At 48.3% G+C, this 72,089-nt stretch overlaps 2 protein-coding genes and 4 long non-coding RNA genes across 6 annotated transcripts; 3 read left to right on the forward strand and 3 right to left on the reverse strand.

The window, feature by feature from the left end:
* The first annotated feature begins 5,366 nt into the window (after nt 1-5,366).
* Nucleotides 5,367-6,194, forward strand: LOC135829576 (uncharacterized). Its single transcript, XR_010555860.1, has 2 exons — nt 5,367-5,664; nt 6,050-6,194. It is a non-coding gene; the product is annotated as an uncharacterized LOC135829576 (long non-coding RNA).
* A 504-nt stretch (nt 6,195-6,698) lies between these two features.
* Nucleotides 6,699-9,535, reverse strand: LOC135829574 (uncharacterized). Its single transcript, XR_010555858.1, has 3 exons — nt 9,164-9,535; nt 8,907-9,071; nt 6,699-7,150 (listed from the first exon to the last, which is right to left on the reverse strand). It is a non-coding gene; the product is annotated as an uncharacterized LOC135829574 (long non-coding RNA).
* Nucleotides 9,536-24,183: 14,648 nt separating this feature from the next.
* Nucleotides 24,184-45,398, reverse strand: LOC135829646 (uncharacterized). Its single transcript, XM_065342041.1, has 4 exons — nt 44,846-45,398; nt 39,345-39,485; nt 27,481-38,670; nt 24,184-25,149 (listed from the first exon to the last, which is right to left on the reverse strand). Exon 3 carries the CDS (start codon nt 38,472-38,474, stop codon nt 27,516-27,518), a length of 10,959 nt encoding a protein of 3,652 aa, XP_065198113.1. The 5' UTR covers nt 38,475-38,670; nt 39,345-39,485; nt 44,846-45,398; the 3' UTR covers nt 24,184-25,149; nt 27,481-27,515.
* Nucleotides 45,399-46,204: 806 nt separating this feature from the next.
* Nucleotides 46,205-48,210, forward strand: LOC135829648 (uncharacterized). The gene is made up of 2 exons (XR_010555882.1): nt 46,205-46,415; nt 47,029-48,210. It is a non-coding gene; the product is annotated as an uncharacterized LOC135829648 (long non-coding RNA).
* A 10,287-nt stretch (nt 48,211-58,497) lies between these two features.
* On the reverse strand, nt 58,498-63,694 carry LOC135829506 (uncharacterized). Its single transcript, XM_065341910.1, has 4 exons — nt 63,288-63,694; nt 61,514-61,652; nt 60,468-60,688; nt 58,498-59,826 (listed from the first exon to the last, which is right to left on the reverse strand). Exons 1-4 carry the CDS (start codon nt 63,553-63,555, stop codon nt 59,276-59,278), a joined length of 1,179 nt encoding a protein of 392 aa, XP_065197982.1. The 5' UTR covers nt 63,556-63,694; the 3' UTR covers nt 58,498-59,275.
* Nucleotides 63,695-66,900: 3,206 nt separating this feature from the next.
* LOC135829578 (uncharacterized) lies at nt 66,901-70,356 on the forward strand. The gene is made up of 2 exons (XR_010555861.1): nt 66,901-67,140; nt 69,834-70,356. It is a non-coding gene; the product is annotated as an uncharacterized LOC135829578 (long non-coding RNA).
* Nucleotides 70,357-72,089: the final 1,733 nt, after the last annotated feature.

The raw sequence follows: 72,089 nt of genomic DNA on the forward strand, positions 1-72,089 counted from the left end.
ATGATTCCTCTTCTACATGTCCTTTCCATAAAGGCATAATTATAACTTATGAGCATACCGTAGTATCCAAGACTCATGAGCTAGCGCTGTGTGTAATGATCATGACTTCTGAGCTTCTTTGTGATTGCCACCAACATACAGCTAGTATTATTTATTATTATTATTTTGCTTGTTCGCGTTGGCATCAACCTGCATAAAGCAGGTATATAGCTTTCGCTTAAGCTGCCATAAAAAAGAAAGCTCATCCTAAGCGAGAGGGCTAGAGGAAAAGATAACGATAACGAGATACAGAATACAAAGAAATACAATGAGTTAAACATACGTATACAGTTCAAAACAAAACAGAGCAGAGCCGAAGTTACTAATCGGAGTGACGAATGCGTTGGTTCCGATTGATCCATCAATCGACAAAGGGACTAATCCGTTAATATTGCAAAGTAGAAACCGATTGCAGTTGCAGATCTCCAGGCCAGGGCCAGCATATTGCCGATTCTGGATAGGTCTCTGCAGCATTTGATGTGGTAATTATTATCATAATTAGTGATAAAATTGTTAGAGTATCTAGTATCTAGAGTATCTAGTGTAATTGTATCCGATATTATTGTTAGAGTATCTAGTAGTTGCTACAGCTAGTACTATTGTTATGACGCGGCTGTACATGTATGGCAGGACTATAATAGAGTCTACATTAGAGCCTTGTACATAGACATGATAGAGGGGTTGCAGAAGGCCTTTCGATATGTGTGTAGTATGGACGTCATACGAGATAAGTCACTCAGTGACTCACGCCGCGGAAGAAACGAGAAATAACAATCATTTAGATCTACAATGTCATGTACTTCGAAGTACTATGTACGCACTTACATGATTTTACACTTGATTTCTGGCAATACATATATACGTGAATACTGTACGTGTTGACCTGCCCACTTGAAAGGCCTACATAACCGACTAACTAATGTTACTTTGCATCTGTCGCCAGTTGAGAGGAACCTTCCCTTTCGGCCTACTCGATCTGGTCCACTCGAAGTATCTATAACTTATACGCCTTGTTCAGCTAGTGCTTATGTAACAATAGCCATGGTAGTCAACTTTAGTGTTCATTCCACGTCGTGTGATACCGAAAGTGACGATCTTTTCGGCGTAAATACTAAATAGCCATTGTAAGTATGCAGAAAGGTTATTATACCTTGCCAGCCGCCTATTATTAAATCATGTATGAATCCACAAAGGTGCAGGCATTACATACCCGCAGTATAATTACAGCAGGAAGATATTGAGAATACCAGAAGGCCTCCACAGCACGTGAAGGGCCTTGTATATTTCACACTCACAACTGGAGCAAACTGCATTGAACCTAGTGCTAGTACTATTGGTACTACTTCGAAGATTGGTAGCGTCGAGTTTCATCCCTTGTATCTTTGGTTTTTCTTCCTTCTTTCCATGTCGTATTGTTTGAATAAACCCGTTTTGAGTAGATTGGTAGCGCTAGTTTTGTGGATGAATACCGTGTGTTGTCGTGTGTCTAGATACAGTATCGGGTTTGAATAGGATCTCCAGGTTTCTGGTTGTGTTGTTCAACTTCATCCCGAATGTCCCCTCTTCTGCCCAATACTTATTTTGAGGGCTCATATTTGGGTTACAAATGTCGTTGTTTCCTTGCTTTGGATTTCTTTTCTACTTTGCTTTGCTGTGCACCTTTTGCCATTCCACGTTCGTGTTCTTTCCAATAACGGGGTTTCAAATAGATTGGTAGCTAAGTGGTGGTAGTGGTAATGGTGGTGGTGGTAATGGTGGTGGTGGTTGGCCTTGGCGATTTTGTGCGACCGAACGATATACATCGCTGTCAAGAAGTCGTCGCCTGGCCTCTATGAGTGGCTGCATTACGTACTTAGCTACTGATCCGTCTCGCGTAGTGCGTTTTAAAATTGCTGAAGATTGTCAGTGAGTGGTAGTATAGAATAAGAGACTCAGTATTTTAATTTACGTTGAGCGGAGTAAGGGGGAACAGACGTCGCGGAACACGAAACACCAACACTAGACGTCTTGTGTGATATTTTCCGTTGTGGTGCTGGTGACCTGTTCGTGATGTTGTCTGCAAGTGCTTTGAGCTTTGACTGGTATTAGACAGTGTAGTGTTTTTTTGATTGGCAATTATCTGACTTAAAGACCGTTGGTAACAGTTCATTTCATTTGCACTTTCTAGTAGCAATCATCACACGAGATATGTGATATCCGTAAACTCGAATCCAACATATACCATCTACTATCCACCATCAGCCATCCACCATAATTGTACGCACTTACAGTAATGAGATCCATTCGCCAAGAACCCTCACACGCGATATTTGTAATTCTCCGCAACATAACGTCAAAACAATACTTCTGATAAACGCCTCCTGGCCTGGCACACAGCACAACACTATCATCACATTATACTAGTAGTGTATCTTGGAAGATCAAGAGGTTCCAATCCACGAGCAGTACTAACAACAACCAGGGCCACTACGGTATTGCTCAGTTTTCTGAGTCAGTAAAGCACAGCAGCAGCTTTCCGAGCCTCCGTTCCTGCGATACTAGTACGCACAGTCACAAACTCGGTTCTCTACCAGCCGTCCCAGACCCAACAGTACGGTTGATGCACAGAACTACTCCACGCTGGTGGAACCCCCTTCTCAAGATGATGATCCGCCTATGGTATACTTCTACTGTAGTAACAACACTCAACAGGTATTTATTCGCACTACGTCCACCACTGGTGTTGTATATCGTGCTATCACACAAAATCGCAAAGGCCAACCACCACCACCACCACCACCGGCCATCATCAGGGCGTTGTGTTGGTACTCGTCACACAGTTGAGTCAGGTCCAGCAAGCTGAACTCACGTGTATAGCAGAGTATCCCCCGTCTCACCACCACGACAACAGTAGTCACCCCACTGGCCTAAGATAAAAATAATTGATATCAAAAGACATTGCTTGGAAGTACGTGTACCGGTATATTGGACGATTGACGGCATGTCACAGGCGGAGGACACACTGTGTCGAGATTGTGCTGAGACCAGTCCTCCTGAAAACTGCCTTGCTGTCAATGGTCCCACGGGGGGGGGGGGGACTGGACTGAGAGATGATGCCCACGCAGAGGCATGTTTGAGCCTCAACGAGCATAAGACGAACGATGCATGTACGAGTTAGTATGTTCTAGTATGAATGGCAGTGTGGGGTGGAATGGAGCTTACGCTGTAGGATAGTTCGATGTTTTCAGTTGAAATACATGCTTTCATAGTGCCATGAACGCCCGTCACCGTCTATTGTTGATCTCTAATGTCCTTCGGTGAATTATCGCGGTCATTGGCCCTTTTGATTCCGATTGGAAGCACCCTATTCTGCCATGTATTGTTGACCCGCCTCTGAGTCTACACGTGCAGCATTTCGATGGAGTCTAGCTCTCCTGTGGGGCGATTTTTCGTTTCAGAACCACATTAAAATGCAACATTCCCTGGCCTGGGTTCCCTGTACCGCTCTCCAATCCGATGGAAGACATGATCTGCAAGGTCGCAAACACGATGTGCTGAGGTTTGAGGTCGGGCGGCACCAAACTGGCATGGGCCATCCTTGAATTACTTGGTCATTCTCGAAGTACATACATTCAGTAGACACCGTGGTCAGCTCTAATCTGGACAAGACCCATGAAGATGATGAAGAAGCTGTACAAGTACTAAGAGATAATATGCAGACAGGATCCGCTAGTAGCTTGCCACCCCAGATGAGATGAGGAGAGGAAGGGGACGTGTTGGCGATATAAACACGTCCTTCAGCCCCTCAGCTGACAACAGCAACTACAACAGCAGCAATTCTCAATTGCACAAGTAAAGGACAGCAAAAATGTAGCCGGGATGTAACACTGTTCCGGCGTGGTGAAGGCCTACCCATTGCCGCGTCAGGACATCACCAACCTCGTCTACAGAGAGCACCTTCTCACGACAGTGTCATGGTGGGGACAGTAACTTACTGTTGTCAGCTGATGGGCTGAGAGAAGGACGCCATGGGTAGAAGTTGGAGAAAATGAAGAACAGAGCATAAAAAGAACAGCGACGAAGCTCAGACCAAGCTAAAGACTAGACTAAGTGATATCACTAACGAGGATTAAGGAGGGGCTGACATCCAAGAACGCGCGAGGAATACACGACTAACAGTACGAAACAAAAACAAGAAGACTCAAACAACTCCCTAGCATAATGAAGGTCAGAACCAGGGCCAACACCCATACGGCTCAAATGGTCGCAAGACCGGGGCTCTGCCAACTGTGGACGGTTGTAGTCAGGGGCACTGTTCCCGAACACAGTGCGTCCTCCGCCTTGTATTGTTGGAACATGCTGCCAACGAATACCATACTAGTACTAGTAGTAGCACACGGTTGCAAAATCTGTCAATCAGGCTCAAACTGCGCGATCCAAGAAGGCCTTCAGGCACACAACCCAATACTAATTACATGTATCGGTATACTTTTTTAAGAAGTAGGTCCGCATAGTGTCAGTCTAGATTCTCCTGCTTCACTCATTCCAATCCATGGGCACGGGACAGGTTTTGTTTGCCTGTCAATCGTGCTCACGTGCCATTGTGGATTGCTACAGCATGCAGTACAGGAGTGTGTCTCCGCGCCGACAAAGACTTTTTTTAAGGGGGCAGCCTACCCATAAATTTCATATGGCATTCAATTGACCGTAACTTTGGTGTTTCTCAGTGGATTTGAGTGAAATTTTGACCACACACTCCTGCCACTATGCTGGCCCTCAGGACATGATTTACAAGTTCTTGCGCCTCACTGACAGGCTTTCCAGGCCGGAAAAACTCAAATTTCCGGCATAGTGCCACGGCGTGCGAGCCACCCAGGAGCCAAACAAATGCATTTACATTTTTTTCACATTTTCGTGCCCATTCTGTCCGTGCGCGGGACCCAAACCTAAAACAAGTCCAGAAGCAGCCATGGGTGGTGGGGTAGGGCCCCTCAACGTGGCCCTGGAATCTGTCACAACGGAACGAGTGGGCGTTCTCTCGCGGACTCCCACAGACCCAAGTCAATTTTTGAATTTTTTAGGTTTAGGGTGTGCTACGAGGTCGTACCTTTGATACAACATCCAGTGCTGGGACCTCCACAGCAAGCCATTTCCACAGCGCTGCACACCAAATCCAGGATGCCCTCAGAAACCGGCAAAGACTGCCACTCACGTTTCACTACTGCCTAGTACTGAATCCTACCTGACTTCTTGACACGACTCAAACTTGCCAAAGTCACTAAATCAACGTCAACTACAATGGGGCTGTTAAGTGTGACGTCACGGCCCCTTCGATACGCATAGCAACGGAGAGCACTGGGGACAAACAAAAGTCGCGTCCTCTGGATGGAACCAGATGTCAAGGGCAACAGCATCTAAATGACTGGAGAGACAGCAGTTTTTCTTTGCTTTTTCGTCAAGCGATTGTTGTCGCTCTTTACTCCTTGTTCTTTCCTCTACAAATCTCCTGTAGTCGTCGAGGGCCTTCATAATGGCTGTGAAATTGGCTGCCCACTGTAAAACTCCGTGTTTGAGAGTGCTTTGAAGATTCTTCGCCTCCTGATGGATCAAAGTACGAGCGCTCCCTGTGGATTCGATTATATGTAGGTGAGTTGTTCAAGAAATCAGTGTCTTCTTTCTGTCTCTGCCCTCACGCTGGCACAATATCAGCCTCTATATCCATGACAGCCCGCACCTCTCGTAGACTGCATGACTTAGCTGTATTCTCGCCCTCCGTGGTGATTGAAGACCCATGGAAGAAGTTGTTCAGAATGATGTCCTGAGAATATAAAATAAAATAATTCCAGGGAATTGTTACAGGGTGTATTTTGGAAGGATGGAGAGAGAGAGAGAGAGAGAGAGCACTGTTTGAAGTGTTTGTCTCACTGTAATTACTCCAGATTATTGAATGGTGTATGATTTACTCGATATTTTCCGCAATGGTTTTTCCTGATTTGCGGGATCTCTTCTTTTGCTGTTTGCGTGTTTACAGGAAGTGACTGTCTGGTGTATCTGCACCAGATCCTGGGGAAATGAAGTCACATGCAGAGGCAGGGTCGTCCAGTGATGCAACACTGCCGTTCTATGTGCAACGTCACCGCTAATTCCCCCGGCGAAAACACAAACACGTGAAGAGACTACAGTATTGACCGTTCTGGTAATGAATCGTGATTGCTCGGACAGTCGATAATCGAAACACAGAGCACCAGCATGATGTTTTCATATTGGGAACCACACACCAGCTCAATTCTCAAGCCCAAAAATTGATTAACACAAAACACAGAGCGACGCAACAAGAGATCATCCGGCAACCAAACCAACCTGGGTCTGATGCACTGAATAGTCCTGAAATACGCAGGCCACACAAAGCAGTGCAAGCACAGACTGTTACAAGGTACATGCATTGCAGAACAAAGTGTAACCAAAGATACACAGGGTTATAGCTGCACACTCGTGCATGTGCTCGCTCAGCCCAAGAACACGCAGGATGATAGAAATAATCCGGGGGAAACATGCTAATGTCATGACCGGGGAGTGGGCCAGACATACTCTCAGGATTCTACAATTCCAGGTTCTTTACGGAAATATACCAGGAGTCCAGATACCCATTCCTCACCCTCACCACACAAGAAGACCAAAGCTTCACTCTAGGACCAAGCTCAAACAACAGAAGCAACAAGAACAACAACAACCAGCGATCGATGCAAAGCATCGAGCTATATACTACAAGACCTAGTAGCGTGCACGGCGCGGAGCGAGCGAGTAGCCAGCAAAGCAAGAATAGTGATAGGTTTCACAACACTATTGATCGACAAGACACATCGCCGCCATGGCAAACACTTCATAAAGACACATGTATAAGCAGACGGAATACAATACAGATAATGACATTGTAGCAACACACGGACACGACACTAGCACCGAAGTAAGCATCAAGACGTAAATAGTGCAGCTCTGAAAATGTAAAAACTACATTGACATGTACATTGGTGTGCCGAGTAGTATCATCCTTGATCACCCATCCAGCCAAGACGTTATCAGGTCCCAGACGCCGAGATCCCACGCCGAATGTGAAGTGCATCTAGCCTTGAACCTGTTGCACAAGGCACACACATATGACAAAAAATGACATCCACTCCGATTATTTCCAGAGGCCAATCATAACAGAACACAGAAATGAAACCACGGGCTCAACAAAGTAAACGCAAAGGAAATTAGTTAAAATAATCCATGAAGTGCTATTTTAATTCCAGCGCTGACTGCAGTGTGGCGTCATGGCCCGATACCCGCTGAGCATAGACACAAACTCCATTTGACAGGGGCACGACATACTATTTTGGAATAAAGTCACAGGGTCGTAGCACCCGCCACGACTGGTACGACCATGGCCGCACCACTTTTCGAAAAGTGTGGTCCGTCTGGAACGTGCAAAACCGTAATAAAAAATCAGGATCCATCGATATTTGCATATGCGCATCAGACCTTTTTCTAGACTCGTACTCGTAGATCTGTTATGCATCTGCAGTCGTACTGAGTACTGTACTCGACTCGACTGCACACTGCGCCAGAAGTGTGCCAGAAGTTCCCAGAACGCAGGATTTTGTGTCTTTTACAAAATTTTCCCGGGGGGGGGGCCGGACCCCCTCCAACACGGCTTTCCGCCGCACCGACCTTCGGTCGTACCACTTCCAAAACCCCTCCTACGCCCGAGTCATAAAGTACAGCACTCCAATGACATGACGGACACCTCGTGCAAATGCGTGGTCTGTTCATCCGGCCAACTCGGCCACGCATGAGAGTGTGTGCATGTACGCGCGCACGCAAGCGCGCACGTGCACACAGTGCCACACACACCATGTATTTGGTGCGTATGGCGTACCTGTTGCGGAGATAATGAAGATGGAATCATTATCATGATGTTACATGTACATGTACAGTGTATGTTTGAGTGTAAAGTAAATTTTATTTTATTCCCGTAGCTATGCAGAAGACGTTACTTCAGTAACGTCTGGCGCTAGCCAGGGTCCACACAGCTTTAATTTGGTGTTTGTTTGTTTGTTTGTTTGTTTGTTTGTTTGTTTGTTTGTGTCACGCCTGGCGCTATCCTGTATCTGTCCCGTACCGTACCGTACCAACAAAGACAGCTGGCCACAATATTTTTGTTTGTTTGTGCCATCGGCATGCCTGGCGCTATCCCGTACCTGTCCCGTACCATCAAGTGTACGGTACCATCAAGAGAATGAGTATATATGCGAAGTGTATCGGGGAATGCATTCAGTGCAGTACCATTTTGTGTGGATTTGTGTGCGAGGCCGAGATCCCACTAGCAGGCTGGCTGGGTCGCCTGTCGAACAGCCCGGGAATCGCATGTAGGCCGATAACATAATAATTATAACGTGTATACAGTCATGTAGATGTATAGCAGGGAGTCATATTATGTAAACGACTCCCTGCTGTATGGGGAGATTTTCTGGAAAGAAATACGAAGTAGGGAGACGAGTAAATGCAATTAGAATGGATGTTAGTTGCCGTCAGTATAATAAGAAGAAGAAGACGAACGCCCGTGGTCGGCAGAGTCAGCGCCGGTCCCAGGAAACGGCAGGACAGACATCCCGTCGACTCCAGAACGCCCGTGATCGGCAGAGTCAGCGCCGGTCCCATAGCTATGCAGAAGACGTTACTTCAGTAACTCATTGAAACGTTTTTGCAATACAATGAAGTAGCTAATCAAAGGAAAAAAACGTTTCCATCAGTTCTAACAACATGCACGATGAGCTAGGCAACAAAGCATAGCGCAGGGCCCTGAGCTTCCAAGCTCTCTCGTTACACATTTCTTCGACACAACTTACTCCACATCTTCGCATTTCTCATAATCCATCCATCTACACTCCGTCTCAGTTGAGGAAAATTCTCCCAGGTATACACTAGTCACCACAGCCATGTGATGACATTGGGATGGGCCCCAAGCACGACTGCACTCTCCAGTTACAATATAATTTATTTGTCCAGATTATCTGTGAAGACAAAATGCAATGCATAGCGGCAATCGATGGATGAAGAGAGAGTTTGTAAATACACATATCTTTCCACTTGTTCAGGAGCTTACCTTTTGGAGTTCACATCGTTTACACGATCTCTTATGCTGTCTTGCACCTTGGCTTTGTTGACCATGGATACGCCATCCCAGAAGACATTCTACAGGAGCTACTAATGCAGAGCGTTTTTCACGCTCGATCTCGGCGATCTACCTCGTCACGCCAATAAAATCCTCCGTGACACTGGCTACAGTCACAAGAGACGTCTCAGTAAGGTAATGAGCACGACAACGCCGTCGAGATCAAGGACAAAGAGAAAACAAAACACTCACTGAAAACAGCAAAGAAGAAACGAAGAAATGTACACGATTCCTATATGTTGCCACTGACAACTGGTTCGGTGGAGACGACGCTACTTTTGTTTGTCCCCAGTGGGATCGTTGCTATGCGTATCGAAGGAACTGTGACGTCATCACTTAACAGCCCCATAATCAAGCCACATATCTGCAACGTCACGAGGGTGCTGGCAAAAGTCCTGCTGCACGGCGGCGGGCTTCGCCCGCCGCCGTGCAGCCCAATACGTGGCTCAAAAACCTGATTTTTTGGACTTGGAGCAAAATTCTGCACACTTTCACGTGTTTCCATGATACGACACAAGTTGCGCACGGTCTGCTCACATTCAAATACAGTGCTGCCAACAAATGACAGCGTGCAACAAAAAAATCTTTCCTTGCAAGGGCACATTTTCGGCCATAACTCTTGAACGGCCGGTAAGATCGGGACACAATTTTCAGAGAATTTGCAGCTATTCATGCTCTTTCAACTGACGTAGCACTCAATATGAATTTACAAATTCGATTTTTCAGCGAATTTTTGGGTAGTCTGCCACCCTTAAGTGTTCTACACCTCTACCCCCTTTAAAACATTTCCAACACTTTGTCGGTACAATGTACATGTACATGTACATGCATGAGCACATGTGCAGTTACCTTGCGAATACCCGCTCTCGATCGGCCATGAGAAAAGTGGTGATATTCGGGAGGTATAAAGTGTGCAGCTAAGTGGTGTTATTCGCGAGGTTTACCGGGTGTTAGCGGCCGTCGTGACGGAAACGATAATTCACTTTTTTTCTTTTTTTTTATTCGCGAGGTATAAAGTGTGCAGTTAAAATTTAAAAATAGTTGCTTGGTCTGAATGTAGTGTTGTTATTCGCGAGTTATTGCTCTCGGTGTACATTATGTATTCACTGGTTTGAGGGAAAGATGAAATCGGGAAAAGTCGCAAGACAAAATTGACTGTCACCGCCAGGACTCCAACCAGGGACCTTCGCTTGAGGCGAGCCATAGCTATTATCCGAGGTTGTTATAGGCGAGCTTCTGTTACTGTACATCACTACTAGTACTAGTTCATGATTGTACTCTCTTACGGTATGCAATGGTTTCGGTAGTGGATGAATATGTACATGTACATTGTTTGTAAGGTTTTCACTCGTCAAAAACAGGGTGAACCCATCCATCTACCTATCCTCTACCCCCTTAATTCCAAGTGCAAATGACATGACGATTGTGTACTTGTATACTTCTCGCACTTCATTATGGAGCCATTAGGATATATACATACATAATACATAATACTCGGCTTTCGCCTTGTTGAGCACTCTCAGTAGGCTGCTCTAGTGCTGCTGCATCGCGCAATGCCCGCTACATTTTGTAGTTTGAGCACTCTGGCGCTAGAGCGACGAGCTACCTTAATGTCTGTGGTGCCTCCTTTGCACCATGGCCGGTAGCTCGGCCTATTTAGCTCGTAGCTGTACTGACGAGGCCTTTATGGCCGAAACAGCTTGCTGTCTACAGCATTGGGTATCACCTCGGCTTTCGCCTTGTTGAGCACTCTCAGTAGGCTGCTCTAGTGCTGCTGCATCGCGCAATGCCCGCTACATTTTGTAGTTTGAGCACTCTGGCGCTAGAGCGACGAGCTACCTTAATGTCTGTGGTGCCTCCTTTGCACCATGGCTGGTAGCTCGGCCTATTTAGCTCGTAGCTGTACTGATGAGGCCTTTATGGCCGAAACAGCTTGCTGTCTACAGCATTGGGTACATACATATTATGTATTACTAGGGTAGAGAGACTGTCAGACGACCCTCACCCGCATGTCGACGCTAGATCTACTACGTAATGGAGACACGGGAACTCCTATACTATTATTAGAATTTGTCGGAAGGAATTTTCTTTAGACTCTAGAGCTCTTACGGGTATCCGTACCCAGAAAACGAAGGCTCTTACTTGTCTTATTGGCTCGATTATAGCCCATGATCATGTGGCATGTCTGAATCTGTGGAGGACCCACCTTGCCGTCACCATGGTCACGTCGATGATGCATAGTCTCAGCTGTACAAATCTAGTGTAGATCTACTCGCGCCCTCACCATGCTCACGGCCTCACTCAGCAGTCAGCACACAACACAGTACCTCATTGTTACCATGTGAGCGAGGCTGCGACTCCGAACTACAAGAATGCCGCCATGCGAGTCTGAATTACAATTAGCCGTCAGCCTCAACACTGTTGGTCTACATGTGTAGACCCATTCCCAAGAGTACATAAGACTGACGTCCAGGAAAGGCGAAACAGTTCTCTCCGCAGATTGAATATGGCTGCTGTTATGTACTCTTGATAGAGCTTGGAAACAGCGCAGAGTATTGTCCTAGACGTCGCCATGCCGTTGTGGACGGACCTACGATAGCAAACGTAACCAGTAGCCTCAAAGAGAGATATTCTGAGATCCATTATGAGACCATGCCTCTTCCTTTACAAAAACATGTCAAAAGTTCCTGGAAGGCTCAGCAGAGGACGTTTGGCTTCGTTGTAACTCCCAGTCTCGTGCCAGGTCGCAAGCCAGCCATCAGACAACTGAACAGAAAGCTCTTACTTTTTTGAATGAAATACAAATATCTACCTCAGTTAGGAGCGTCGAACTTTAGGGATTAGCTGCCGCAGGAGGTCCTCTTGAGGACGTTGTCACAGACTTGCATGATGTCTTGATCACTTGTCTACTGATCATCGCGTCCATGCTATAAAAACAAAGTTGGTAACCGATAAAAGCAGCCAGAGGAAGCCTTCCTCATACTATGTTTTCCAAGTTTTCTCCCTAACATTTTCTCAGTTGTCTTTACATTGTTTTTGCTTGTTGCTAGTACTTGTCTGTTTCCACTTGATCTCCGCTGGGAAAGGGTACTACGTACACAGTCCATTCATAAAAAGATGGGTCCTGGCTCTGGCGAGCTCCCGTATTTGGCGATTTTTCGTGATTTCATCGTACACAGTGCAGTGCTGCGAACTTTGAAATTTGAAAAAGGGTCCAAAAAGGGTGCCTGAACTGGGGTTCGAACCGCAGAATGCACTGTTGCAGGCGGGGTCAAACGGCCTGGATTTTGATGGTTTTTCCCAATTCAGTGCTTTTGGAGCAAAACCTGGCCGAAATCCTATTCTTGCTATGGCTTGCTTTTTGGACAAAAAAACTTCAGAAACATAATTGGAAGAGGATTCCATATGGGATTGCAGAAAAAAATTCTAAAAAAACTCAACGTTTGACCCATTTATGGCCAAAAGCTAGAAGTTCATTTTTTTCTGAATGGACTGTAGTAGTAGTACAGGAGAGTTGAGTATTGTAGCACAGTAAGGATTTTGTACTCACAGCTATTCGCCGTTTATCCAGCGAAGTCGGCCACGTCTTGAGAAGCCGGCCCCTTTAGTCCATCAGCCAGTGGTGCCAAAGTGAGTCCCCTGTTGCACTTACAAATCGAACACCTGGAACTGACATCAATCGACAGCAAAAGCATCACTGAATCCGACCTGCCTACTTTCCCTGGCGAAACTCTTGCACTCCTTTTGCAGTGCGCTTTGGAAGTTCGACAAATTTCTTCTTCTTCATCAGCCATTACGAGGTTTTCCATCCGTTTTATCATGACATCCAATGCGTCTTCAGTGAAAAACGTGGAGTTTTGTCAACGTTTGGTGTGGTTTTCCGTGGCGATCGACCTAAAATCGCGAAATAAATCGCCGTCGATTTGAGCAGAGGTGAGTTGGCTTGGAGCACGAACAGATTCAAAAAATATGTGTACATGCGCACCGGGAAGAAGATGAAGATGCTCACCATTTTCAAATACTAACTGATTCAAAAAACTACATGACTATTGTACTCGTACTGCAATTGTTGTAGTTACTTGTTTGCAACTACAATGGTATCAAGTAGATAATCAAGCGAGGTACAGAGGGATTGATGGCTGATCAAAGCTAGCCCAAGGGACCAGCCCGAGGGCTTTGATCAGTCATCAACTTCTCTGATCAAGCCCGACTGTACCTCGCTTGAATATGCTTCAGACGATCCCCAACAATTTTTTTGATTTTGAATTCAATCGCTTTATTCTTTGGGTGATCTCGAGTGTGGTAGATAGTACTTCGAAGTAGTACAACTGTAACTGTACTACTACCTGGTTGCAACATGTTCAAAGCAGCCTTGCCTTTATTTCAACTGTTTGCTGTCAGCATCCAGAGCCATGGCGTTTGCTAGTTGGTCGTAATGGAGAAGAGAACTGCAGGGCATTCACTCGATGCACATCCATCGCCGCAGATTCCTTACTTTTAGCTCTCCACGTTCCTTATTTTTCCAGGGATCAGGACCTTCCCGGGGTGATTCCATGCAGGGTGGAAGCGTAGATCACTTTTGCCAAACAGTAAAACTACGCTTCAAACCTGCTTGACATGACTCGGGGTGCATACTTCGGAAACCCGAAGGTGGATGATGTTCAATACTAGCTCATTGTAATCTTCCTGAAGGTATGTATTCGGATGCTCAATTAAATAGAACAGTGAAAGAGATGTGTAATGGAACAACACTCTACAAGTAGGCGAACAACAATTTTATTAGTGCAATTAGGAGTATAATCGATGCAGACATGGCCAGACAACAACGAGTTCATGGAATTTTTAAGGATTTTTATGTTATTCAAAATCGATTTTCGTGTTCCGCTCATCAGTGAATAGTATCGGAACTGAGGGTACTGTGTACAACAATAGAACATTTTATAACAGCATAATTAATTAAAAGTGTGAACAACAAAGGAAGTGCTACAGCATTACATAATAGGTGTCAAACATAGTGCTAACGTATATAACTGAGTGCAGCCACAAAGCAAGAGGTGATACAGTGCAACATGACACAACATTTACATCTGATAACCAGCTACGAGAACAACTTTAGCGCGACTACATGCTTCTTTTGTTTACAAAGAACAGGATTATGCACACGAATACATACAGCTTCCAGAACCTTCAACTGCTTAACATAACTTGCACGGCACAAAACAGAAAAGTGAGAATCATCGTACACACCGAGACAATCTGGACGTGATAACAAGTGACAAAATACAGCTGACTTTTTGCTCAGTTATATACGTTAGCACTATGTTTGACACACTACGTTAGCACTATGTTTGACACCTATTATGTAATGCTGTAGCACTTCCTTTGTTGTTCACACTTTTAATTAATTATGCTGTTATAAAATGTTCTATTGTTGTACACAGTACCCTCAGTTCCGATACTATTCACTGATGAGCGGAACACGAAAATCGATTTTGAATAACATAAAAATCCTTAAAAATTCCATGAACTCGTTGTTGTCTGGCCATGTCTGCATCGATTATACTCCTAATTGCACTAATAAAATTGCTTTCTCCACGCCGACTCTTTAAACAATTTTATTGTAATTTGAATCCAGGCACACGTGTAATACGGAAACTGCAATGGTTTACACTGCAAATCTTCTCGATTTGCAAGATTTTTCCCGTAATTCACAAAAGTCTGAAAGTTCATTCCTGAAACGCGCATGGCACTGATTGGAGATTGGGTTTAGGTCACAACAATGGCTGTCGATGAAATGCCAAAAATGGTCACTTTGTCGGCTTCCCCCTGCAGAGCGTGCAAGTCGTTTACTCTTTTTATTTGCGGATTCGGTGTACAGGGTACCTAACCTCTCCATTGAGGCCAAAATCAAGTATTCGATTTCTAAGTGCAACAGGGTGCTTGAATTTGACGACTTCTGAGTTCTTGGCTGATGGACTACTTGTCGTATCCCCTGGTCTTGGCTTGGACGTCAGTATAATAATTATTATACATTTCAGCTTGGGAATGTGAGGGCCATCGCTCTGGACAAGCCTACAGTGGTGGCCAAAAGTTTTGACCCACCCCATGGAATCGTCAGTACAGCTCAGCCTGGCTCCTAAACACGCCGTTTTTGACTTCTTTGAGGCCAAAGCCGATTGAAACTTGGCAAGGACACTAAAATTTGCAAGAATCCGTTGTCAACTGAGATTTGTGATGGATCACCATACATTTGGGTGGGTCAAAACTTATGGCCACGTGACCAAATTTTGCTCTACCGTACCGTACGGTTTCAAAAAAGTTGTCAGGCTGATGCACGTGCCGGGAAAGTTGAAAATCAACACTTGACTTCTCACTTTGAGAGTTTGCGATATCAAACTTGATTATTCTGACGACGGAGATGGTATTTTCAGCCAGGATAGTGAACCGAGGTCAGATTAGCAAGGATGTGAGGGAAATGGTCGTGAAGCTGAGTGTTGACGGTCTCTTTTGGCGTGGTATCGCTCCTCTGTTGGATTTGAGTAATCCTACGATACGTAGAATTGTCAGGAAACAAAAATTGACTACATTTCACCTCGATCAGACCGACCAAGAGAGACCAGTGCAAGACAAGATCGCCACCATATCATGAAGTCAATGGAGAATCGCCTCAAATCCGTCACTGCCTGCGAGCTGAGATGGTGAGCGACGGTGATAACGCGATTTCTGTGCGTTCTGTGAGACGCAAGTTGCAGAGAGCAGGCCTACGTGGCTGTATGGCCATCAAATGGCCCTTCATCAGTGCTGTGAATAAGGCAAAACGCCTTAAATTTGTATAGACGCACAAGGACTGGAGCAGTGATGACTGGTGGTAATTTCTGTGGACTGATGAGTCTAAAATCAACCTCAAGGGCTCTGGTGATGCAGTTTACGTCAGGAGGTGGACAGGATAGGCTCTGGCTGGCACATGCACCCGCAAAACTGTGAAGCGCCGCGACGGCAATATCAATGTATGGGAGCCATGGCCAGCAACGGCGTAGCGCGCATTTGCCGGGTGGTGGATACGATGAATGCGGACCAGTACCTCGCATCATCCGAAAACATGATGTTGCTGAGCATGATGCAGCTTGTGGATGGTGTGGGTGGTGTCTTATGGCCGCAAACGCTCCGCAAACAGAACGGAGGCGCGGCGGACGGTGAACGGCATCACCGTCCTGACATGGCCCCTGCAGCCACCTGACCTCAATCCAACTGAGAATCTCTGCAAAATTGCTGGGCTGAAGCAGCACGATGTTGAAATCACCCCCAGAAACCAGTATGAGCTGTGGCGAGTGTGCCGGGAGGCATAGAAGTTGATTTCTCCTCACGAGCGCAAGAAGATCGTCGATTCAATGCGGCAGTGTATGCAAGCGATCATCAAGGCCAAGGGAGGGGTTACAAAGTGGTGGATGTATCTGGAATAGGCCAGGACTGACTTTTAGACTTTAGTTTAATTGAATACTTTTTAGAAATCACACTATTCCGTGTATCCTGTTGGCGGTTTATGATAGTGCGGGCGTTGGCCATAAGTTTTGACCCGCCTTTTACATATACTTGACCACAGTAGTCCCCAGATGACTCCGTCTTTCAGCATTTTTCATTTCTTCTTCACTATTCAGCCTGATTCAGATGTCCTCGACCAAAAATTTAGTAGCTTACAGCCCAAACCTTCAGAATTCGAAAAATCTGCATGGTGGGTCAAAACTTTTGACCACCACTGTACATGGAGAAACCTGGCCGACAAGTCATGATCTGGCGTCACAGGTCATCAGTGCACCGTATTAATAATTATCTTGATAATGGAATTTGATCATAGGAGATAGGATAGAAGCGGAACGTATAATTATACCCACATAATATTATGCGTGCTGTGGTATTATTATACTATTATGTATCCTTTATTCACTTCTTTCGAAGGCGATAAGCCAGACCCACCAGGAAATATTTCCATGGGTGGGACAGCAAAAAGAAAGTGAAAAAAATAAAATAAAAAGCCAAAAACCGAAGGGACAAGAAATAGGGGAAGGAAGAGGAAGAAAGGAAAGAAACTCAATCCAAACTCCAACATCAAAACAATAATACTGAATTTGCAACGATAGGTATCGTACAAAGACAGGTATTGTATAAATGATAAGGACGTTGATGTTGTTATGGGGATTACAAAGGAAATATCTTTATCAGTCGTTATTCAAGTCTCTTGGCTATTGAACATGAAAACGCAGCAGATGTGCATCTACATGTTAAGGACAGTTCCTAGTATTTTAACCGAACCTTGGATAGCCTCCTGTTGCACAATAGCCAAGTCTCCTCCCTGCACAGTCCGGAGGCATTGAGGAGTCTCCCCCACCAAGCCTCCCAGGGCTCCGACAACCACAGGGACCACGTCAACCTGGGTGAGGGACCAAATTCTGGAAATCTCCCGCTTCAAGTCATAATATTTCGAGCGCTTTTCAGCCATTTTCTTATTGATGTTGTTCTCACCAGGAACGCTGATGTCTGTAATGTATGCGATGCGCTCCTTGTCATCAACAAGGAGCAGATCGGGCCTGTTTGCTGATAGTTTATTATTTTATAGTTTTTATAGCCTGTTTATTATTAAGAAAGGTTTGCTCCCCACACCGGAGCTCGCGCTATTCCGCCGACTTTACTTGACACTTGACTCGTGTGCTCTGGATGGCAGTCGTGAGTCAGTCAAGTGTCAAGTAAAGTCGGCGGAATAGCGCGAGCTCCGGTGTGGGGAGCAATCCTTTCTTACAAATCATCGCCGAAGTCGCAACCACTATTTCGTACTGTTTATTATTATTATTATTAGTATTATTATTATCCCGTTTGTCTCTTTCCCTCAAACCAGTTAACATTAATTTTTATGACTTGGGGCTCCCCGCGTGCTAGTTTGTACGTGAAGTGTGTGGGTTACAGTGCGGGCTGCGTCCCACCCGCCTGTGTGGATTCACAGGAAGTGTGAGTTACGAAGTCTGAAGAAAATGTTGAACGGCCTCTGCTGGAATGATGACTACACCATAGCTCAGTGGTTAGAGCATCGCTGGCTACAAGCGAAGGTCCCTGGTTCGAGTCCTGGTGGTGACAGTCAATTTTTTCTTCAGACTTTTCCCGTTTGTCTCTTTCCCTCAAACCAGTTAACATTATTATTATAATAATTTTTTATTACTTTTGTACTATTCCGCCTCGCCGGCAACACTGGATATCGGTTTACATCTTGCATGGTCCGCATATCATGTTTGATATGGATCACCTTTGGCGGGCTAGTAATAGTAGCTGCGCCTCAGGCTAGCCACAATAATTATTTTGATGATGTATCTTGTTCTGGGCCTTTCCCCCAACCGGTTCACTACAGTATAGGTTTGGAAGGGGACAGAATATTTCTCCAAGCGTTTACCAAGAGAACAGAAGCCTACTAACACGGTATTCAGGCAGGTTTCCCTAGTAGTGTGAGTGCTAGTGTTCGACAAGTGAGCTTTGCCCATGAATTCCACGCTACAGTCATCTTCTCGACAAGCCTCTTGTACGGGCAAAGCAAATTTGCTTACATAATATTATGACAGAAAATCTCAATACCAAAACAAAACAAAAACGAACTTAGAAGTTGCGACTTCGGCGGTAATGTCATGAAGTTGGTTGCTCCAACGAGGAGCACACGCTTCTTGCTGAACTTGACACTTGACTGACTCACGACTGCCATCCGGAGCACACCAGGAGCACGTCGCACCTTCCGCTCGGCGAACCTGAAAGAAAGCACCACTCCCTGCTCAATACACAGTGTTTCGGGGAATTCACCCCTCATCAGTTGAGCTTGAGTAGGCTGAGGAAGATTGTGCCTGAAAAGCACCACTTATATACTGCTCTCCAGGCCAAACCATCACCAGGGATACAAACTTACAGAGACGCTTTGTTTCCAGCGCGACAAACACCTCGTGAAGCCCCAGGTAGCAGCGTGAGTCAGAGTCGCTCATGGAGTTGTGCTAAACAGACGTTGAGAGCCAGTATAGCTATTCACAACGCTGTCACCTCCAACAACTAGTCGCAAGTCCGCGTGAGGGACAACAATACGAACTTAGAAGTTGCGACTTCGGCGGTAATGTCATGAAGTTGGTTGCTCCAACGAGGAGCACACGCTTCTTGCCGAACTTGACACTTGACTGACTCACGACTGCCATCCGGAGCACACCAGGAGCACGTCGCACCTTCCGCTCGGCGAACCTGAAAGAAAGCACCACTCCCTGCTCAAGATGGCAGTCGTGAGTCAGTCAAGTGTCAAGTTCGGCAAGAAGCGTGTGCTCCTCGTTGGAGCAACCAACTTCAAAACAAAAAACAACAACAAAAATGAACAAAACGTCAAGAATCTGAAGAAAGAAAAAACTCAATCCAATTCTCTGTGAATGTCTGCACGGGAGAGCGCTGTGTTTCTTTGCACTTCTCGCCGCTGTGCATAAAGGTGAAGCATTCACACCCCCATTTTGTGAGGTCATTCCTCATTGTCAACGTTTCCTACTCCGCTATTCAGTAGGAAGGCCACTTGTTTGACATCTACACTGCTGGAAACTGAAATCCGACACTTGAGCCTGCTTGCACCGTTGCGAAGTGGAATGCCCTGCCACCAGACCTGTTCCACCACCCACCCGCCCAGCCCCACATGCAAAGCTTCCAGAAAAAGGTGTACCGTCACCTTCTTGCTCAGGACTGGCTCTCTGCTACTGATGCACTTTGAATCTGCTCGCCGACGCTTTCCCTGTTCTTGTTAGTGTTCAGCTGCTTACCTTATAACCCTGCTGCCATCATCACCAATATTCTGATTCTCATGCACATGTCCCAGAACCTGCTATCCTTCGCAGTCCCCATCACCAAGAGCACTGTGCTCTTCTATCTCCCAGCTCTCTCTCTCTCTCTCTCTCTCTCTCTCTCTCTCTCTCTCTCTCTCTCTCTCTCTCTCTCTCTCTCTCTCTCGATCGATCGATCGATCGATCGCTCTCTCGATCGCTCTCTCGATCCCTCTCCTTCTTCTCTTCTTCTCCCCCCCCCCCCATCTCCCGATAATTATTAGCCCCCCGTTTTCTTTCGACGCGTTTGCTGTGCAGTGAAGCCGAGACCCTAGCCTAGGTCGGTGGAGCACATCAGACCCCGTCACCACGTCCACGATTCATGCCTGCGATGCTGCACCGCTGCTTTGCATGTCATGGTTGGAAGCTGTGGCCTTAGTAAAAACATCGCAAAGACCCAACACGGCCGGGATAGTAAAACTACGGAAATTGATAGAGATCGCTAGAATGTGAACGCACCGCTCAGGGGTCGGATTTCAGGTGCCAGCACTGTATCATCCTCAAGTTAACCACTCTTTATCGCCCATCTCCCAAGCCACACACATATCCAGGCACAGTACTGTTTGGGGTTTGGGCGCTTGTATTTGAACGCCTGCCACAACCGTGTGACAGGCGGATAGACATCATTGGCAAATGTGCATATCACGAGGTAATTGCTGCTCAAAAAAAAAAAACCTCAAAGAGCGCAAGGGCAAAGAGACAAGAGTGCCCTCAACCTCCTTGGTCCCGCGTGCGATCGCCCCATGCTGAAAGGGGCAGCCAGGGCGGCTGTGCGTACAGCCCCGCTGGTTGCTGCGCCGCCTCGGCCGCGTGGCCGGTGTACTATAGTAGAATGACCCCCCAGCAGATGGACCCCCGGGCATTGTACTATATAGTAGAGTGACCCCGGGGTCACTCTACTATATAGTACAATGACCGGGGGGTCGTTCTACTATATAGACTATAGTAGATTGCCCCCTGTCATTCTACTACAGAGTCCACCAGACTTGTCGTTTCGCAAGTGCAGGTAGAAAGGGATGGAGTTTACACCACAGATTCCACGTGGACATTATGGATTGTGGCAAGAGTCCGGGGTTATGTTACATATATTGTACTCTTGATTGTGGGAATATGTGGTGAAAAGTCCACAACATTTGTACATAGGTCGCGCACTTTTCCTCTTTCGGAGACATGAACATCCCACCTTGTGTTGGATTGTTTTTGTTTTGGAGTTGGAAGAAAGTTTGCAAGTTCAGTGTTCCTTTGCGTTTTCTGTGTGCTCCTTGCTCCTTTTGGATTATTCAGGAGTTCAGGAGTTCACGGACCTCTACTAAAATAGCGGCCGAGGGGGGTCGTTGTACTATATGGTAGAGTGACCCCGGGGGCAATCTACTATATAGTACAATGACCGGGGGGGCCTTCCACTACGGGGGTCATTCTACTATATGACACCGGCTTGCTCGGTCCACGGCGATAACTACGGTTTGCCCTACTGCAAACCTACATTTTAGGCTATGAATGCTTTACTGTAGGCGTAACGTAAGTCCTCCAGTAGATTTGGAGAATCTCTTTATTCTTCAACGCCGATTCTGTAACCTCTTTTCCCGCGATCCGCATTGTTACCGGTGACTCTAACAGGAGATGCGGTGGTCCTAACAGTATTGGATTCTCGCATGAATATGCCATGAAATCTTTCCAGATGGCTTCCGTTGCTGCGATTCTGAGCTCTATATTCGCGAATGTGTTTACGCCATTACCGTGTTCTGTTCGCTATGTACCATCTACATGTACGTGTACATGTATGGTGCTAAACTTCAATAGTGATTTGCCACGAAGCAGATCGATGTAAAGACAGGTTGCTTTCATGACCAATGGCAATGATATAATTATTATGTGGTGATAACTGATAATCACTGCGGTATTCTTTATTACACCACCTAAGTGTCATAATACTTATGTTGCATTCCACGCACCACGGCGTGTGTCGTACTCATACCTTCATAATGTGCTACATCCACACTGGTGTATGGCCCCTTGATATTCTGCTCCCTAGTAATCATTGCATTCTGGCCAGCGCAGTAGTGAGTACACTGTCAAAGTGAACAGCTCAGGCAATTGGACGCTATGCCTATGGCAAAGGGACGATCTCCGAAAACATTTTCTCATGGCTATGGTGGAGATACGGGTGCAGACTCGATCTTTGGCTAGAAGACGACAATGATTATAATTTTAAAAATCTGCAAAGTGACTGATCCAGAAGACAAGAAGTATCTTGCTCTTCTTGAATCTCGCCGGCCTTCAATGTCAGAAGGATTGTCAAGGGCCTGGTCATTCCCATTCCTGGTGACAAGTACAAAGCATTCACGGAGTCACTGTGTGGCCACTTTCGACCGTCTATTCCCACATCAGATCAGAGGGCTAGGGGCATACGCTTCGTCAGTTTTAAAAGCAGCTTCCGGACGAATCGGTTTCCACCTCCATGAGTCGGCTGGGAGAGGACATGAAGTAAGTAAGTTGTGTTGTTTCGAGTCCACAGATGTTGACACTGTGGCGGACGCTCTCTCCAAAGGCAGTTGCCATGTACAGTGCTGGCAACTGAAATCCGACCCCCTAGCGTCTCGTACGAATCGCTAACGCAGCTAGCGCACCGCTAGGGGGTCGGATTTCAATTGCCAGCATTGTAGGTATCAGTTTTGGACTAACTGACTACTAGTAGATCTACATGACGTAATTACTTACTTGCACAACAGTGAACCATGAGTCATGACCTAGTGTAGCAACATGTGCGGGGCCAGAGACCCAACTAGCAGAACCCAGCAAGCTCAAAAGGAAATGGACGAAAGGTCCTGGCTGCAAGTAAGTACTGTGGTCGAATGCATGCCAGTACTGCAGTAGAAAGGAGTTCTGCTCAGAAGCACATGTCCGGTGCATCAGCAGCAGAAAAGCTGGCCAGTTTGAAGCAGTTTGCCTCTCGTGCAAGTCTTACAAAGCGAAGACAGTGGACGAGGAGGAAGACAGTGACTCCGCACAAGTGGTGCATAGTCCAATTTGAATTTCTGCGGACAGCGTTGCATGCAAAAGGAAGCACGCAAATTCGCAAATGCACTGGATGAACGTATATACGCACAGATACCAGTAGTCTCTTCCAACAACAGTGGTGGACAAGATCAAAATAGACCAGATCAAGACTAGCACAAGACGACTGGGGTAACCATGTAAGTAGATATCTAACACATAATGAGAACTGAGAATACTATTGACATACAGTCAAACCTCGTTAGCACGAACTTCAAGGGACCGAACAAGTTTGTTTGTCTCATCCGGAGTTCTTCTTATCCAGAACTGACAAAAAATTAATGGATGGTATTTATGTGAAGGCGCATACTGTGGCAAATGTAAAAAAAATTCATAACATAACCCAGCAACAGGTAAGTACAATGTGCAATGGTCAGCATGTCCTCCGCCTTGTAACATGTTTTGCCAGCATAGGAGGCCTCGACTATCGTACCGACAACGTCGACCATGACAGCTATAGTATAGCTATAGGAAGGACACATCGGACAGTATTAGAGCCACAACGAGGCCTACAGCTATTAGTACATGAAAATGCTTTGGCAAGGAGGCAGCCTTTGACAGGTCTACATGGGGGGGGGGGGGCACACACACCAGCGTGCACACACTCAGACTCAGACATGTCCATCGCGGAAGTGATGATAGCGAACAGCTATGTTAGACATAGAACTTGTGCTGGGATTACACCATTACACCATTCAACAGCTTGCAAGGCTGATGAATTGACCGCCACTAATTTTAGCCTGGTATCCACCACATAGCTGATTGAAGTGGCTTTTTTCCGGCGAATGAATCCCCATTTTTCATTTTCCATTTTTCCATTTTTTTCATTCTTTTTTTTTGACACACACATGCCACACCACATACTCGGCATACACTGGCTGTTGGTAACCACCCAGGAGAATGAAAGAAGAGCTAGGAGAATGAGAAAGAGAAGAAAGACGCTCACACCCACGCTCACACACACACGCACATACACACACATACACACATACATACACACACACACATACACATGCAGCCAGAATATACAGTAGAGATATTTGAAGACCTCTCCATTCTAAACTTGAGAGCAAAAGAGGTCATGGTGTTATTAGAAGTAACATGACAAATTCCATTAATACAAGCACAGGAAATTAGTAGGCCAAAAGGACAATGATAGCGATGGCATGGACTTTCAAGCACGCGGAGTACAAATGCTATGACAATGCTTGGCAGACACTACATAGACAACGATAACGATCAAGCTTTGACCAGGACTGAAACTGCGAATCCGTACGCCGCCGTGAACATAAAATGATTGATATTATCATGCAAACTCGGATACCGAGCCGATAGTAAAATGTAACAATAATATCGGAAAGGACAAATGGGTATATCATACAAAGAATGCTATTTTCTACTTTGAAGTATTTTGAAAGAAGTAATTGGTAAGGAAATCGTGAAATTCAAGTCTCAAGTATCTACCACTGCTGGTGTACAGTGATGGCAGGCTAACGTCGCAGTGACTATGATTGTGTATGAATTAGTACACATTCTATACAGGCCTAGTTCATACACTCCATATAGGCAGATACATCGATTATTACAGGCAGCTTCAAACTCACGGCACATATCATTATTAAAGTGAAAGAGCAGCGTCGGCAAATTACGTGAAAACGGAATCTGTTATCGGAGAATGTCTAAAAGGTAAACAAGGTCAGGTGAGCTGAAGGTGATGTACACCGTAATGTGAGCGTATCCAAGCCAGGATCATGAATATACTTGTAAATAAATTTTAAAAAAAGCACATGTAGATGTCCTGAACGCCATGCCGTGATACAGCAGTCTCGGGTTTTACACTCTACTCTGATGCCATTCCGGCACGAATCGATAGGCCAGTCTTGCATTGCCTAAAGGGGATCAGTGCCCGGGTCAGTTTGGTCAGACCGTGCGCTTTGAAGCAGCAGCAGCAGCCGTGTAGGAGAGCCAACGCGAAGAAAAAGCCATTTGCTCCTGGAGAGGACAAAAGCACATTAGAAAAGAACAATCACAATTTTCAGATACTGACGTTCGCTGGCACAGCTAACTCTGTCGGCCATCGTGCAAGCAGAGAACTGTAAGTGTTTAAATTTACAGTCAAACCTCGTTAGGACAAACACTGATAAGGCGAATTTCCCTTTAGTACGAACTAGGGCCAATCCTATGGTTGGCCAGGCATCATATCAAGTCAAAATATTATTCGTTTACGACAAACTCCTGTACGGCAAACTTTCGTGAAGACAAACTAATTTCAAGCGTGATTTGAACAAAATCAGCGTGTAGTAGAAACTTTGGGTCTCCGTGGATACGCTGGCTGTAGTCTTTCCGATAGTTCGGTCTCCGTGGATACGCCGCTGGCTGTAGTCTTTCCGATAGTCGAGGCCTCTTGCACTCGCAACACATGTTACAAGGTGGGGGACATGCTGTCATGAATTCGTTGCACATTGTACTTACCTGTTGCTAGGTTATGTTATGAAAAAATGTTTTACATTTGCCACAGCATGCCCCTTCAAATAAATACAATCCATGTGATACGCATAATCAGATTGAGTATGATATGCATATCAATTTTTTGTCAACTCTGGATAAGAAGAACTCTGGATAAGACAAACAAACGTGTTCGTCCCTTGAAGTTCGTCCTAACGAGGTATGACTGTATACGCGTGCGTTCAACCTCGCATTCTCGGTCTACGCCAATAGCGGTTGAGATTGCGGTCATCACGCGCTCAGTGACCCCACACGATATACTGAACAAAAATGTCACACTTGAACATGCGCAGACACGCCTTGCCCCGACGGTGACAGCAATGGCCAGCCCGAGAGTGAATCCTCCGTCATCTTCCCGGTCCTCTCTTGTGCGTCATGTCCTTGGTACTACAGCTCCATGTTGCCCACCTGCCTACATGACAGTAATGTGTTCATACTGCATGTGCTGAAGTATTCCTAGGCAAAACTGTTGTACTCTGACCTCCAGAAGCACTAGCAATGAACACCAAACTGTTGTCCTTCTGACCTCGACGCGTCCCTTTTGGTGCTGCGCTGTGCTTTAGGCGTGCCGCTGTGTACGGATCGAGCGTGGACTGCACGGGCTGCGCTACTACTGCGCGCATGCGTGCATGCATTAAATAACCAACCCGACGACAACACATTCAAACAGACCCGATGTGCCCCATCAGTCCGAGTATTACTGGCAATTTCATAATTATGCCCCTGTCTTGGATTTTCGGTCTTTGACCACTTGCTGGTGAGCTGATCTACTCACCTCCCACCGCTTTAGGAGCTGCATCTGCGCCTTGATCCTTGAAGGGTGGTGGCGTTCCTACGGATGCGGAAAACCCGGCTTCCAGCCGAGTCTCACGCGAACCGTGAAAAAAAATTTTTTTGGTTACATTACCGTAAAATTCCGTAAATAAGCCCCCCCCCCCTAAATAACGCCCATGTCCGATAATAAGCCCAGTTTTAGACGGTGTACAGTTCAAGTCCGTTTTAGCGCCCATGCCCGAAATAAGCCCAGGACGTAAAGTAGACAAGTGGTGTACCTGTCAAATCTGTAATTTATCGCTACATTCTTGGTTACGACCAAATTTCCAGCTGTGGTTTGATGTACCTGCACCACGCTCAGTGTGAATGGTGGTTCACTGAAACTAGTGGGTTGCTGATAGATTGATCTTCTGCAGATTGCGTCCGAAATAACGCCCATGCCCTAAAATAAGCCCATGCCCAAATATACGCCCGGTTTTGACGCTCTGCAAAGTATACGCCCGGGGCTTATTAACGGAATTTTACGGTATTGCCATAGGCGGGTGAAGAAATAACTTCTGAAGTATATACACCACCAAATGGATTTTATCCAAGGACTGCTAGGGTGCTACAGGCTGGACGCTAATTACAAAGAATCTAACATAGCGGTACATGTACATACACCGTGCTCCAGATGTACAGCATAGAGTCATTGAAATGAGCAGCAGTGAACGTGGAAAGTGACACACAGTGTGACATCATTGTGATGTACATGGTATAGTTGTGAGAGACTGTGACACGTTGCACAAAATGGCACAACATTGATTAGCGTATCTGAGTGCTAACTGGTTGTACCGTACTAAGCAAATATTTGGCTTCATCTTTCACATAATATGGATCCAGCTACACCGAATGCATTCTATTTTTGCATCGCACTCACACATTCACACGCCCGCCCGCCCGCCACCGCTCGTGTCAGGCCACCACCATGCCTCATTATACCAGGGTGGCAGAGCCTGGATTGAGAAAAATTGAAGTCACACAAAACACAGAAATGTCGCTTACCCTTGTGACACTGCCTAAGCCGCTGACACAGTGCTTCAGCCGGCAATGTCCGTCAGCAGCTCCTGCCAAGTGCCTCGGACAACGAGTGCACCCATGTGACCAACATGCACACTCCTTCTTGTGCGCAGCAGCTGCAGCAGAGCGCTCACAAGGCCAGCAAAACCACTGATGTGCTGGCCGGGTGTTGACGAGGTGGCTGGCTGACCGGTGCGGGCAACTTGCTTTACACCGGTTCTATCGTGCTGCTCTGAGGTAGATGCCATGCCCAGAACACGACACACGTGAGCCAGCGTTGCGTGCACATCCTGCGTCTCCACACCAAAGAACAGACCACCGCTGTAGCATAGGATCTCGGCGAATATGCTCTGCAGGTGTGCCGAGTTGAGGCACAGGCGAGTGAGCGGCGTTCCAAACACAGTCATGTCCGCATCGCTCAGGATACGCTGCTTGCGATGCAGCGGCACAGCGTAAACGTGTAGCGACACGTTCAGCGCCCACGGTCGCTGTTTCAACAGCTCATTGGCTTCTAGTGGGCTAACAAGTATAACGTATTCGTCATCGTCTTTGTCTTTGTTACGCACGACTAGCAGCCATTCCACGGGCCTGAGGAACTTATCCATTACACAGGTATTGGCTGCTCTGCTGGAGGAGAGAGCTGAAGTAGCATGTGTGTTAGGTGGCCCTGCTGCTAGCTTGATGGTGCAGCTGAAGGATCGCGTTGCATACAGGTGCTGGCTCCGGTCTCGACTGCGAATCACTGCGGCATGCTCTGCGCACTGCGCCAACGAGGTGTCACGGAGGCACTGCCACAGTGGCTGCATGTACCGAGGCAGCGTTGCCGGCACAACACCAGTACACACAAGAGACTCAAGGTCGCGACTGCACTCCTCCTGATGGTGCAGTACACTGGGAAGTTCCTGACGATGGCGCTCCGACTCGGTTTCCTTCTCCATTTCACGTTCCTGCTCCTCATCAAAACGATTAGAATAGAGCTTGACCGCCGGAACAAACCTTTGACACTCCCTGGAGATCTTCTCAACACTATCCGCGGGATAGTGCTCGGCTTGTGCGGTGATGAGTTCCTGAATAGTATGCAGTCGCCGCTCTCGACCATACAACTGCTCAAGAGTGGTGCTTTCGCTCATGGGGAACTCGCGTGCAAGAATCGTCATTTCTGCACTTTGCTGCTTCTGTTGATTCTCTTGTTTCTGCTGCTGCTGCTGCTGCTTCTGTTTCTGTCTCTGTTGTTGCTGCTGCTGCTGCTGCTGCTGCTGCTGCTGCTGCTGCTGCTGTTGTTGCTGCTGTTGCTGCTGCTGCTGCTGCTGTTGCTGTTCCAAACTCCTGTATGTGCTTGAAGCCGTTGAAGCTCTAGTTCTTGCGCACTGGTTCCGGGCAAAAGCAAGACCCTGACATGCCCATGAGTAGAAGCCCTCCTTTGTTGTCGCTATGCTGTTGGCAAACGACCAAAGGAGAACATGCTGGTTGTGAATGGTGTCCTCCGCGCCCAGCTTGCACTGCTTTCTGATTAACAGGTCCACTTCAGGTGGTGCCCAGAAACTGAGCGAGTGACCGGCACCGAGTAGCCGCAAGCGCATGCACGCCTGCACCAGCTCGTCCCGTCTCAGCCCCCTGCCCAGTGTGACTGCTGCGTGCGTTCCAACGGGCATCGGCAGGTCGGTGCCGCGTGTGTGCGAGTGATCCAGATACACCAAGCAGCTTCCAAGATTGTCGGCAAACGGGCTCAGCTCCAGCCTGCTGGAGTGCGAGGCTCCGCGGCCGACCACGCACAGCTGATTGCGAGCGTCGAAGTAGACCGCGGCCTGCTTGTCGTAGCGCAGTGCAAGCCAGCTCTTTGCCACCTGTAGATTGCTGCAGTCCAGTATGAACGCCCCTGCATCTATGAGCATGCTGGGCGCACTACTACTGTCTGAGATGGCCTCCAGTTCGCTCAGCAATTTGCGTCCACTGCATAACGCTGTCAGTCGGCGATAGCGATCATTCTCCGGTGACAGGAACAGATTGCACACGTGTGCGTTGGTGTGCAGCAACTGGGCCAGGTCCTGCTGAAGATTCGACCCCGGCAGAAGATGATGAGTATCGTTCGTGCCGCTGAACCCTGTCAACGGTTTCCCCCGTGGACCAAGTACCAAATCCCAAGCATTGCCGACGAGTTTCCGCGGGAATGCCTTGACGTGGTGCGGGAAGACGAAGTGATTGACGTAGAAGTTGATCACGTCGCAATGGAGCGAGAGGAATGGGTAAACGTGCAGTCGGAAACAGGAGTAATCGGCCAGGTTGATTGTACTCAGCACACGGATCCTATCGGGGACATCACCGACGTCTGCGGCGGCTACCCAAGAGTCGTACACGGCGTTACTCGACTCGCTGTCATCGGCCCACAGACGTTGCATCACCATGGAAACCTGCTCCGTCGTCAGGCCGTAGTGATAATAGCTGAGCAGTGTCAGTAATATGGCCACGTCCGCATGACCAAACTCCGTGCGCTCGGCTGCCACGTCTTTGGCGCGGAACGGCACGGCCGTTTGAATGCCATGATCCTGCATCATGGATCCTTGCTCTGTGCTGGCCAGTAACCCGTACTCCACACGGTATCGTTTCTTCAGACACGTCAGCAGAACATCGTGGGAGAGTAAGCCGCTGAGGCAGAGAACAGCAGGCCGCAGCGCAGCAGGCGTGATTGAATTGAATCGTCCTATGTGATCTGCGTCGAGATTCTTACGGAGAATGAATTCCTTCAGCCACGTTCTATCGGCGTCTGGCATGCTGGTGAGTCCAGCGGTTATATCACAGTCAACAAGAACACCCTGAAGAACCTGCCCATCTAACAGGTCTTCCAGCACAGCACTGCACAGCTCGCTGTAGAAATCTGCCTGATCCGACGACTGCAGGATGCGAATGGGACTGAACTGGTGACGATTCTTCGCTACAAAGCTGATGGCAGTTGGATATCGGGTGTGGATGTCTGCACTGTGCCTGCACACGCTGCTCAGAACAGCTTCGGCCATTCTCCAGCGCAGGTCAGCGCCGTCTGGATACTCTGCCGCACCAATCGGGTACACGAGCTTAAAGCGATGGTGGAGAACTTCATCAGCCTCGTCAAGGAGATCACGAGCGTTGTCAGACGTGTACTGTAGGAGCTCGCGGAGCCTCTCGCTTACGTCTACTGCCTGCTTGCAGCAGCTCTCAACAAACTGCAACTGCATGGAGAGAATGTGCTCGCGAACAGTTGCCAAGATACCACCGTTGCGCTGGCAACGTTTCAAGCAGGTGAGCACCGTATCCACCTGCTTCGCCGATAATGCAATGTCACGACGACATGGCAACGACATGACGCGGCGATCTAGCAATCCACCCAGTTTGAAGACTAGCTGATTATAGCTGGTGTTGAATAGTGAGGTCAGTGAAACAAGCCGTACCAAACTGTTGCCGTCTGCAAGTTCCGCGGCAACAATCGGCATGATGATACTGGTCTTGCCCTCTCCCATATTTAGCTGCATCACCGCATTCGCGGCCGCGCTCGGCTGCATCATCTCCATAGCGACGATAACCTGCTTTGGCCGAATGCATATGTTGTTCTCCAACTCGAATAGCAGCCAAGCAGGGCGTTGGCTTGGCGACCAGTTCAAATGCGCTCCATGGCGACGCTCAGCAAGGAAGCGGTCGAAGTTGCCCGTTGAGGACGTCAGATACGATAGCATCCGTGTTAGCTGTTGATTGTGAACCTGCAGCATGGCAAGACCTCCGATGCAAGACATCATGTGCACAGAGAACTGCTCATTGACAGAAAACATCGTGGATGGTCTGCTGTGACAGACTTGTCCAGTGCGACCGGTAAGATCTGGGTACAAGGTGAGAGGATGGCATCGCAGAAGTAGTCCAGATGCACGCATCGCCTTGGCACCGTACGATAATCCACACGTCTCGTCCATTGCTGTTTGCAGCTGCTGCCAACTCTCGGCGATCTCCAGCTGACTGTACTGCAACCTTCGCACCGTGTCATCGTAGTAATCCAACCTTTGGTCATCTTCGGACTTTGAGTTGGAACTCCTGGGACTTGCGGCTTGGATCTGCACTAGGGCCTCGGTGCTTCTTCGCAAATCTTCCAGAGTGTCCCGGGCAATGGGATCGTGTACAGTGTCACCCTCGCCTGCGGACGCAGCACAAGCAGAGTTGTCGTGTGTCGACGTGTTCAAACACGACTCCATTGCATGCTGCAACGACAGCAGTCTATCCGGTGAAGTACTCGACGACGATGCTGCAACAGAGTCGCTGACTTGTCCGAGTGAACCGTTGGTTTGGTGCACACGCTGTGCATCTGACTGCCAGGCTGAGGCAAGGCGTACAAGTACCGGATAGTGCTCGGTGCTATAGCACACCGATAGTGGGTGACTTGACGGACATGCAGTTCCATGAGTATAGCTGGTGACGACACGGTGCCTCGCATTCGTCGTCAGCCTGGGAAGTCTGCTGAGAGCTAAGGCAATCTGATGCAAGTACTCACAGAGAATGTTATGCTGGTTGATTTGCTGCAGTTGGCGCATCAACTCCTGATGGTACCCTGGCTTGTCGAATGGCAGCGTGCCTCTATGTTTGGCAAAGCGGATGGAGGGAATGGCAGGTGATTCTTGCTCATATCCGTATACTGCGACAGCTACAATGCCATAGCCTTGGCGGCAGTCTTCCTCCACCATTGCTTGGATTTTCTTAGCTTCCTGGACTGCCTTGGCTTCTTCGGCTGCCTTTGCTTCTTTGGCTGCCTTGGTTTCTTGTGGTGTAACTACTGCACGAGGAGTTTGTGCAGCATCAGCCACGTTACCTGCAGCACTGCCAGAAGTGACGCTATCAACGCTTGTGCTCGTCTTGGTGAAGTTGTCAACAAAGTCTCGAGGTGAAAGCACAGGTGCGCTCACGGGGAACGACGTAGACGCGGGGAGGATCACTGCTTTGCCGGCGCAATGCAACGCAATGAGGGTATTGATCAACACTGCGTTGGTACTCGGACTTGCCAAGTCACTATTCACATCAGGAGATGACTCTAAGAGCTTGTCATCACCATTCAGCAGATAATCCAGGAATGACAAGCGCAACATTAGCTCGAGCTCGTTCTCTGTCATGCTGGTGTGTGGACGCCGGGCCGCTCCAACTCTGCCTGGAGTGCGTCCTCGTTCAGAATTTCCCGTGTCTCTCTCGGCATGGATGTCATTGATGAGCTGGTGCACATACATAAACTGGTGACGCAGTCCTTGGTTGCGTGCGGCTACACTGCTGTCATCTTCTTCATCATCATTATCATCATCATCATCATCATCCGCTTCAACATCGTCGCCAGCGTGGCCGCATACCACATGGGCCCAGCTGTCACATGCACCCGTGTTGGTCATCCGCACAGGGGACAAGAAATCTATGAAACTGACCGCTGCCGTGATTTCTGTTGCTGATGCTGCTGCTGTTGGTGTTGCCACTGATGCTGCTGCTGCTCTTGGTGTTGCCCCTGATGCTGCTGCTCTTGGTGTTGCCACTGATGCTGCTGCTGCTCTTGTTGTTTCTGCTGTTCCTGTTGCTGCTGCTGCTCTTGGTATTTCTGCTGTTCCTGTAGCTGTTGCTGCTGTTGCTGATGATAGTTTCCCCAAACTGAGTAGCGATTTGTGCAGCACATCGTAGCTGGGGATACATTCCAGCACACATCTCCTGGTAGCAATCATCGAGGCAACCTGCTGCACTCGCGACAGCTGACTGCATGACGCCGGGAAGCAGGATGCGACGGTGGAACAGGCAGCGGCTGACACTGGGCAAGTGACGTTCTGCGGATGGTCCTGAAGCTGTGCCATTAGTGGATAGCCTGCACAATGCAGTGAATACGCTTGGCAGGACAGAAACAGCTCGGGCGAGCACTTCTCACTTTGCCCGCTTCTACTGTCTTGCTTTTCGGAAGATTGTGAGGCACTGTGCGTTGAGTCGAAAAGAAACGAAAGCTGCTTGCTGTGCTTCAGAAGCCGATCAACTTGAATAGCATACGCATCTGATGCCGAGTATGAGCTGAGACCTGGTGGCCACTGAACCGTTTGACCAATGAAGTTCCTCTCGGGATAGGGCGAGCGCTTGGGTGAGAGTCTGCGAACGTCTTGGAGCAGTTTGCGTGTGCTGTCATCGTACGGTTGGCATGACCAACAGCGGGCGGATTGTAAGATATTGAGAGCCGCCTCCAGACCCGTCAGACCGGTGAATGGGTCTGGATTTGTGGTCGACGTGACCGCATGCAGAAGAGCCAGAAACAGCCAGGCCGCTCTATCAAACGGGCCCGTCAGCTGTCGCAAGCTGGCGTTGAGCTCATAGCGGAAGAACGGCGGCTTCCGCAGAGCGTCGCTGTCGATCAGCACCGGTACAACAAGTGATGTGTCTAGATAATGCTGCCTGCCTCTACGCATACCTGCTCCATGTGGTACTATGATGCAGCGCTTCTTTTCGGCACCCGCACTGCGTTCATGCTTGCATTCGGTCAGCACGAGGTAGTTGCGCAGGCCAAGCAGAGTACCAATGGCTTGGTCAGTGTCCACCAGCCAACCTCGATGCTCCACGCTCTCCAGCCGCGACTCACCGCCACTGATTGCGTAGTTGAACGACAAGCCCAGTCGTGGCATGCGCACCAGCACGTCCTGATCGGCTTTGAGCCACAACTCCATGTACTCCTCTCGCTGCAGTGGAGACAAGACACTGATGAGCTGTTCAGCCAGAGCACACTGGTTGTCCAGCAAGGTGACACCGACAGGAATTCCCGGCGGACATGGATCTGCTGGATTGAGCTTTCGGCTGAGCAGGTCTAGTTCGAAGGCCACATCCAGACAGTGAACATCATTGGTGAAATCCTTCACCAGCATTGGTCGGAAGAGCAGAGACAATCCCCTCCTATCCAGCCACACACTGTACGTGTCTAGTAAGCTCAGTTGGAAATCATAGGTGTCATTTGTCTTGAACCAATCAGCGGGGATGAGCTGAAGCTGCTGACGTCCGGTGATTTCGTAGACGTGAAGTTGAGTGGCACAGTGCATCCATGACACAGGCGGCATCGGGTCGATTTCATCATCACTGTCGCTGTGGAAATCCTCGGCCACATGCCTTTCTAACCAGCGGCGCAAGTCCAATCTTCTCCTTGTCCTGGATGTTCCCGACTTTACCTGAGCAAAGACAAACTGGCGGCCGTTTGTTTTCTCCGTGATGTAGCCGGACTCGCCACGGGGACTTGGAAACGGTTTGACACAACCGTGCACGCCGGACGAGCCGAAGTGACGTTTGTACGTGCTATGCTTCCGAATGCCATCCGGCAGCGATCCTTGTGGTTTGCCGTCAACGAACAGCTGGCCAGTCCTCAAGTTGATGTCGATTACACTCTCGGTGATGTCCTGGACTTTCCAGCCCACGATCAGCCATAACATGGACTCAGCACGGAGTTCGTAGCGACAGGCCTCTCCAGGCGCGAACACTTCACCAACAAAGCTATCCAGCTCATCAAACGGCATTCCACACTCATCACTCTCCTCCAAGCCACTCTCAATGACACGAACAAAATCATCGTGTTGATCCAGGACGATATTGGACAGGAATTCTGCAACACTGTCCTTGCGGTGATCCGCCACATTCTCGCAGTACACCGTCGACAAGTACAACCAGATATAGAGTGGCAAGGATTCCTCGTCGTCGTCCAGTTTGACTGCATGCACGTACGTCAGCAGGCCATACCGCGCAATCCTGGCGATCTTGGCCGGCAGCGTAGCGTTGTCCGCGGCCGTCTGACGTGCGTCGCCACTATCGGCGTAAAGTATTTCTTTGACTTGGCGTATCCAGCGCATTGCGAGGTGGCGACAGCGCTGCAGAACGGCTTGCAGATGAGCTACTTGGACGACGTCTGCGGAGTCCCAGTCGCGGTAGATGTCGTACATGCGGTTAGTGAGTAGTACCACCGACCCCAGTGTGAGATCATGTTGCCAGCTGTCTGCTACGCTGTCCAGAACGGCATTGAGCTCGGATACCATCTCGCGCACAAAGCCGGTATCGATGCACGGCTGATGAGCTGCTCGCAGAGAGCTGCCGAACTGAGCACTGCCTGCTTGCCACACCGCTTGCTGTAGAAGTGTGTAGGTGTCGGCGTTGTGCAGCACGAGTGTGCGCTGGTGTATGCCACGCAAGATATTGTGCCACTGCAGCCTCTCGCCGGCTCGCAGGCTGCCAAACGCAACAAACTCGTTGTGACTGAAACTGGCCGGGCATTGCGACTGCAAGGCAATCACTTCACTCTGCTGGTGCCTGGTGCCGGTCACGAACGTTTGCAGCGATGCAGTTTCCGTGCGTCGTGAGCAGCAGCGTTGCACATCCTCAAAGGATACGTCCACTTTGTCTATGCGGATCCCGTCCACGCACATCACCTGGTTGAGGGTGCACGGCTTGACGAAATCGTCTACTTTCTGGTAGCGCAGTGGCAAAGACTGATGCTTGATGCCGCGTGTTGAGCCTAGGCACACGCTGTACGCATCGCTATGGCTGTCATGTCCACTTGAAGTCATGAAGAGTTGCAGGTCCAGTGCTGGGCCTGGCTTGATGAAACTGCGCCAGCAGCATTTACAACTCCTCTGCTGGAACCGCTCAGCATCATGGCCGCACACGAGTCTGATCATCAGATTCTCGTAGTAGTAGATCGTGTCTCGCCACTGGGCAATCTTGGAAGGGATGCACGCTTCAAATATTGCCGCCCGCTGCTGGTGCGGTCGAGTGGGAAGTCTGGATATGTATACCGATTCCGTTCTTTTCTCCATGTGAGCGCCCAGCTCACATGCTCTGCAGGCAGGATCATGCACCTTGGTAGGTTCCCCGCGGACGTTCTTACGCCAGGTATACGTGTGTTCCATGGATTCCAGGAGTCGCTCATCCGCTTCCATCTTGCGTAGCTGCTCCATGATTACTCCCTCGTGCTCCTTCTGTCGCTTCTGTTCAGCGGCATCGACCTCCTGTAGCTGAGTGGTCATGGCTGAGCTATGCTGTGCAAAGCGTACAGAGAGCGACACGCTGCATGGCTGGTAGGTCTCGTGCCGGGCGTGGTTGTACTCCAGCGGGCCCGAGCGGAATCTGGCGTTACGCCGCCGCTTGCGGAAGTACGCCTGCACCTGTGCCAGGATGTTCAGCTGCCGCTTGTCCGGCACCAGTATGGCGTCGAGGAGGTCTTCACGCACGTCTGTCAGGTGATCTGTCAGGTCAGGATAGATCTCCGTTACGTGCATGTCACACAGGGCAGCGAGAACAGCTCCCGTGAGCAGTGCACGGCTGACACGCTCCGGAGAGTCACAGACGGTACGAGATATCGCCTTGTTGGTACCGACCAGTACGTTTCGATACGTCTTCAAGTCGCACCGCACCTTCTCCAGGTCTATGGGCACTTCCTGGCGGCGCTCCCACCGGTCAAACACGTCATTCTCAAAGTCACGGATGATGTAGTTGGCCTGGGCGTGCGTGACACAGTGGTCCTCCTCCTCCAGCGTACTAAGCATGGTGCGGTCGCCGTTTTCATCGCGTCTTATCGATCCTCGCCTCCACTCAAATGAGCCATCACCAAGCTTCTTCGCACCATCCAGCATAAGCGCTAGCTTGCTGGCAAATGCCTTCAGTGGCAAGTGTGTGTCATCCTCGCATGGACAACAACTTGGTGAGAGTCTAGCCACCCTCTGTTGTTCATGAGCCTTCACTTCGTCGCTCCAGCTGGTGAGCGCTTTCCGATTCAGCTCCTCGACACCTTCAGTCAGGGCTTGCAGAGTGTCGAGGACGTGGTGTGTGAACTCTGTCCCTGGTGTGGAGTCAAGCAGAGCATCCAGTTTGGCAATACGGCGGCTGATCTTGCACAGGACCTGCTGCAAGAGGTCATCAGAGTTGTTCTGCTGGCACAGCGGATGCCGAGTGAAGACGAACATGAATCGGAGCATGGCGGTTTTGTAGAGCAGAGTACCGTTCTGTACACCGTGACAGCACACCAGGGTCGAGTGGAGAACAGACTTGAACGCCAGCCAATCAGCATTCCTTCGCCGCCAGACCTCGTCGCCTTCACTGCAAGATGTCGACGAGAATTCCACCCTGTCACGTATCTTCTTGGTCACCGCCTGTGTCACCGTGTCAGCAAAGCCGAGGGCATCTAAGACACCCAGTAACCACTCAAACACAAAACGAGGTGATGGTACATCATCGTCGTCGTCGTCACGAGCTGCACGTGACTTGCTCCGGAGGTGAGCGAAGTTGTGGCGTTGCAGGGCAGCCAGCTGCTTCAGAACGGTATCGGACGTGACGACATTCAGCGGAACACAGAGTGAGCTCTGCGGTACGGCCACAGTCAGAGGCTTGCCACTGGGACACGTCGTTACGGCTTGCTTGGGCGGCTGCACGTGGTAGGCCCTCACAACAATAACATCGGCGGACAGCTTTGCGAACACCAGCACTGTGTTGTGCTTACTAAGGTGAACTGGCATGGCATCATCAACATGTAGTTCACAGAGTGATGTTTTCAGCAGGTTTGCGTCAGCGTGGCGAAATGTATTCCACTTCTTGAGCATAGCAATTATATTTCTAGGCAGGATTTGTTCATTGATTCTTGCAAACACTTCCACGGCAGCAGACCTCGCAAAGCCGGTTCGGATTTGTTCGTTGATTCTTGCAAACATCCCCGAGGCAGCAGACCTCGCAGCGCCGGTTCGCTCAAGCGTGGAATCGTCACTATCGTCTGTTTCCTCCTCCTCATCATCAGTTTCCAAACGATCATCTGACTGTAATCGCCGAGGTAAGAAAACAGTGTTTATGGCATCACTGCCGCTCAGCCAGCTGCAACCGGACAGTAACCGTCTGCATAACTCGTCATTCGGTGCCATGGTTGCTGTACCTGGTGAGTTGCCATGGCGACGGGCTGTGTTGCCGCCATCATCGGCCGTGCGCAGTACTGAAGCCATTGCTGAGAGAGGCCGTCTGGTATTCACTCACGTCGATGACGCACCAGTACAACGTGGCAGCATGCTCCACGCACGAACCACTAGAGCATAGAGATCGGACTGGTGATGGTGGACTGGGAGAAGTTACTCTCAGAGTGATTGTGTTGCTCTGGATGGTGCCAACAGCTGATGCCCACAACCACTTGCTGCTGCAATCCTGCAGACGTACAGAATTAGAAAAAGATACCTCGTTTAGGAGCAGTCAGTAAGTATTGATATATTCTCACGAAACAAACTATTTTTGTTTGACCCCCCCCCCTGCCATACACATACACACACATACACACACTCCGACTAAAGTCGTTTCATGCTTTTTTTCATCACCTAACATGGGATCTGAACCCGCACTGATGAACTGCATGCAGTCCCTCGATGGTGGAGTCGATACACATTGCATACATGCACATTCTACCAAATTGCTTTATGTTATGAGTTTCTGATCCTGGCATTAAAAAGCCCTTATTTGAATATTTGGATGAACGATGGCAGCCAGCTCTCTCGGACGGCACGGTACGGGAAATGTACGGGTTAGAGCACCAGGCATGGTGCGTCACATGACGACGGCCCAACAACACAGACACACAGACACACACATACACATAAACACCCACCCACACGCACATAAGCACACGCACATAAGCACACGCACACAAACACACACACAGATACGCAATAAAGCATTGCAGACCCTGGCTAGCGCCAGACACTACCATTCGTACCGTCTTTTGCATAGCTTAGGGAATTATAAAAGATACTGCATGCACAAAAGCTGTCATGCTGTGTCAATCAACTTGCCACATACTTGCAGCTATTCGGCATAGTACTCCGTACCTTAATGCATGTGCTTTGGCCGTTGATCGTGCTTCCGAGCTAGGTGCTCTTCTGGGTTTGCGTACAGCTGCCGGCACGGCCCAGCTCTTCAACACAAACACACACCACTGTGCAAGTGTGTGGGTAAGGTGTGTATGCAGCCTAGAATAGCACAACGCACGCACCCGAATGTACGTGCACACACACACACACACACACACACACACACGCGCGCGCGCGCGCGCGCGCCAGCCCAGGCAGCAAGGTAGAAGAGTCAGTGACAGTGAAAGACGGTGTACATGCCAGCTACAATGAACTCAGTTATTGCGACTGCCATCGCAGTATTCACTCTGCGAGCAGTAACAGAAGAGCAAGAGTCCACAATCGCCCAGAGTGCGCAACTTCACTGATCAGATCTGGGACGGCGAAATCCGTGTTGCACGTCATAGTGCGACATCATGAGTAGGGGAAGTGTGTTTGGGTCTGGGTCTCGTCGACGGAATGACGCAAGTGCGAACCCAAGAATGACGTACATCACGGATTGCGCCGTCCCACAACCCCATCCCTCTGGGGGATTATGGACTTTTGGTGAGAGGGACAGCAGTGGTTGGTTAAATCGGTCTACCTGGTGCTGTGGAATTTTTACTCTAAGGGGCCTTCCGTAAATACCGATATTTATTTAGAAACGAAAACTAGTCGTTTCTCCCTGAGAAACGAACACATACAAATGGTACATACTAGTATCGATATTTTTGGTCTTTTTTCTGGACATGCTCACGCATGGAAAATGTGCATTGACATTTTTCGAGAAACAAACAGGCGCTCCCCTCCCCCCTAAACGACTAGTTTTCGCTCCTAAATAAATATCTATATTTACGGATGGCCCCTAAGTGGAATCCATTTTAGAAACGCCTTTTAGCTCGTATATACACTGTAGTTCACATACACACTGTAAAAATGGACCACCAGCAGTGCTTAGCGGATGCAAGTCCAGCGCCCCGTGGCTGCTTGACTTCTCAACGGACTTCAATGTCCGCAACAGCAGTACAGTAAAACTTGTCAAGGCGACCACTCGGATAAGGCGACCACCTACCCTAGAAGACGACTGAAACCAGGATCAAGGGATGCTTTTCCAGTCAAATGACCCTGGATAAAGAAGACCACCTGTTAACTGAGATCACATTTTTGAAGGTCCCTTGAGCGGTCGTCTTAAGGCGCGTTCGAATCGTCACTCTTTGACTTTTCGTGGAGATTCGTTTTTCTGAAGAGGTGGCCTTATTGGCCTCTTCAGAAAAACGAAGCTCCTCGAAACTCCACAACCTCACCCGATGGGAGAGGTGGATTAGTTTCGAAGAGTTTGGAATAGCTACGTCACGTTGTACGTGGAGATGGTCGATCTGATCGGACGTCATCATTGCCATGACAATCCCACTGAAAACTCTAAAATGATAGAAATCTAATGGGACACTTCAACTAATCTCTTTATAAAATTTGTTTGAACAGTTGATGAAGACAATTCGAACGCGCCCTTAGACAGGTTTCACTGTATCTTTACTACACATAGCCGGTACATGCATGTCAGCGGATGGTAGTGTTTGGTCATCATGCACGAAATTGATTACCGCATTTTCCCGAGCAGAAGCTGCATTTCTAAAACACCAGTAATTCAACCAAAACAAGTCAATGCATTGGCTTGAACTACGATGGTAAAATGAACGGTGATGAACAGGGTGAATATTCTGCATTTCGTGGCACAATATGCGTACAGCTTATTGATAGCTTGCATAGCCCTCGGTCCTACTGGTAGGACCATCATACACAGACATGCTGTACGCCGGTCTCTGTTCGCACATTGACCTAAAACTTGATCCTAAACTGTTGCTAAAGGGGCTAATGAAGGATTCCACAATTTGTAGACGTGATCGTACAAAGCGTAATATGAAATTCTATGGCAACAGCCCATGGTAACCATGGAAACAGAGTATGGAATTTTGTATTCCACGGCCATGGTAGGCTGAGAAAAACACTAGGTCCTCACCACGATCGATGTGCCATGGTCAAAATTCTAGCGCTCCGACAGTAGCATGTGCGGCCATTTTGACAATTGAAAAACATTGCACATATGCTGTGTACAGGATACAGTAGGGGTGAGACGAGTATAACGGATACTCGAGAGCGCTCGCTCGAAAATTTGAAACGTGCGAGTACTCGTTTCGCAAAATACTCGAAGTATCCTGTGTACAGTGTACTGTATGCATACACATCAAGCACTTCTGTCACTCTGACCGGTACTGATAGCCCATGCAAGTGCAAAATTGTTGCTTGTCCCTACTTACCAGCAAAAGACAGTAGCTCAGACTATATTTCCTGCACTAGGCTACATGCAAGGAATACAGTCATGTGTATCCGGTGTACTACGTTCGGCGTTACGAGAATGTGTGCAGTGCATTGTTTTAAGTTGTCAGTAAAATACTCGTACTCGCTCGAATACTCGCTCGTCTTTTCAAAGAGTACACGAGTCCTCAATTTTGGCACTCGTTCACTCCTAGGATATAGTCTTGCATTTTGCGCCATTGCTTTGCCTTACAAAGACCTCACCTCAACGATTGTTTCAAGAAAATTCTCGACCAAAGGCACTTTTGCAGCCTGATTTCTTGGGTCCTACCGGTAGGACGGCATGCAAGCTATCACAATGCTCCGGAAAGTACGTACGTGCAGAATATAAAATGTTTGCAAGTACTGCGTTGCAAGCCAGTCACGTGTGAAGAACAGTACTTTCCTTCAGAAGCCAATTATTATTATTTCTGTGACGCTAGAGAAGTCAGGAAGGTGCCGGTATATGGGGACATGCCAGCGTTACTGTCCATTTCAAAACTATAGACGCGCACTTAGGCAAAAACCGTTATGCCAGCATCTATACCACATAAAATCTGTGATCACTTTGTGCATAATTTTTTCCAAATTGGGCGTCTGTTATCCAATCGTTTAGAAACTATATGAGAGTAATTGTGGAGCGGACCTGAGCAATATTCCGAAAACTATTCTCAAAAAGTTCCAGCCAAATTTGAAATATTTCAAAAACACTGCGCGTCTATAGTTTTGAAATGGACTGTAGGGGCGTCCGGATAATGCCAACTGGGGGGGGGGGGGGGGTTGCTGTCTGTAGGAATCCGTTTAGGGAGTGGGGGGGGGGGGGTGCGAAGCGCTGTGCTAGCCGTTACATACTGTCAGTACTGGACACTAGCTGTGAAAGAATCATTCTTCAGTGCGGCACTTCAACTTTCAAGTCCACCCGAATGACCGGAACAAGAAAATCCAGTCTGGAAAACACCTGAACCTCAAACCTCAAATAAGTCAAGCGATTAGGTACTAATAGTTAGTTGCGATGTTGCCGCATAGAGATGTCAGCGCCTGTGGCTTTCATACCTTTCAAAGTGTAGCCCTAACTATTGATTTGTTTTGAAATTTTCTGTTGAAGTTTCGTTCTACAGTCCATTCATAAAAAAAGATGGGCCTTGGCTCAGGCAAGCTCCCGTAAATAATTGGAAGAAGATTCCATGGGGTATTGCAGAAAAATTCTAAAGAAAAACTCAAAGCTTGACCCATTTATAGCCGAAAGCTAGACGTCCATATTTTTATGAAAGGACTGTAGACACTTGATGAACAGCTACACCTTCACCTCTACTGCTCTAGCAGCACAGCGGGGTTTTTTGGCCAACATGTACTACCCTCTCCGTGTCATTGTAGCTTGGTGTGTTAAAGGGGAAGTTAAGGCAAAAATCAAAATTTCACCAGTTGTAGTCTTCGGGGTGCTGAGTCGAATGGTCTTGGTCCGAGAAAGCTGAGACGCTCCCTTCCTACTTGAATCCCAATCGAACTCGCGCACTTCCACCGAAACTGGGTGACTGCGCCCTACGAGATGGGGATTTGTATGCAAAATGTCACTAAAAGCGCCATTTCGTTCTTGTAAAAGCACGGATGACCGCGATTGGCCCATATGTTGTACTTCCTTCGCGTCATTAAAATTGTCGCTTCGCACATCGCAATATTTGTGACTTGGCTCGTCTTAGTCAGACTGTCGGAATCGCTGTTTTCTGTGTTCGAACACTGGTATGACCCTTCCTGCGCAATGTCTACTTGTCACTGAAGCCGTGGTGGTCACGAACTTTGTCGGAGCTCTCTTCCGCAACAAGCAAGTTTATCGCGCTCCGCATTATTCCGCCCCAGAGCGCATTTCATTTTCTGGAGTTTGTGCCGTCCCACATCGTTTGCGTGGGCATTTGTCAAGACTGCAAGCTCGGGTATAAGAATCCTGGTATCTCTCCTGAATACAAACTGCTGAAGGTGACGATGGCAAGAACAAAGTGGTCTCAAATTCCTAAAATGCGCTACTTGTGGCGCATGTTGCTGCGAAGGTAGCAGGTCTGAAAACACCAACAAAATCAGCGAAGCGCTTGCCAAGGAAAGAAGGTGTGGAACTGCTTGCCCTATCCCGCTGGAAGGTCGTTACAGTGTACATGAAAAATGCTAGCTTGCCTTCATCGCCTGCCACCTGGAGGCATGGATCGCTTGAAAACGAAGTATCATGACCTGAATTTGAACGCGCGTCTTGTTCAGCGTATTGTTGAGTGCTGAAGGGTCTGCCTCAAACTCTGATGAAGACGTCGAACTTATCGGCAAGTGCAGCGAAGCAGGGGGGGGGGGGCACAAACTAAAGCTTGGTCCGTCGACAATGATCTGCCTCAATTTCTAGCTGATTTCTTTGCCCTTTGAGCGGACAAAATAATTTCGAAAAATCGCTCTGGGAAGCGAAAATTTTAATGACGCGGAGGAAGTAGTCTTTTGGACGCTGGTTCGACTGGTTTTGGTCCGAAAAGGCTGCGATGCAGCGTTCGCCCCTAATTCCCAATCGAACATGGTTGAAGAAGTGGTCACGTGCTCCTGGGTGCCAAAATCACCTGGTCACCACGCCAGCAGGCGACAACTTTCACACCAAGGTTCAACTCGAGTGACAGGACTGCACCCAAAAAAGGTCAAAACAGGCTGTAAGTTGTACCCTGCAGGCACGGTGACCAGGTGACTGGTGTACGCAGGAGCACGTGACCGCTTGTTCAACCATGTTTGATTGGGAATTAGGGGCGAACGCTGCATCGCAGCCTTTTCGGACCAAAACCAGTCGACTCAGCGTCCAAAAGACTACAACATATGGGCCAATCGTGGTCATCCGTGCTTTTATAAGAACGAAATGGCGCTTTTAGTGACATTTTGCATACAAATCCCCATCTAGTAGGGCGCAGTCACCCAGTTTCGGTGGAAGTGCGCGAGTTCGATTGGGATTCAAGTAGGAAGGGAGCGTCTCAGCTTTCTCGCCACCAAGGCCATTCGACTCAGCACCCCGAAGACTACAACTGGTGAAATTTTAATTTTTGCCTTAACTTCCCCTTTAAACCTATACACAGTAATAAGACTAGTATTCTTTGCATGTGAGGTTCTCCGACTCTTAATCTTCGGAGTGCCCTTACCTTTGCGACCGCGTAGTAGGCGTTGATTCCGCAGGTCAGGGCTGCACAGAGTGTGCGGTGTGCATCAGTGCAAACACGACTCCTTGGTTGGGGGCACTCAGAATGGACAGCCGCAAAACGTGAACGATGCTAGTAATGGTCTTCTTCTGGCTTCGCAAGCATGTCGGAAGCTGGCCGATTTACAACGACGGACACATAGCCGCTGTGTGTTGTGTCCCAGTTTACAAATAATTGGTGGAAGCAGAGCTAGCTCGCCAAGTCTACAGCATTATTGTCCCCAGTCTAGAGCTTGTACGTACACCGATCGCGGGTCAAAAGGACGGAGTAGACCTTCTTGAAGTTGATTATGATTGTGCACCGACTCCAGCTCCAGCTGCGTGGAGGGCGGTAGATCTACAATAACCTACTACGACCTGGTCAGATTCCGTTGTGTAATTGTACTTGTGTTGTAGACTCCTAAAATGCTAGATCAAACCAAAGTTAGTTTCCACTTTTGTACGCCTCCTGTAGAATCCTGTGCATGCGCACTGCGCGGCGGCACTACATGTAGCACCTAAAGATCGAGGAACTACTTCCCTTGTTAGTTGTAGTTCACGCTGATCGCGAGCAACAGCGCGACCATAGACATAGTCATTACCAGCACGGTCCGTGCGTGTTGATGCCTGATTTTTACTTTTACACCTACAATACATGTACAAACGTCGTACTCGTAGTCGTAGCGCTCACGATCACCTTTTCGCTGACTGAGGCCATGCTCTACATGTAGTGAGGCCATGGCATGAGGGTGCATCCATGATGCAACTACGGGTAACTCACTGACACTACATTTGAGCTACTTCCTCTTCTGCTCACTGGTACATGGTAGTACTAGTACTGCTAGTACTAGTAGTGGTAGTGCGCGCCTGCTCAGCTAAGACTTGTGCATGTGGCGCTTGAGACCGCAGCCTTCCCTACAGACCCCTCAGTACAGGCAAGCCATGTCGACATGTCGTGCATTCAGAGCTACAGCCAAAGAGCAATAACAAAGAGCCTGACTTTTGCCTTTTGGCTGATGACAACTACAGAAACGTTTCGATTGCGCGGGACGTTCTGAGATCTGGGGTCGGTCGACCAGTCACTCGCCAGCACACGCGGTACACCCTTTGTAGAAAAATGCATTGTAAAGCATGTAAAAATTGTTGATGGGGAAACCCCGAAACTCCGCCACATGACCGTCGAAACAGGCGAAGCGCCAGCACCCCAAATCAAGACTTTTTTATTTTCCGTGGCGGGAAATCGAGCTTTTCCTAGTATCTACAGACTGTAGAAATTCAACGCTGAGAATTTCCAACTATTGTCCGGCTTTGGTCCTCTGCCACTGACCTATCCTTTGAAGGAGAATGCTGAAACCAGTTGGTTGCTCTTCAGTAGTTCTTTCTCTATCGTATACATATTTTTGTATGTCGACACATGCCGTGTGCGACGACGTAGACACTTCTCAACACTTGAGTGACTTGAATTTGGCCATGATGACCGAATGTCATTGGACCGTGGAGTCGAGTGGAGGGCTCAGGCTCGATCGGCACAACGGGTACGTATAGCACAAGGTTAGGGCTAATGATTATATCAAGTTGTTTGCTGTGCACAACCTTGGGGCGGAATTCGGCACGAAATTCTCTGCTCGCCAACTGTTGAGTATACCATGCAATACGTAGGTTTAAACTCATGTTACAGTGCTATCACGGTTGCAACCCTCTTTCAAATGGTGACATAGCCAACAACCACATAATCCATATCAAATCTTGCCCCTTGTTTTCTTTCTAAGTGTGAAAAATAGAAATAATACCAGTCCTAATCATTGGAAAATGCAAATCACGGTCTATTATCGACACGTACTGTCATGTCGCGGACATGGAAATCCAGTCGATTGACCGGGGCCGGCGCCCTCAGCGCGTACAGAACGTTGCATGCAGTGCACATGTTGATCCAATGCGACCATCAGCAGCGCATGATAAACCGTGCTACGGCTGCATGGCCAGCGCCCTGGGGCCGCTATATGTGCGACTGGATTTCCATGTCCATGACAGTAGTACCATGCAGCCTGGTAGTGCATTTGGAGCAGGAAAGTGAATGGTAGCACTGCGGTGGTGAACACATGAGCTGATGACAACCATCGTCGTCTTGTTGGTTTGTGTTGTCTCCAGTTCATTGCAGGTTGAACGAGGAATGAACGTCTACTCTTTCTTTCCAAAACTGGCTGGGCACACGCCAATGAGACGGAAGCTAGTGCCAAACCAGTCCTTGGAAGTTTTGCTGTGCTGCTGGACTTTCAATCATCATGTAAAGTATATTCCGGTTTCTGAGTCTTCGTGTGCGCCTGAAGAGCTACACTGTGTAGAGATGTTGGAAGTTTATCCTGCTCACGACACTGCACCAAGTACAAGCATTTCCTCGGCACTGCCTGAGCCCTGTTCTGTGTTTACTGTGACCAGGAGAAGCAACTAGAAATTTGGAGCTTGAGCTGGAACGCTGGTGCTCTCTCTCTCTCTCTCTCTCTCTCTCTCTCTCTCTCTCTCTCTCTCTCTCTCTCTCTCTCTCTCTCTCTCTCTCTCTCTCTCTCCGTCACGTTCGGCCACTGTCCGAAACCGGTGCATGTGCTAGCATGTCGAAGCGCATTGTGTCTGAGTCACGTACTCACTCTCCTGCCCCTCCCTCATATGCCCAAGACAGTATGACCAACTGTGAATACAGTTCATGCCCACATGTGAACTTGTGTGGTTCTCTTGTAGTAAACTGCCACGTGTGTACTTGCACGTGTTGTGTACATGTGTGTGTGTGTGTGTGTGTTTTTGTGTGTGCGTGTGTGTGTGTGTATGTGTGTGTGCGCGCGCGCGCGCGCGTGTATCTCTGGGACTGCGTTCTCCTATTCTCTCTCCGGTGCCTTCGAGGCCCACGCAACCCTTGTGGCAGTGGCTCGACAGCACAGGGCAGGAGTGTGCGCGCGTGCATGTGTATATGTGGGTGTGTGGGTGTGCGCGCGCGTGTGCATGCGCATGTGTGGGTGTGCGCGCGTGCATGCAGATGTGTGTGTGGGGCCATGGGGGTGTGCGCACGCTGATGCTCAGCTCTCCAGAATTATGTCCGTGTGCGTAGCCAGTGTATGGTGGCAACATAGCCTTCCTTCATGTATAATTATGTGTATTCGCATACTATTTGGGATGCTTTACTGTTTTTGGTGGGATCCAGTTACATAGTTTTCTGTTCAATTATTTATGTTTATACAGCTGCTGTATTTGTAGTGCAACTTTATGTCTTTCTGCTGGTCAAATTGTCGTCTTGATGGTGTTCTAATACTGATATACATAGAAAATATTACCCTCAGAAAGTGTGCTCGTTGTGAAGTTGTCCTTCTTTGGGCTCAAACCATTGCTCGTGTATAGGTAGATACATATCAGTGGGTTCGATTGGTGGCGAGAGGTCAGCCTAAATTGTTTGGGGCGGAATTCGGCACGAAATCCACGCTGAGTACTTTTTGACGACGAGTTGCGTCGGTCTTGAAAACTCTGGCGAGAAAGCGAGGAAAATGATGTCGCTTGGAGCTTTCCGCGAAACTTAGGGCAGCTAATGCCCGCACCTTCCCAAACATTGCCTCGGAACAAGACGATACCACCAGGGAAGCTCTTGTGAGCAAGGGATAAAATAGTCTCTTTTTGGCGATATTGAGCTGAGTTTCAAATTTCCCGGGCCTGGGGTCGGATTTGGAAAATAAAAGTGCAACTTTTAGGGCTCTTTTTCGGTGCTGGCGCTTCGCCTGGAAAGTACCTGTAAGTTTCGATTGGGCCGTTCTAGGACTAGGACTAGTAGTAGACCTACTAAGTACAGGTAAGTAGTAGGACGCATCAATACAATGAGGGAATGCCGAAGGAAAGACCTAGAGAAGAATAACCTTAGGCTATGAAAGTAATAATAATAATTATTGATTGTGACCACGAGGACTCGAGTCGAGTCAGGCACTATAAGTAACAAGCAATACAATCATGTACTAGTAGTATTACTGTAAAACGACAAACTTTCGCGGCGGCTAAATTTAGCGTTTTGGAAAACTGGACCAGTTAGCGGCGATTAATTTTAGCGATTTTTACCTTCCACCGAAAATCAAAGAATTTTATTTTACGAAGCCTCGGAGTGCTGGGCGCAGAGTGCATGAAGAATGAGAGAAGAAATCAAAGAATGAAAGAAGGAATCAAGGAATGTAAGAAGGAATCAAGGCATCAAAGAGAACCATAAGGTAAGTACTAGTACTGAGAGAAAGGATGGCACGTTCGAAGAGGGATCATCGGAAGACTTTCTCTTCAAACTGCTGAGCCACTGCGATACTCATCGCGATAAAATTCAGAAGACTTCTTCGAGCAGTACAACACTAAAATCTACGCAACAGCAAGCTGGTCAAACGCTCCAAGAAGTTCAACAACACTTTCCACAACACTGAGACATTCTCCAGTCGATCGTTTTATTCTCTTCGTGTTCAAGTCGCCGTACTCCAACGACAACTAATGTTTGTTACTTGCATGACTGGTGTTGGTACGTAACCCGTCGTTGCAACAGCTGCGCTCTTTGGTTGGACATAACCGGCCGTGCAAGCATCGATCAGCGGCGCTGTGATTATGTACAGTCAGTGCAGTGAGTGATACATGCGCGCGCACGTAGACCTACTCGTACTGTACAGATCTGTTGCAAAACGATCGATCATCGACGCATCGATCGCGTAGTACAAATTTCATATTCGCGTGTCAAACTTTCGCGATTCGACCCTGCTCGCGAAAGTCGCGAAAGTTAATCGCTCGCGAAAGTTTGTCGTTTTACAGTACCAAGAGTGCATAAACTGTTTATGGACTCTTGGTACAGGTCGTCCCTCGTTAATACATAATCTCTGGGACTTGACAAATGTTATGTATTAACGGGGTTTATGTACTAAACGACAGTGTACATAACTTGCTTGTATACCAGAATTTTTCACTTTTTTCAACTTTTCTGAGTGTTTCTTGCTGCCATGACTAGGCCGCGAGATATTCTTGATTCCCTCGATATAACATAAAAATTATGTTATAACGGTCACAGTCAGTGAAGATTCTACAGTTTACATGATACATGCCCAGCGGCGCCTGTACAGTCACTCGAAAAAACAACAGAGCTTTGTCGGTTTGTGATGTGCGCTCTGATTTCTGAGCTAATTGCGTCCACAAGTAGAAACTAGAACACAATGGGCCTCCACTGGAAGGCCAAAAGAACAACAAATTATGTACTATTGAGGTAGGTGGCATGCGGGTACGGAGAAATGTTATGTACTAACGGGGTTTATGTACTAACGAATTATGTACTAACCGACAAAATTTGTATGGCAGTGACCACGTTTCGTCCGGGACTTGAGATTTCTTATGTACTAACGGGGTTTATGTACTAACCGGACTCGTATTAACGGGGGACGACCTGTATTACTGTAGCACCAGCAACGCTGCACTTGCCGACTATCTCTGCATTTGAACCAGCCTCTAAATGTCTAGTCCAGTCATTGCACCTTGCAGTATTAAAACTGACCGGCACTGAAATGGCACATTACTCCAAATACTTGTACATAATCATAACCATAAAGTCCTGAACGGGGTAAAGGTATAGTTTAGGGTCCCAAATTATTTTAGTGGGTCAGCATGCTCTACAGAGTCCCAGGCATGCACATTACACATACATAGGCCTTGGCCACAACTGACATCGAATACGATGTGGATGGACAACCACTGGTGTATGCAAAATCACCTTACGATGCGAACGAAGACGGCGCAAAGGACCATGAAAATCGCCTGAGTTTGAAGCTCGGTGATGCCGTGCATGTATTGAACACCTCCATGGGCAAGGGATGGTGGTGGGTAGAAGTCGATGGCAAGTCTGGCTACATTCCATCATCATTCCTTGGCACTGAGGATGACCTGCGCGGCGCGGAGGAAGCCTCCTGGCAGAACGACGAATATTTTGACTTCTACCCACCACCTTCCCTTGCCCATGGAGGTGTTCAAGACACGCACGGCATCACCGAGCTTCAAACTCAGGCAATTTTCATGGTCCTTTGCGCCGTCTTCGTTCGCATCGTAAGGTGATTTTGCATACACCAGTGGTTGTCCATCCACATCGTATTCGATGTCAGTTGTGGCCAAGGCCTATGTATGTGTAATGTGCATGCCTGGGACTCTGTAGAGCATGCTGACCCACTAAAATAATTTGGGACCCTAAACTATACCTTTACCCTGAACGGTACTATTCGGCTGTTCAAGAACGCAACAAGCACTCCTCCTCTCCTCCTGCACGCTCTCTCTCCGAGCCGACACATGGCTACCCTCAGTAGCCAATACAATGTACACACACCAATACCGGTAATTCGAAACAATAGACACCCTTAGCAAAAAACGTTATGTTGTAACGGTATTGGAAAGGCTTCCTGTCTGAAGCCTTTCTATACTGGTACTCGATGTTCCAGTTTTGTGACACGAGAATGGCACGAGAATTAGTGTACCGCTGAGTGTACCGCTATACACGTGGTCGACACGTAGTCGACACATTGTTGATACTTCTTTGACACGTGACCCCGTCAACGGTCTGCTTTGTGCCACTCGGTAAACGCCGATGTCGCGTACGACAAAGACGACTATCCCGTACGCGAAATAGTTGAGAACTGCATGACGTGGACCTGACGGCAAGGACAACTGCGAGGAGGCCCCTTTCGGTACCCCTGACGGGAAGGAGAACTGCAGAATTACTAGAAGTCGACGAAGTCGAACGAGGAGGCCCCTTTTCCGTACCCCATACTGCAAAGTGCCATTGATGGATACCTTTTGCACCTGGAACGACCCCTTAAACGCTGTCGCGGCGACTATCCCGTACGCGAAATAGTTGAGAACTGCTGACGTGGACCTTTTGCACCTGGAACGGCCCCGTAAACCATGGTAAACGCTGTCGTGTCGGCGGAGTGAATGTGCAGGGTATTAGTCTAGGGTGAAAAGAATTGCTGCAAAGACGTCCCCTCTACTAGGCTCTAGGCCTTTGCCTTTGGAGACATCGTCGGCGAACTGAATGCGCAGGGCGAAAAGAATTGCTGCAAAGACGTCCGCTCTAGGCCTTTGGAGACATCGTGGGAACTCCTTCCGGTACTATAAAAACTGCTGACGTGGCCGTGGACATGTACATGGAGGGTGCTGACAGCGCTGACAGCGACAGCACGGCATCTGCTGGCACCCCGCAATGATCAGTGGAGCTCCGCCGCTCCGCTGGCTGGTGACCAATGCATTTGGCCTCACCAACAAGCTGGGAGAGCTGCAGCATGCACTGCTCAACGATAACGTCGACATAGCGGTTATCACAGAAACGAAGTTCTCGACCCAGACCGTAGCCTCTGAGACAATATTTCCAGGATACTCGCCTCCCATCCGACGTGACCGGGATGCATTTGGTGGCGGCATTGCTGTATGGGTGAAGTCCGGCCTCCCAGTAGTGCACCTCGACCAGATTCCCACTGATGACCACGAAGTCCTCTGGCTCGCCGTGAGTCTTTCCACGCAACAATCTGTTGTTATCGGTGCCTTGTATCGGCCTGGATCCTGTGCGGACAACGACACCTGTCTGATTGAGTATCTTGGACCTGCACTAGACGTGGCCCGCACTCACGGCACTCACATAGTGCTAGCTGGGGATTTTAATGTCCATCACGAGACTTGGCTCTGCAGCAGCAAAACAACTGTAGCTGGAGAGGCCTTAGAAGAATTGTGTGCTGAGCATCAACTCCACCAGCATGTCTTGCAGCCGACTAGGGGTCTGAACACCCTGGACCTCATCCTCTCCAACATGCCCGTTCCTATCGACACCACTGTCAAAGCGCCACTTGGTCGCTCTGACCATGGGGTTGTTCTTGCCGACTTTTACCTCACCCCTGATGCTGAGCAAGCTACCTCCAGGACTGTCTGGCGCTACAATCAGGCAGACTGGGGGCGCCTGCGGGCCTTCTATCGCACTACTGACTGGTCCACCATTGTGACTGACGACCCTGAAGAGTCCTGCAGGAAGCTAAGTGACGTCATCTCCAGTGGCATGCAGAAATTTATCCCCGCCAAGCAGCTTGTTACCCGCCCAGCAGACCCCAAATGGTGGACTCCTGAGTGCACCACAGCATTGAGCACTAAAGACAAGGCATGGAAGGCCTGGAGACACAATATTTTCAGCGAAGCCCACAAGGCTTGTTTCATGCGCTCAGTAGAAGATGCTATCCTCGCGAATGTGCGAGCTCGCACATCCTGGGAACTGAGAGTTCGTCGGAAACTGTCACGCGGAGGCCTGAAAGACAAGCAATGGTGGTCGGTGCTCAAATCTGCTGCTGGCGCCAGTCATGGCTCGTCTATACCATGCTTGGTAGATGACGCTGGTCACCAACTCCGTATGAATGCTGCCAAAGCGAACTGCCTTGGTCGCTACTTCGCCAATAAATGTAGCCTTGGAGATGATGACTTGGGCCCGGGGGATCTCCCTCATGTTTGCCAACCCGGGGTCACCCCACTTAGCCGAATCCACTTCCGCCTGCAAACAGTGAAACGCCTCCTGAACCAGCTCGACGTTGGCAAGGCGTCCGGCCCGGACAACATCCCTGCCCGAGTGCTCAAAGAGTGGTCCCATGAACTTGCATCGCCTCTCACGTCTCTCTTCGCCCTGTGCTTCCGTAAGGGGGTCCAGCCAGAGGCCTGGAAGAGTGCTCGAGTTGTGCCAGTCTACAAGAAGGGCAGCCTATCCAACCCTAAGAATTACCGCCCAGTCTCCCTCCTCCCCATCATCTCCAAAGTGATGGAGCGTATTGTGAACTGTCAAATTGTGAATCACCTTGAAAAACATCATCTCTTGTCAACCAAGCAGTACGGATTTCGCAGTGGCCTTGGAACAGCGGACCTACTAGCAGTGCTTGGGCATGATTGGTCGCTGGCAGCTGGTTCTGGTGGCTGTGCCCACGTCCTGGCTGTCGACATTGCTGGTGCGTTTGACCGCGTGTCGCACCCAGGCGTCCTACACAAAGCGGCCACTCTCGGTATTGGCGGTAGCCTGCTGCAGTGGCTACGGGACTATTTGCGGAATCGCACACTAAGCGCAATCGTCAATGGACAGGAATCTGCTCAATTCCAGATTAAAGCTGGCGTACCCCAAGGCAGCATCCTGGGACCCACCTTATTCTTGATGTATGTCAACGATGCTGAGACCTGTCTTTCCCCATCAACACGAATGGGTGTGTACGCAGATGACACCACGCTGTACACCATCATACGATCCAGACATGACTCTGCTGGCAGTATTGCAGACATGCAATCTAGCCTGGATCGATTGAGTAGCTGGGGAGAACAATGGCGGATTCGCTTTGAGCCGACAAAGTCGCAGCTGCTGCATATTGGCCACCACCGCAACCCCTGGCCACTCCCAGACCTAACGTTCGGAGCCCATGATATTCCCTGTGGGGACGAGCTGAAGCTTCTGGGAGTGACCTTCGACAGCAAACTCACCTTCAGACGCCACCTCCGCAATGTTTCTCTTCGTGCAGTAGCCCGACTAGGATTTCTGCGTCGAGCATCAAGTTTCCTTGGTCGTGAAGGACGCTTGACAACGTACAGAGGCTTCGTACGCCCTGTACTCGAATACGCACCATTGACATGGATGGGCGCAGCCAACTCTCACCTGCAAAGTCTCGACCGAGTACAGCGGAAGGCCCTTGCTATCATTGGTCCTGACGCCTTGCTGCAGAGCCTAGCTGCCCGCCGCCAAGTGTACGCTCTCACGTACATGTACAAGCTAATGTGCCTTCAAGACCATCCAGATCTCTCTGCGCTCGTGCCGCCTCGCCAGGAAGCTAGCCTCGTCCCGCGGACAAGGTCGCAGCTCCGTGTCCGCCACCAGCATCAGCTACAAGCAGTGCTCCTCCCTACGGCCCCCAACTTTCTCCAGCGTTCGTTCCCATATGGTGTAGTGGATGAATGGAACAGGCTTCCGCAAGACATGTTTCCGGATCCGATGCCCCAGTTGAAGTCTCTCCAATCCTTCAAGACGAAGGTCCATCGCCACTTGCGTCAAAAGAATTGGCTCTGGGCTACCTCACGACCTTCTGCTTTCTTTCTTCATCACTTGTATCTTGCAGGTATATCATCCCGTGACGACCACATTATTTCGCGTACGGGATAGTGGTCTTTGTCGTACGCGACATCGGCGTTTACCGAGTGGCATTGGCACAAAGCAGACCGTTGACGGGGTCACGTGTCAAAAAAGTATCAACAACGTGTCGACTACGTGTCGACCACGTGTATAGCGGTACACTCAGCGGTACACTAATTCTCGTGCCATTCTCGTGTCACAAAACTGGAACATCGAGTACCAGTATGGAAAGGCTTCAGACAGGAAGCCTTTCCAATAATAAAAATAACAAACAAGAAGTTGACAAACCACATTTACTAGATTTAGGCACAAGTGGCAACAACGTTGCCACACTATACAAACGAACATTATTTGAACAATTTTAGGGTAATACAGTGTAACACTATCTTCACATTCTTCCACCCAGTGCACAATCTGAGAGGCCCAAACGCGGGAGGCCTAGGAAAAATCCAGTACCTACACGGCAGGATAGTTCCCTGCCGCTGTCTGCCGTTCCGCCTCTGACATCGGTGTTGGACGGGCTTGAGCTTGGCAGCTCTTTAGAGGTGCGTGCGGAACCGCCATTGGTGCAGCCCTCGGGTTTGCCTAAGTCTGTGCCGCTGGGTGCTTTGCCTGGGGCTGTGCCTCGAGTGGTGACAGCACCTCTGCCTCCCCCTGACCCTCCTCCTTCGAGGCATGTGGTGGTGGGGAGCACTCGTGGCGGTCGATTTGTCCCACCGGAACCAGAGCTGGATTCAACAGAAAGACCAACAACCATGGCTGCAACAACAACACCAGCTTCACATGTATGTATGTATGTATATTTTTATTTGAATTCGCAAGTACACACGGGCTACAAGCCCGATTACATGGAAGCGAATGCCATAATGAGGCCAATTAAGAAGAAAAAAAGGTGGAGGAAGGAGGAGGACGGTAGCAAAGCAACAGGGAGGACAATTCAGGACCAAAATCAACAATTGCACAAAATTTAATGTGAGAGCACCTGAGACCGAGGGTACCTGTGGAGCGATAAAATGCCAAGCAAACAGAAGAAAGGAAATCACAAGCCAATACACGCTAAACTGCACTTGAGTTAGAATGAAGGGGAAAACCGGAGCTCAACAAAATTATAACGTACAAAGTCATAATAAGAAGTCAACTGGATGAGAAGTAGCACAAGCAAACATTTCCTGACAACGAGAGGGGCTGTAACTACAGCCACAGTAGTAGCTGCTGTAGCAGCAGCAGCAGCAGCAGCAGCAGCAGCAACAACAACAACAACAACAACAACAGCAACAACAACAGCAGCAGCAGCAGCGCCGTGCAGACTACTCCAAGGGGAGTATGGGACTGTGAACACAGAAGGCGGGAGAATTCACGGAGTTTGCAGATCTAGCCCGCCAGCGTGAAGGGCAGTGCAGCTACGGCGAATTCACTGGGACGATTGAGTAGGCGAACTTCGCTGGGGAGGGTGTTCCAGAGGATGGCACCACAGTGCGATGGACGGGATGTCCCTGCTGCTGACCGGGCTAGCGGCAGGCGCAAACCCTGTCCTTGCTGGAGCCGGGTGGTGTTTCCATGAGCACTTCGAAACTTGTCCTGGAGGGCTGGGCTGGCTCGATTGTGCTGGCAACGCCACACAAACCTCAGCATTTTCTGCTTGTGCAGCTCCTGAATGCTGTAGAGCTGCAAGCTGGTCAGGAGGGGTTGAGCATGAGAGCGGGGTGGCTGGCCAAACACTGCCCTGGCAGCTCGGTTCTGGAGATCCAACAACAACACCAGCTTCACATCTAACAACAACAGCAACTGATCCAAAAAACAAAGCAGCAAATGACAGACCACGCAGATCTACAGCAGATTACAACCGGACCTATGAATTCACGGTAAACGTACAAAGGAAACAATCGGAGAGGACGACGACTAACATGAAGGCAACGGCATTTGCGGCTGGCGTTGATGGTGAAGGTGAGACGCAGGACGATACAACTTTACAAGTGAGGAGGAGATTCAAACCGGTGTGGATGATGGAGCAGGTTCTGGTTTGAGCAGTGAGGGAGAAGGTGAGCTGAGTGGGGGTGAGAGTGAGTGTGAGGTTGTGCGCGTGAGTCGAGATCGTGTGGTACGTCTCGTAATAAGAAGTCTTCAGTATACAATCATTTGGTCTCTACAGTACTGACTGTTGCCGTACTTATTCTGATTCCTGTTTTTCTGTTTTGTGCCGTGCTCGGCATGGTTATCTGTTGCAGTTACAAGTTTTGGAAGCTGTTTGTCAGCGCATTCATAAGCCGAATTTGTGTGTCCAGAAAGATAGTGTTATTACCCTAAAATTGTTCAAATAATGTTCGTTTGTGTAGTGTGGCAACGTTGTTGCCACTTGTGCCTAAATGTGGTTTGTCAACTTCTTGTTTGTTATTTTTATTATTATCATTCGTTCTCACTTTTTTTTGTTGCTGATACACACTTGTCACGCGTGCGCGTAGTTCTTACTTGTATACCCTTGTTTTCTGCACGTTTTTGTGAGAAATGAGAGAAATCACACCTCGATATTCCAGTGCTGTCATTGTATCTTGCTACCCTACCTTGATTGCTATAATAATTAATAATAATAATTATTATTATTATAGCAAAGAAAAAGGACCAAGGAACTACAACAGCCCACACGCTCTCTTCCATTTTAAACACTCCAATAATTCAACTCATTTCACCATGATGTGTGTGGGCTCTACTCTTTATTGTTCATGATACTGCAGGAAACCTCCCCACTTTTACTTAAGGAACTACAGGTTACGCTATAATCACGGTCCACAAACACCACCAGTTACTAAGGGACCATCGCAAAAGTTCGCAGAAGCCCCCGAAACGAAGACCGTGAGTTTCGGGCCTGACCCCCCTCCCTCCCCCCTCAAACGAAACGACAGTCACAATATGGGCTTCATTTTTTCACTTCGATGCTCACACATACTAGTAATAATTATTATAATATACTACACAAGCATTGTTGTATCAGTGTGTAACAATGTACAGCACTTTATAAATGCAACGATGATATCACCTTGCAGTGGGTGATCTAAGAACGAGAACAGCTAGAGCTATGCAGTTGTATCCTTTGAGCATTACAATGAACGTTGATTGGTGTATATTGCTTTCACATTCAAGCGATCTACGCCGGCTGTGATGGCATGCTAATCCTACAGCTCCTATAATTATGTCGTCAATACTTTTTTGAATTGAAGCCCGGTTTGCGATTTTCGCACCGACTCCCTCCCCCCCCCCCCCCCCCAAACGTATGCTCTTCGTTTCAGGGGCTTCTGCGAACTTTTGCGATGGTCCCTAAACAATCAGCTCATGTCAAGTTAGTGAGCCGGAATTTAAGTCGGCAGGAAATGCGCGACTCCCACGCAGTAGGGAGCGACACACAATTCCCCCAGTGTCGCCGAAGTCGCAACAACCTCTTCTTCCTTCTTCAACAATAATACCAGAAAACGACTTCAGTAGTCAGCCGTTGAAGGTTGCTCTTGGTAAGAGGATAAAATTAATAGGTCAGCAAAAATATGGCCCTAAGTTGGAATTGACAGGGCTGTCAATAATAATATAATTATATAATTATTAGTTTGAACTCGGATGGTGAGCCAATATAGTTATGATGAAGAAAGGAAAAGGACAAAATGTTACGGGTTATGACAAACTGTCCACCAACGTAACCAGATCTTATACAGTCAGCGAGTGTGACAAAATGGCACTCAGTACTCCTTGTCAGTTTTGTGCCATTTTGTCGCACTCGCTGACTGTATAATATCTGGTTACGTTGGTGGACAGTTTGTCATAACTCGTAACATTTTGTCCTTTTCCTTTCTTCATCATAATAATTAGTGTTCAGGATAACTAGAACCAGGGAGTCGACTCGCTGCTAGAACTAAGTACTGTAAGACAACTGAATATTTGGCGCTTAATTATTTTCCGCTATTTTCGGCCTGATCATATTTGGCCGAAAATTTGTCGCAGCCGAAATTTTGTGCTGCAAGGTTCAGTGTGACAGTGTGTACAGGCAGCAGCAGTACAGGCCGAAAATGTGTTGCAGCCGAAATTTGAATGGGTCGAAAATTTGTCGACTTGCAGTAGTAGAAATATAGATCTTACTACGTATTGAACACTGCTGCCACCGAGCTATAGATATAGGGTTGGGGTTACGACAGGTTAGCCGACGTGTCAAATGACGCAAACACACAGAATGCATCCATTTCAAGGATCAACCTATGCGCCGCCAGTGTCTTTGGCGATCTGTTCGGTAACTTTCTGAGATTCTTCACTAGTCGGCGTTACAGGGTGCGCTGATAATGGCATTGTTGTTGGTAACGTGACGACCGGGGGCTTGGTGCCAGCACTTGCTAAACGCAGCACGCACACGCGCAGCGTGTCGGCAAACTCCTGTAGCTTGCCGTAGTGCCAGCCGCCGATGCGCGGGCCCGGAGGGTCGGTGGTCGTCGTGTTTGCCGCACCGATGATGGCGTTGCGTAATCGCATGGTCATTTCCAGCTGCACGGCTCGCATGCCCAGGTGTGCTGCCTGTCTGCTTAGTGTCATGCGACCTAGATTGTTATTGCCGTTACCATTGCCATGCTGCTGTCTGGCGGACACCCGGTCGTCCCAGTCGCCAGTGAAGTAGGGCAGCTGCTTGAAGCGAAACGCAGGGAACACGGCAGCCAGGCGCTCCTGGATGCACTGCTGGCAGCGCGTTGCCTCCGCAGGCTGCGTGCGATTCCACGGCGCAATGCCGATAGTACAGTCGCTGCCATGATCGTCAGCTGGAGGAGATTCACGGGAACAGAAAACACACGGCAAAAAACATACCTGTTTTGAAAAGTAACACTTGGTCCAACAAGTTAAAAAATGGTGCTTGGATGTTTTTGTTGTGTGCTACCGGTGTAATACCGCATGGAAGCCATGATTCACAATACAATCCAAAGCATTCACCATCACAACCGACAACACGACACCAAAGACCAGCACAGAATTTTCAATCATTTTTTATTCTTTGTGACTGGGCCTGTAACTGACGGGGTTTGAAAAGAAGGATGACTTGTACTGTACTGTACATGCAAATTTCGATTGGCACCACAAAACTTTAGCAAAAACACTCCTTTTGCTAAAACTATCCGTTTAACAGTAGACAGGTTTGCAATCCTCAGCAAATTTGATGTTGTAAACAATACCGCAGTGTGGAAACGAAACAGACCACTCGCATACAGTTGTCCAAGCGCATAGCCCATGGGGGCCACGTACATGTACACCCCCCCCCCCCCCCCCTAAACATTTCGACCTAAGTTCAGCATGCACATAATGACCATGAATGACATGCACCAGCCATCCTACACGTACATGTATGCGGCCGTGCCCCCCGCCCGTACAAGGGGGACCAGCTACGCCCCTGCTTAGTTGTCCTTACCCATTCCATGTACGTCAACAAGCACCGCCTGATCACCGTACTCTCTGAAGTGTGCACGCAAGAACACAGACCAGGGTTCCAGGAATGTCTCCTGGGGCAGCAGGTAGTTAGGGTCTAGAATGGGCTGCTGACTGCGGCTGCGGCTTAGCTCCGACGTCACGCTGATGTCACGCCATGTCAGGGCCGTGGCCACGCCGCGTAGCGGGTCCATGAATGCACTCCTGTGTCAGATACACACACACACAGACGTGCACACACACACACACACACATACGCACGCATGCATATAGATCAATACACACACACACAGATGTACAGACACAGACATGCGTACACAAACACACAACCACAAACGCATACCCACACAAACACAAGAAAAAGCAGTCAATGCAAAGACATAATTGTCAGCCAAGAATGGGCGAAGCAGGGCACCATTCTGCTACACAAAAGAGACTTTCAAAGAACCCACGGGCACTGCATCACACTGCCAATACCAGGCGCAGAGCCCACACGGGGGGGGGGGGGGGGGGGGCACATGCACTCCTCCCCCTAAACATTTCGACCTAGGTTTAGCATGCACATAATGACAATGAAAGGCATGCACCTGCCATCCTACACAAATGCAGCCGTGCCCCCCCCCCCCCTGACCCCTAGAAGGGGGACCAGCTACGCCCCTGAATAATATGTATGCTGTACAGGCCTCAATCATAAAGGAGGCACATTTGCAAGTCGGGGCACAACATAGTATGCACTTTCAGTTGGATTTTACCTAGCATGACTGCAGGCGCTTGGTGGCTAGGAATTCATGCAGCACATACACCCACTGAGAAACTACTGTAGTGGACATTGAAATCCGCTGAGAAGTCAAGCAGAGCCACGGGGCGCTGGCCTTGCAGCCATGAGCACGGCTGCATTTAGTAACGGTCCATTTTTTACAGCATGTACTTGAACTACAGCGTACATACGCACTAAAAGCGGTAAGTGTGCGAGCCCCGGAGATCCCATTGGATTTTTAACATGTCCGCGACACTTGCAGTGTAGCTCACCTCCACGCCACGCTGCTTGTACCTGGTTCGTTTCCCTTGAGTTTATCACCTCTCCAGAGCGGTATGCCGTGCGGCGCTGTCAACAGCATGGGTCCGGTGAACACCGACACGCGCAAAAGGTGCAAGTTCTTCGGCCAATCTGCATACCACAACCGACACACAAGAAACAGTGTTTTGATGCCTAGTTGGCAGCGCTGACGCCGAGACCTCTGGTCGTTTGAGTTGCTCCCAGCACATCGGCATGTCGTCCCTACATCCCCTATGCTGTGTCCTTTTCCTCGTTTCTTTTTGTTCTCCACCTGTTTTCCGGTAGGGCTGTGTTAAAAGTAAAAAAATAAAAATAAATACGAGAGAGCTTGGAAGCTCAGGGCCCTACGCTATGCTTTTTTGCCTAGCGAGAGTCAACTTTCTCTTTGCATTCGAGGGTAATACGATACCGTCTATCACCTTGATGACCTAGGAAAAAAAGCGTAGGTATGTTATAAATTTTTCATTTCTCCCATTATTTTTTAAGACATAACCTAGGATTCGAACCCGCACTATCGCCCTGCATGCATTCCACTGATACACTTCGCATACATACTTATTCTTCCAAGTTGCTTCACGTTATGATCTTGCATTTGAAAGCCCTATTTGAATATTATTGTGGGCGGCTGTCTTTGATGGTACGGTACGGGACAGGTACGGGATAGCGCCAGACATATGTCGGCATGCCGATGCTGTCCTTGATGGTACGGTACGGGACAGGTACGGGATGGCACAAACAAACAAACGCGGAATTAAAGCTGTGCGGACCCTGGCTAGCGCCAGACGTTACTGAAGTAACATATTTACGGGAATAAGGTACAGTATCGTGCTTCAATCCTGATTGGTGAAATGCAAACCCAGCGGGAAAACGGGGTCCGGCAGGCACCTTGCAATCTCATTTTGCTGCTGTAAAGTGACACACTTTCGCTAGAGATTAAATTTCGCTATTTTCGCGACCATTGCACATTCCCAGCCAATATAAATCGCAGCAAACTGCTCTGGACATTGATCGTAGACTGTACAAGATCTAATTGAAGAGATTTGATCGCGAAAGATTCTCATCGTGAACCAGCGCAATTCTTGAAAAATTCTAAATTTTCGAGCTGCGGAAGTGTATCACTTTACAGTGGTACAGTGGTTACTCTGCAGATTCTGATCATGCGGCTACAGTCAGACCTCGCTTAACCGCACACATCCGTTTTTCGCAACAACAACAAAATATCCGGATAGGCGAGGGAACCGGATAATCGAACACACATATTGTATGTGTGCATGGAATATGCGGTAAATCGGTAACCAACGATTTTCTTCCGGATGGAGAGGGATCCGGATAAAAGAGAACCGGATAAGCGAGGTCTGACTGTATTTCTCATTGTATGATCTTACCCTGTCAACACAGTCATTGTGCACCCGAGAAGTCAAGAGATAAACATGATTAGTACACACATTGTCTGCCCTAGGATTGGCGGGTCAGACGCGTGTAGGCTGTAGCTACACCTGGCACCACACTGACACCTGGCCTATTCACCTTTTATTTTTCCATGGCATATTCACTTTTATGTTATCCTCCTGCCTTTGTTGTCCAGCACAAGCAAAGAATTACGAAGTGGAGGATATTGCCGAGTATTGGTCGACCCCAACGCTAAAATGCACAAACACTGTAATAACGTCTCTACTAGTAACAATGCTGACGGCTCGAAGGCACTAGGCCGGCATGATTATCATTATTTTTCATTCATTGCCTCACCATTTTTCTTGCTCCGACTTCCCAGAAGAGGATCCAGCGGCATACGCTTCAGCAGCGAAACAGGATCTCTCTCTAGTCTGCTTCGCGTTACTTTGGACTTGAGCGGCTTCGCAGCACCCTTCCCTTCGTTCGCCCACTCGTGTCGTACCACTCGTCTAGCGATCAGTGCCAGCGTCATCAACGACAGAAGCGCGAGTAGATACAGCGAATAGCGGGCGCTTCTTGTTCGTCGATACCGGAGAGCACATCGCAAACACCCACACGCCATTGTGAACGAAGCAGGACAGAAATACTCCTGCTACTTCCTCTCCTTCGATCGGCCATTACGACTGGCGAAGAGCAGTAATTTGGGGTGCAGGCACGGTATCATCTCTCAGGTGTCGCTACATCCAAACACAACGAACCACTCATTCTGTCGCGTCCTGGAAGCGGTTTCACCTACTCGTGAAGTGCCAAAAAATCTTCGTCGGCAGAGCAGCATGGGTGTTCATGATAGTTCGCGAGTAGGCGTGCTGTCCTGTTCTAGACCTGGTAAACAATGGTAAACATTGAGGCTGTCAGTGTCAACGTTAGCCCATGGCATCAGCCACTGGCATGCCACCGCAAAGCCCGACTCGGGAATGCAGCATACATGTACATGTAGCTCCAATCCGTCACTCTGGTCCATCACGCATCAGGCGTTACACGTACACTTATACTCTTGTCTTGGTCTTTGACATTTTTGATCCTGTTCAGCCGCTCGCCTTCTACAATCATGTCTGACAACGCCACTCGGCCAACCTGGGATTTTTCCAGAACAAAAGAATAATGAAAGCCGATGAAGGTGAAACTATCATGCATGCAGGGAAGCTTGGGAGGCAGGTATCCGGTACGGCGGTAGTGCGCCTGATAATAATCCTGAATCATGAATGATCTACCAGGGCATGGACCTGGTAGATCTACTGCCAGATTCTGGTAGATTATACAGACGTAGATCTACGTGACAGCTGATCACCAAAGCAACTCGGCTGGCGCGCTTGGCGTCCAGAAGCGGTACGAACTACATCGTAGATATACGCGTATACGATACTCGATCGCTCCCCTGTCGCAATGGTGGCCTGGGACTCATCATCCCTACCGGTTTATCCAGCCAGTACTCCGCCTCTGTCTCCATCACCAAACCACTAGTGGAGAGGCTACTGAAACAGGAGGAATCCACTGAAGATGTGTTTGCTGCCATCAAAGCCGCCAAGTTGGATGTACGTGTGACCGCACGCCATGATCAAGCTGTGGCCCTGTCCTCCTTCAGGGACCAGCTCAGCCTGGACGACCAAAGGATCTTGGATCTGGCTGCGGAGAAGGGTGCCTCAAGTTGGCTCACGTGTCGGCCATCTCACCGCTTTCAGTTCACGATGCCGAAGTCGGGATTTCGCGATGCCTTGTGCCTACGATACGGCTGGACCCCTCCCCGACGTGACTGCCAACCCATTGCGTCTTTTCTTTTTTTATTTACTTGAAAAAGCACATAACCACCAGGAAAGCTGACAAAGAAAAAAGAGTACGAAAAGACAGATAAAAAGAGAGCTGAGAGAGAGAGAGTTGGATACGGTTAGGGGAGGACGAGACATTGAATTGTGGTCGCCACAGTCACAGATAGTAGCAGTGCTGGTGAGGCTACAGGCACTCCACTGACCATTAGGTCTCAGTATCGCCATGCCGGTAACGCACCAAGAGACAAAAACGGAAGAAAATCTGAAGCGCAATACATGAATGGCAATTACAATATAGGTAATAGGGAGAGTGGTGACCAAGAGAGGACAGTATAGACCGTTAGTATGGGGTGCTTCAATGCGCTTCCCCAAACCGAGAGGTGCGATCTGGAAAGAACAGTGAGACGATCAACATGATGGGCTTCAAAGCACGTCCCAAGACCATGGCTGGTCTGAAATGTGTTTGTTGACACCTTTTTTAAAAGCTGTGAGTGGAGAGTGATTGGCCAGACGGGGAAAGACGTCCTCGGGGAGGCTGTTCCACAATTCAAGGAAACAGTACGGGAAGGAACGTCGAAGGTAATCGGGACTGGTGCCGGGGGTGGTGTTTAAGAGCTGTTCCCGGTGCTGGCGCTGAGCATAATGCGTCTGCGGCAAGCAGTTTGACACGACGCATGCACTGTCCTGTTCAGTTGGTGGCTTCCCTGGAATGCGGCACAATGAGATTCGCGACCTCACCGCCAATTTGCTGCGGGAAGTAGCCCACGATGTCTGTGTGGAGCCTGCACTGGAGCCCCTGTCCGGTGAAATGTTCCCTCTTCGGTCGACCAACATCGAAGACCATGCTAGGCTGGATGTGGCAGCGCGGGGGTTGTATGGGAGTAGGTTTGAGAGGACAATGTTTGATGTTCGGGTGTTCAACCCTTTTGTCCCCTCAAATCGAATCCTTACACTCCCGCCTGTCTACAGAAAGCATGAGCAGGAGAAGCGGAGGAAATGATTATGTGAGCGGCGAGTTCTGGAGGTAGAGCACTCCTCCTTTGTGCCCATTGTGTTCTCCACCACTGGTGGACAGGGAAAGGCCTCATCTGCACTTTTTGCCAGGATTGCCAGCAAACTGAGCGACAAGCGCAACGAGCCTTTTTCCGTCACCATGGCTTTCGTCCGGACCAAACTGTCCTTCAGCCCAGTGAGAGCCATGGTTGCTAGTCTGCGCGGCTACCGCCGGCGCTCTTCAGTGCCACTTCCTGTTCACTCGGCTGTTCTGGCGGCTGCTGAGTGTTCATTGTAAGCGTATGACACAAGTACGGTTGATGTACATGGAGTTGCTTACCTCTCTTTCTTTCTTATCTTTTCTTTTCCTTCTTCTCTCTCTTTAAAGCTTTGTTTACCACGGCGACCCCGTGTGCTGTACTACTTTTTCTTTTTCTTTTCTCTCTTTCACGTTTACTTTAAAAAATATAAAATAAAAAAATACTCGATCATCCACTAGTGATCATTTTGCACTGTGCATATGCATCATGCGTGCATGTGGTGGTGACAGTCACTTCGACTTGCTTGTGTCGTTGTGACTCCCCAACGTCAAAAACTAAACTAAAGTAAACTTTCAAGCAAAGCAGAGGTGTAAAAACTAGTAGCTACAAGTGAAGTGTAAGCCCAATTTGTCCTTCGAAATCAGAATGGCCAGAAGAGTCCTACCATTTCTTGGCCGGCCTGCCGGGATGTTGTGATATAGCCTTCCATTCTAGCCCTCCAATCAATGGTAAAAAAAAATAAAAAATAACAAAATTTCACGGTTCGCGTGAGAGTGGCCAAAGCCAAAGCCAAAGCTTAAGCCACCGCATCCGCAGGAACGCCACCAGTGACACAAACGAGGTATATTATGGCACCGCAGGCCGCGCACCTGAGGGCCTTTCTGGAAGCCTTACTCGATCGGATAGAGCGAAACTGAGCACCCTGGGATGCGAGCAGTTTTTAGTACTCCCGGGTCCAAAATCTCACCACCAGGCCGGGCTGATCAAAACGTCTGCCGGGTCTGCAGCCTACAAACGTGGATCTACCGACACTGTGCTGTCGACGACATGTCCGGCAAGGGGTCCTTGCGTGAAAGCAAGGAACGCTTTTTTTTTTTAGAAAGGAAGCTTCTTCTCCAAAATTTAAAAAATTTTGAAAATTATTCCTTCTGAAAATATCATCGCGTTCTTGACCTCGAAGCTGACTGCTGAATGCGATTAGGAAAGACGATTCCTGAAGATGCACCAGACTGATTCTGGCAAGCCGTCTGTCGTCTGGATATGCACTGTTGTTCGTCATGGTCAGCAATCTTCTACGTTCGTCCTTTCGTTTTCCTGACCACGATGATGACAAGCAGCTCTCATGCTCAGGTTAGTGCTACTTGTATGTCTGGGCGCACAACACATCTGAGATGCACCCACTGACGTTATCGTACTGAAGAATGCAGCAAGGGTTCCTCGGATTCTCTTGATTTCGGAACAAATTTCCTTCGCTTTCACCCTCTCCGTCTCTTCCCCATGCCCTCCATGCATGCACGATCGAGTCTGCATTTCAAATGTTGTTTTTACTTTGGCAGTGCGTTCGATAACGTTAGGATAGTCTAAGTTAGGTGTTCTTCTCTTCAGGCTTATTGGGCCTGTACAAATTCTAAAAAATAGCTTCCAAATGCTAAACGCAGGTCCCTATGAATACGGTTCTGCTGGGCAATGATGTTTGCACCAATCTACACTCTATGCAGCTGTCACAGCAGCGACAACTGATCCTCTCTCTCTCTCTCTGATCACTATTTGATAAAGCCAATCTTTAAATCGCTGTTGCACAGGATCTCGGGTGGGAAGAAGCGATGAATCGATACATGGCAGTGTGAATAAAAGAAGAACAAATTCACAGTGGACGTGAGACTCGGTTAGAAAGACTGAGTTTCTGCACTCGTAAGAACGTCACACCCCGGGGATCATGATAAAGAAAATATAGTCGTGAAAATGACTGAAAGAACCAAAAAAGTATTTGATCTTCCAGCCAGCTTAGCCTGGCACTACCATACTAGCAGTGCTACCAAGTACCAGCCCTCCATATTTTTCTGTATTTGTACGGAAAATCACTCCTTGTCCGCACTACAGAATTTGAGCAAATGGTATAGAAAATCGAAGAGGATCAATCAGCTGTGTAGAAGCATTGCAAGTGTAAGCTGAGCGATGAATAGTCTTGTACCAAAGCGAGTGCATGCCGTACCACGACAACATGTACATGTAGCACAAAAAATAATGTCGTGAGTGCAAGTCACACATGTTTTACACTACCAAATGCAGCCACTGACATGCATGTGCGTGTCAAAAAACCTTTGTAGTGCAAGTATGCATGCAATGTACACGGCAGTACGCAACACACTGCAAGATACGGAAAATCAGACTGAGTCTGAGTACGCAAAACAGACTCAATTGGTGGGCAGCTCTGTACTGGCCTGTACGGAGGGAGTGAATCTCAATGTATGCAATGCACGCACTTCGGCCGACAGTGAAAACTATGCTAGTCGCGTAGGTTTGCAGGATGAATGTGAGTCCTTTAAGACAAGCGCCTGAGTGGAGTAGCCCACCGAAAGAAGAGTACTTGACACCGCGAAGTGGAGTCTGCGCATACAACAGTGAGGGGGTCAAATTAGCTATGACTGATTCTGCATGTGTGTCACATTACTCTAGCAGATAGGCACACGTGTTGTTCCAAAAAGATGCTTATGTCAGTGTCTGAATATATCATGTACCAGGTAATATTGTTGCCAGGATCTCACGGTGCGAGTCAGACTTGGATATGGTATCAATTAGGGGTGAACCGATTACACTTTTCAACTATCGGTTAACCTACCCTTGCATCGATTCGATTATCGATTATGATATCGATTACTGTGTCCTAGAAATTGTCGCGCCAGACCAGCACAAAGCATGCCGTGTTGACACACATGCAGATAAACCCCGTTGTAGTAGACGGACTTCCCCCTACACAAATCACTATGTATTACTATGTAGCGTAGTAGACGGACTTCCCCCTACACAAATCACTATGTATTACTATGTATTGCACTATGCATTGCTGACACCATCAGATCCCTTGCTTTCATTCGCTAGCTAGCGCTCGGAGCTGTAACTGGCAATCTCGTACCATATATATAGATCCGTGTGTCAGTTGCCCAGCTCAGTTGTTGCAGAGTCTTTGCCTCCGTTGTTTCTGTCGTCTTCCCTTCACTTATTGAGTCTTTCAATATACTATAAGTAATTCTGTGTCACCTACGTTTGTCGTTCCGTGTGTGCAATATTGTTCCCTGAGAATACTACCTGTGTTTTGCCGGAGAGACTGAACCAGTTTTGCCTTGTCACTCGGTCGCGTATTACACCCGTACTCTACACAATGCAGTGGCACATCACGTGCAGGTGCAGACAGTCAGTTTTTTTAAGTTTTTTTCACAGCCCTACTGGAAAACATATGGACAACAAAAAGAAACGAGGAAAAGGACAAAGTATAGTATCTAGTAGTGCTGTACATGACATCTTTTGATTCTTGCAGACGTTTTCTTTTTTTTAGAATCGCGTAATCGAAACAGACAGCGTAATCGAAATCGTTTCCTTGTAATGATCGATTAGACGGATAACCGATATAATCGTTTCAGCCCTATTATCAATAATTATCATACATCACCACCCAAAGTAAAATAGCCGAAGGGCCCGTTTATGTGGTGGTGTATGATTTCGTGAGCAAGATGAAGTGGCTACAGATGTGTTTTATATAACACCCTAAGAAAAGATCATCAATACTGGGGAAAGTGATTCTGGTAGCATGTTGTATCCAGTGTGGCATGACAGGGACTCCCTCGATTTAGGCTAAGGCCTGTGGAGAATCCATTTAATACATAAATACAATACATACAGGCATCGCAACCTTCGGATTATATGCACTTTTGCTTGCCTCCTGGAGTGTGGTTGTACCTTGGTTCAGTAGACTTTGTTTTTCGAATTCGTTTTTATAACATTAGGTTTCTTTGTGTTGCTGCTATGTCTTTTCATGTGTTTTACAGGATTGCCATCTGTTGATGAATACCACTCTGAGGTACTCTCACGAGCGAAGGTGTTTGAGAATCCATGTCGGAATGATGGTCGTGTTGGCCTAAAGGTGCATTACATTGCCGATACTCGCCACCTCCACCCTGGAACATGTTCAATTTCTGTTTCTCGCATGGAAGAACCGAACAGGTTGTTTTCCTGCCTCAGTGGACCACTCAAGACTAAACAGCACTGATGGAAGAAGATTTGCCGTGAATCTCGTTCACATAATCAGCCTGTTTAATTGCTGTACTGAGGTGACTGCTTCATAACAATGACCAAGCAACATTAATTTTTGCATAGTACTGCAGCGCCCCTAAAATTGGAGAATATCGAATTTCTCTTATAGCATTGTGATTCATTTGTGAATAAAAATCACTACTCTTTTTGAGAGCATAGCAATGACAGAGTTGGTTTGATGTATGACAAAAATGGAGCCGCTTTTTAAACCTGTACTATAATCAGTACCGCCGGAAGCAGTTTTTGATTGGTCCGGTAGTTTCATGGCCTTTTATACTTTGTGTGTGATATGGCAGGTACACACGTCCACCACAGCAGGAAACATTTGTTGGTGGCCAACAAGTTGGTCCGGTGATAACCTGACCAACCAGACTGGTTCCGGCGGGCCTGATAATTGTGGGGTTCATGAGTAGCTCAAGTACTTTGCATGGTTTTGGACATGTCCTCAGTTGAAACCGACTTCCCCAAGCGTTCTCTGAGGGGACCGAGGTCTACTCTATCAGTTCATGTATTCTGTGAAGTGACATGACCATTCGTGGGGACCTTGCTCATAACTGCAAAAGTCCGAATCAATTGAACGTTGTACATGTGCATGTAGTGAAGGCCACATGCAAAATGCTGTTCCATGACACTCATCTGCCACCAAGCACTGGGTTCATTGGCTGAAAATATTCTTCGGCACAGTAAAGTTGTGCGCCCAAGAGCGTGGAAGCCTAGAACATCCAGCCTGGAATACTAAGAACACCACAGCCCAAAATTAAGAATTGCGGTGCTGGGTTTGTGCTGTTGTAAAACACGGGGATTGTTATTGATTGTTATGTTGTACACACATGTATTTGAGCTTTACCACTACATACACGTCTGTCATGCACAATACTCAATCTGACGACAATATGCTGTTTCGCTCATCATTGCAGCACAGAGAAAATGAGGCAGATGAATGTCCTGCTAGGGAACATCGAATACTGTAAGACATGTTATTATAACGAGTCGCAAATTTAACGATTGTCCAAAATTCATAAGTTAACGAGAAGATATGTTAAACGACCTTGCAGTATTCCGGCCTATCCACACACAACATATATGAAGCAGTACGGCCTCAACGGATCTTATTATAACGAAGAAATGTCATCCGTTAACTTAAAGCGTTCGATTTACTTTCTCGTTATATATACATGTCTTACAGTACAGGTATAGAATCATGCCTTGCAGATCTCGTTACGGCCCCTTCGATGCATGTTTGAACATTAGATGGCTGTGCAGCTTCAGTTATCTCGGAATATGTTATCCAGCAGCAACAACGTTGGGCACCGATTAACTGACACGCACTTACTCACTATAATGAGTATGCATTGGAACACTTTACCCCGAGTCATACTATAGCAGTGAATGCCATGCATGGGTTTACCTCACACACTGAATTTCATAATTTGACATCCAAATCACAGAAGAGTGGTGTTCCAAACTTTACGTAATTGCACTCCATGTCCTGCGAGCTACAGTAGAATACTTTAATAGAATACTTCTTATAGCACGTTCTTAGAAACAAATCGTATAGGTTCGAGGCTGTCAACCCAGGCATTTGTGATTTCACAGCCATAGATGTTACCAGTCACGTCACTGTATACAGTAGGTATGCAGAAGAAAATACTAGGAACTCTTTGTGGAAGAGCTGTGCCAAAATGTGTACAGTACAGTAAATTAATAAAAAGAGCGAAAAGCAGTGACACGGCTGTGCATGATGTAGATCTACTCGTACCAGTAAGTACAGTGCACCAGTGAAACTGTTGGTGTAGTACCGGTATACTACTATAATTATGGCATGGCCCATGCCACTACAATCTATTTGCAGTGGGCCGCAGTAGGCCAGTGCAACAGAAAGCAATTCAGTAGCTGTGTGCAATGTGAACATCTATGGCATGCAAGTAAACTGCCATACAGCACAATCGATTACTCTCAGCCCACATAAGTACAATGTAGGCCAATCAGTA

Source organism: Sycon ciliatum, chromosome 13 (assembly GCF_964019385.1).
Source record: "Sycon ciliatum chromosome 13, ocSycCili1.1, whole genome shotgun sequence".
Lineage (NCBI taxonomy): Eukaryota > Metazoa > Porifera > Calcarea > Leucosolenida > Sycettidae > Sycon > Sycon ciliatum.

What these genes read in the sequence shown, in the direction of transcription:
- LOC135829646 (XM_065342041.1), bottom strand. Translation starts at nt 38,474, where the DNA reads ATGGCTTCAGTACTGCGCACGGCCGATGATGGCGGCAACACAGCCCGT.
- LOC135829506 (XM_065341910.1), bottom strand. Translation starts at nt 63,555, where the DNA reads ATGGCGTGTGGGTGTTTGCGATGTGCTCTCCGGTATCGACGAACAAGA. An exon ending in ACAAGCAGCGTGGCGTGGAG is followed by an intron (nt 60,689 to 61,513) that starts GTGAGCTACACT and finishes TATCTGACACAG; the next exon opens with GAGTGCATTCATGGACCCGC. An exon ending in TGTTGACGTACATGGAATGG is followed by an intron (nt 59,827 to 60,467) that starts GTAAGGACAACT and finishes AATCTCCTCCAG; the next exon opens with CTGACGATCATGGCAGCGAC.